Source organism: Saccopteryx bilineata, chromosome X (assembly GCF_036850765.1).
Source record: "Saccopteryx bilineata isolate mSacBil1 chromosome X, mSacBil1_pri_phased_curated, whole genome shotgun sequence".
NCBI classification, from domain to species: domain Eukaryota; kingdom Metazoa; phylum Chordata; class Mammalia; order Chiroptera; family Emballonuridae; genus Saccopteryx; species Saccopteryx bilineata.
The window spans coordinates 30,218,236-30,290,324 of NC_089502.1; the positions used below are offsets into that span (position 1 = coordinate 30,218,236).

The window sequence follows — 72,089 nt, forward strand, 5'->3', positions numbered from 1 at the left end:
GGGAGACAATATATACACATTTTAAACACCTTGAGAAAAATACAAGACAGTATATAATCAAATGTTAAATGACAATAGCATGATAATAGCAATTCCTATCAGTTACTGAGGTATCATGCTAAGGGCATTCCATTTGTTATTTCATTTTAATCCTCATAACAACTTTATGGGGATAGGTTCTATTCATATCTCCATTCTAGAGCCAGGGAACTTAGATCTGTAGGAATAAATAACTTACAGCTACACAGTTCATAAGGCAGGCAGAGATAAGATTTTATTTCTAAATTTTAATTTTTGTTTTAGATTTTATTTATTGATTTTGAGAGCCAGAAGAGGGGGAAAGAGAGAGAGAGAGAAAGGGAGAGAGAGGAGAAGCAGGAATCATCAACTCATAGTAGTCGCTTCCTGTTTGTGCCTTGACCAGGCAATCCCAGGGATTTGAACCACCAACCTCAGCATTCCAAATTGACGCATTATCCATGGCACCACCACAAGTCAGGTCCAACTTTTAATTTTGAAGACACTTTAGAACTACAGGAAAGTTGAAAGAATAGTATAATAAAGACCCATATAGGCTTCAACTAATTTAACCAACTGTTAACATCTGCTTTACCATTCTCTTCTTCTTTCTCTGTCTCTCTCTGCACGCACACACATACTTTCTGACCTATTTGAACATAAACTGCAGACATCATTAGACTTCACCTCTAAATAGTTTAGGGTGTATCTTGTAAGAACAAAGACATTGTCCCACAAAATCCCAAGGCAATTATCACACATCTGAAACTTAGCTAGAGCCAGAACTTGAACCCAGCTCTGACTCTTGAGCCCTGCTGTGAGTTCAGGAGAAGGAGCCATCAGTATAGTCTGGGAAATGCCGGGTGGGTTTTCTGTGGACCTTCTACTCCTGATTGGTTATTCATAAGAATGAAAGAAAGGATTTGGCCAAACAAGCACAAAGCATGCATAATCAAAAAACAAAATTCCATATGTGTTCTATTTGGGTGGGAAGGGAATGACACAGATTTACCTACCTAATTAGTTTCTTTGGCCAATATTAAAAATGGTCTTTCCAATCCACCTTCTGGTGTAGGTACCTCAGAAGTTATTCTTTGATTAAAACATAATTGCAAAGGAATCCACTAAATAGGTAAGCCACATATGAATAAAGAAATGACCATAAATTCCAGGTAGAAAGGAATTCTAGCTAGAAATTTTAACCACAGGTCAGAATTCAATATCCACAATGTAACCTAATCTTTGGTCTACTCACTCAATGAAATTTCAGAAACGGAGTGTTGCCTACTGCCTACTGAAGAAGGAAAATAGGCCCTCTGCTACAGACTGGCCAAGACCCCCAGAAGAGGTCCCAACCTGGCCCTCATCCTTATTTTTCCTCAGGGAAGCCAGGCTTGGAAAGGTTGGCTAATCTGGTCCAGTCCTGAGGTGTTTAACGACTGCTCCCCACACCCTGCCTGCCCTGGAGAAACCTTGACCTTTTTAAACCCTTGATTTTTCTCAGTAATTAAAAAGAACCAAAGACCTGCATCTGCATTTGCTTTGCTTTTCACTTTCTTACTAGACAGTAAAAAAATCAAATGCTGCAGACCTGGCTGGCAGCGTGGCTCAGTTGGTTAGAACGTTCTCTGTTACAAAGTTGCAGGGTTCAAACCCCCCTCCAGGCACATACAAGAGTCGACCAATGAATGCATGGGTGAGTAGAACAACTAATCCATGTGTCTCTCTCTCTCTTCTTCTCTCCCTGAACCAATAAATACAAATTTTTAAAAATGTTGCAAATCTCTGCATCTCAGATGCCAGGGCAAGGATGGCGGCTGGGAAAGATGCCCTATTGAATTTTCCACACAGCCAACATTAGGTCACACTTTTGTGCTTTCTCCTGTTATTTCGGTTTTCTGCAGACACAAATGTGATTCAGCAATATCTCTGAATCATGTCATGTAAGCCATGTTATAACTGACATACATTGTGTATACATATTTTTTCTATTCCCCAGACTGGGTTAGGGAGTAAATCGTTTTCCTTGGGATTAAATGGAACAATTTAGACGGGTCAAAAACTGTTCAAATTGAGGTGGGAACGCTTGCTGCTGCCTTGATATTTAAAATCCCTTTGGGGCTTTCCCTCCCCCACCCTCTGTGGTCCCTCCCCCCCCCGCCCCCCTCTCCAGCCAGCAGTATGAAAACTGCCTGGAAGCACCTCATTTACATTTGCTTGCAAAGCGGTGGAGTGTCTCTCTGCTCGGGTAAATCTCTTCTAACTCATTAGGACTCCTTCCCCTCCAAACTCCTCACACTCGTTAGCCTTTAGGGGTACCGAGAGCCTAAGGGAGAGCATCTAGTATTTTGTCTTGAGGATACTGTGGTCCCGGGAGGTTGGAGGCGGCGGCGGGGTGGGGGGGGGAGTTAACCGTTGTAACCAAGTAAGGAACAAGCCCAGCCTTCTTTGGACCTAATTCAGAAGACAGCGGGAGATCTCCAAAAAGAAACTTCTTTGGCTGGTGTTGCACCGGCCGGCTGGTTTGGAGCTGCATGCGTGTGAGCGCTGGGCGTTCAGAGCTCACCGCACGCTGCAGCCCCTCTGGTCCGCCCGCAGTGCCGGCTTCTACAAACCCCAGCAGACGAGGCTCGTGACCCGCCGCCGGCTCCCTCGGAAGCACCATGGCTGGGCACTATGGCTGTCTGAAGATTCCAGAGTAAGTAGCGGGTACCGTGAGGGCTGTCGCTGGACTCCGCGCAGTGGAGGGTGGCAGAGCGCCGGCCGCGGGCGCGGGGGCATCCATCTGTCCAAGCGGGGCACTTGCCGGCAAGAGGGACAGCTGGGAGCCACCTGGGGCTTGGCGGCGGGCGTGGAGGGGATCCTGGGTTTGAATTCGCTGCGTCACACCCGCGGGTTGGAGTCGGGACGCTCCCAGAGGGCTCGCACAGGTGTGCATGGGAAAACATCGGGGCGCGGGGCGCGGGCTTTCAGGACTCGGAGGCTCAGGACGCCTTACGAAGCCACTGGACGCCACGTGGCTCCAGACTATCAGGCTTTCTCCTTCCCGCCGCTGTCCCTACCTGGTTCGCCTGTGTCCCTGAAAGCGAGGGACCCAGCCGGGCAGGCAGGACAGACGGGGCGTCTTCCCAAAGCTGTTGCGGTTGCTGATTATTTTACTTTCTAAGGCAAGGAGGAAAGTGCCAACGGCAAATTTTACCCGAGACTCAGTGACTGAAGTGAAAATACCCAGTAATTCCCGGGGTTTCCTTTCCTGCGCATCGTGATGTCCGACCTCTTAGTGCAAGGTGCACCTTATAGCCCCCGCTTCGGCCTCCCAGAGCCTGTAAGGAATGGCTCAAGCGTCTGAGAAGGTAGAGCTGCGCAGAAGGAAGAAGCTTATAGAACCCGATGGGCCAAAGGAAGAGAGACTGGGACAAAGCTGTATGTTCCAACTAGCACCTGTCCTAGCCCCAGTGTCGTTTTTAAAATAAAGCATCCCATAAACCTGGATTTTGCATGGCTAATTTCATTGACTAGTAACACTATTAAAACAAGGTTCTTGATAACAATTCAGTTAAGTAATGTATTCCAGTTACACTCTTACATTTTCTAGCACCAGTCAGCAGACTGCGTGATTGAAAATAAAAAATACAAGGGGATGGGGAGGGCAGACGGGGGGGGGGCGGTGCTGAGGGCAAGAAATAGGACCGTCGGAGGAGAACAAGGAGAGAGGGATGGAGAAAGGAGGGGGGTTTGAATGACTGGAGAAAATCACCTTAAATTTTTGAGTTGTCTTTATTTCCTGATTTTTTCCCCCTAACCCATGTAATGTTCACTCTCCCGGTTATTTGATGTGGTGGTGTGTCCTCTTTGAGCTTTGTTTTTCCCCCCCAGGGCTCCAGAGAGTAGTGGGAGAGGAGGACAAGAAGGGAAATCTTGCTGCTCAAACCTTCACTGTTCCCCATGCACGCTTTTGCACTTTTGTTTTTCTCCACCGAACACCCCCAGCAGCACCCCCCACAGGGGCGATTTCTAAAATCTCAGCCCAGCCATAGCAGGAAGGCTGCACCCTTTCAAGGAACGCCAGCAGGCCTTGAAAGTTGAATTTGGGTGGAAACACAAGATTGATTCACAGTTTTGCCTCCAGATCTCAACTGCATTCTAAATGTTATACATAGGTGTATACATTTAAGTTTTTATTATTTATTGATTTCAGAGGGGAAGAGAGAGAGAGCGAGAAGCATTCATTTGTTGTTGCACTTAGCTATGCATTCATTGGTTGCTTCCTGTATGTGCTCTGACCCCAGGGACCTAACCTACAACCTTGGTGTTTTGAGGACTGACACATACTGGGCTAACTGGCCAGGGCTGGATGTGTGCATTTACTGTAGGGGTTGGAGATGTTTGATAAGTGGCAGGAATGGGTGTACAGGAGTCCCCCCTTATCCACAGGGGTATGTTCCAAGACCCCAGTGTGTGCCTGAAACTCAGCATAGTGCTGAACCTTATGTATACTAGGCTTTTTCCTTTAAATTCACACCTATGATAAAGTATAAGTGGTAGTGGGCACAGTAAAAGATTAACAACAAAAACTAAAAATAAAATAGAACAATTACAACAATATACTGTATTAAAAATTATGTGGTCAAGGCACATACAGGAACAGTTCGATGTTCCTGTATCTTTGTCTCTCCCTGCCTCTCTCTCCCTCTAAAATATGAAGTTATATGAATGGTTTGGGGGCCATTATTAAAACAAGGGTTACTTGAACACAACCACAACAGTCAGTTTGATAGCCAAGATGGCCGAGTGCCTAATGGTCACGTTGTGGATGCTGCGTGGGTGGATATACGGGACAAAAACGATGATTCATGTTCCAGGTGGGAGAAGCAAGGCAGCACAGGGTTTTATCATGGCACTGAGAATGGTGAGCAGTTTAAAACTTAAGAGTTTTTTTTTTATTTCTGAAATTTCCCATTTAATATGTTCAGACCACGGTTGACTACAGGTAAGTAAAACCACTAATAAGGGGGTAGTAAAAATAAATGTGTAGTGTTCAGAGCCACACATGTCCTTGTAGGCCTTGATTCTATGCCACTAACCTCATTCACACCTTGCTCTAATCAAGTGAGTTGTTACTGTACCAGTTTTGGTATTTACATTATGAACTGGTTGTTGTGGATATAACTCTTGCTTAAGATGACTATTAAATTTTGTTACTTTCATCTATGTGGAATGACAGCAGGTGACAGAATTATCATGGGATCAGTGAATATGTTTATTGGTGGAAGGGAAAAAATAATAGTAGTCTTGATATGTGATAGTATTTTGTACAAGTATATAAGGAGATAAAGAACAAACAAAATAACTTTCTTAACCAGTCAAAAATCCTGTAATAGTGGAATGGGTGAAAATGTCTTCATTTAAAGGGTGCAGATACTGGACCCCTAAAATGTTAAATGGTTCTCTGTCAATCACACAGTAAATAACTCCAAGATTAGAATCTTGAGTACCCTACGTTCCAATGTAGATCTGTATAGCCTGAGGAAGAGGAAAGATCATCCCCTGAGCAAAGGACTAAAAGCGAGCGTGATGCTGTGGCTGAGGCTGCTGCAGAGGTGGATTCAGCCCAAGGCAAGGTAGTAAGCTAGGGCAACTTTGTTTTTGGCAACCCCAAAATCTCTTATTATAACTCCTGCCCCATTTCAGCACCTTTTGCACTCTCAGGGTTATGGGCCTGGACCTGGACCTTCTCTCCAAGCCTGTCTTGTCAAGCTTCTGGCATCCTAGGCTGTGGACTTCCCCTTGGCTAACACATTGCAATCCTGTGGTCCAGGGGATAGCTCTTGGTTAAACTTAACTGTGAATATAAGTTAGTGGGAATGAATGGATTATGCCTGACAATGTGCATTTCTTTTCTTTTTATTAATTTTAATGGGGTGACATTAATAAATCAGGGTACATATGTTCAGAGAAAACATCTCCAGGTTATTTTGACATTTAATTATGTTGCATACCCATCACCCAAAGTCAAATTGTCTTCCGTCACCTTCTATCTGGTTTTCTTTGTGCGCCCCTCTCCCTCCCTCTCCTTCCTCCCCCCCTTGCCACCACACTCTTGTCCATGTGTCTTAGTCTCGTTTTTATGTCCCATCTATGTATGGAATCATGTAGTTTTTAGTTTTTGCTGATTTACGTATTTCATTCTGTATAATGTTATCAAGATCCATCCATGTTGTTGTAAATGATCCGATGTCATCATTTCTTATGGCTGAGTAGTATTCCATAGTGTATATGTGCCACATTTTCTTTATCCAGTCATCTATTGAAGGACTTTTTGGTTGCTTCCATGTCTTGGCCACTGTGAACTATGCTGCAATGAACATGGGGCTGCATGTGTCTTTACATACCAATGTTTTTGAGTTTTGGGGGTATATACCCAGTAGAGGGATTGCTGGGTCATATGGTAGTTCTATTTTTAGTTTTTTGAGGAACCACGATACTTTTTTCCATAATGGTTGTATTACTTTACATTCCCACCAACAGTGAATGAGGGTTCCTTTTTCTCCACAGCCTCTCCAACACTTGCTATTACCTGTCTTGTTGATAATAGCTAATCTAACAGGTGTGAGGTGGTATCTCATTGTAGTTTTGATTTGCATTTCTCAATAGCTAATGAAGATGAGCATCTTTTCATATATCTGTTGGCCATTTGTATTTCATCCTGGGAGAAATTTTCAAACAACAGCTCAGATAAGGGTCTAATATCAAAAATATACAAAGAACTCATAAAACGCAACAACAAACAAACAAACAATCCAATAAAAAAATGGGAAGAGGACATGAACAGACAATGTGTATTTCAATAGGACCTGGATGCTTTTGTGTCACCCTGATGCTTGGTGGTCATCTGGGGGAACTTGCTAGGTTGGTGGGCCCCTTCTATCATGGTAGTCAGTTTTTCTTACTCTAAGAACAAGATTTAGGAAGGTGAGGCTGAACACTTCTGTGACAGGCACCTGACACTTTACCAAGGAAGAACTATTGTAAATGATGTGCCAGCCTGCACCCCTTGGCTGCAAAATTTCCCTTTATGCCACCCTCAAAGGCACTGTGGATTGCTGTTTGAGATTAGAGGCCACAAATACTGATTTTTTTATGGTTCCAGTTGCTGGTGCTCAGGGAGTCCATGCATTCTTTCTTGGCCCTGCGTAGCCTCTGGCACCCAGATACTGGAAGAGATCCAACCCTGCAGGTCCGTCCGGAGGCTGACAGCCTCACCACACTCTCTGCAATCTGTTTTCCTTAACCTGAGGCCTGCTTGCACCCAGGGAGCAATGATGGACTTGAAGCCTGATCCTAAATGAACTTCCAGTTGGGGAAGGCAAATACAGGCTAGCAGAAAGCACTATAAATACGTAGCTGTATTGACTCAGCTTGCCAGCTCAGACCCAACTTCCACTCCTCACTCACTGTAATTAAGAGTGTTTAATGTGGTCATTAGCGATCCTTGGGGCACTTCATGTCCTTTTCTTTTTCTCATCGTCTTTTTTTTTCTCTTTTTCTTCCTTCTAGTTTTGGCCAGGGACCCAGATTGGTTATTGCATTTTGCTAACGTGCATTCAGCCTGTGGCATCTGCCCAAAGTACTTTTCATTCCATTAGAGCACTCTAGGAGAGTGGCTGAAGTGGCAGGTGTCCACCGGGGGTGAGGGTGGGGGTGGAGCGTGGGGGGGGGGGCGGCACTGTCCCAGGCCGCCAGCCTCGGCTTCTGTAGCGGGTGGGAGCGGGGAAGGCCAGCCCTGGGAAAAGTTCTTGAATAAATTCAGTGGTGGGATTCAGCCGGTTCTCACCGGTTCTGCAGAATCAGTGCTTAGTATTTGGTTGAGTTAGGCCAACCTGCTGTTAAAATGACACTTGTAATCAGAGTTCTCTCTAAGGTGGGCTCCTGAGTAGCTGCCCAATGTGGAAACCACAAATTTATATTCCTTACTTTTTTTTAATGTGTATTTGCACAACAGCATATTCTAAACACCCTTAGTAATGTTCATTCCATCCTTAGGTGGAAAAAAAAAAACCCTGCAAGTGAGGATGCCAATCAAAAAGCAATATGGAAATATCTTAAATAACAGTTTTATTGGGTTTTTCTGTTGGGTATTATTTTTAAACTCTTTCTTATAATCTAGTTTTGTGTACCTCTTTTATTGTTCTTATATAAGTATTAAATGAATAAAATAATAAACGACCTTTTGGTATATCGTATTTCTATACTTAAAACGGTCATTAGAACAGAGAGCCGGTTGTTAGGTTATTTGATTCCCAGCACTGAATAAACTACATGTCATATTTACCAGTTTACCAAAAGTTTTTATCTTTTGACAACAACAGTTAAAATGTTTAACCCTTTGTAAAAATTGATTTAGGAAGGAATGGTTTTAAAATTTTTGGAGATTTCTCTGAAGATGTAGTTGACAGGCTTCATTTGGTCTTTGGCAGCATTGGAAAAGGTGTTTCATATGTTGTGGGAGGTTTAATTTCCTTGGGAATATATTTGAAATGTGGAAAAAATATACCATTTCATCAGTAACCAAAATTTCAGCATTTTATATAAAAATGTTTCCACTAGTTTCTCTTGAATCTTTCAAAAGCCCATTTTCTGTTGGGCCAAGCTGAGCATTCTTGGATTTCTTTCCCTAATTTCTGAGGTAGCATATTTTTTGTTGTTGTTTGTTAGTTCTAGAAATTATTAGTCAAAATGTAGTATGTGATTTGATTGTTCCTGTCATTTACTATTTGAGTTTTACTTTAATATTCAACAAACCAATTCATTTCTAATCCTTCCTTCACAATTTTATAATTTTGGTTAATGGATAGGCAATAGTGCATTAGAGTAATTTCCTCATTAGCATCTTCACTCATTCTGCTGCTTTAAATGGCTTTTACTCCTTAATGAAATCTTCAATAGCTATTAAAACCACCCATTCAGTGCCAATTTCTGTAAACTGTGATTCATTAGGAGAAATGAATTGTTTTCAAAAGGCCAAGTTCAGGATGTGAAAGGATTTGTTTGCTGTTTGATTACTCCAAATACATATGCTAACCTTAACCCAGAGGTTCTCAGCAGGCATGTGGGACTTCTGGCAATGTCTGAAGACATTTTTAGTTTTCAAAACTGGAGGGAAGGTGCACTGCTGACATCTAGTGGTTAGAGGCCGGGGATGCTGCTTAACACGTAGGCTCTTCCTACAATGTACAGGAAAAACCCTGTACAACAAAGAATTTTCCAGCCCCAAATGTCAATAGTGTCAAGCCTGAGAAACACTGCTTTAAACTAATAACACTTTACCAAAGTAGAACTCTGAGGAGGATCACCTTTAAGTGTTTATGTTAACACTATTCTTTTTTTAAAAAAATTATTTTTATTTTATTTAAGTGAGAGCAGGGGATGCAGAGAGACAGACTCCCGCACGTATCTCGACTGGGATCCACCTGGCAAGCCCCCTATATAGGGGGATGCTCTCCCCATTGGGGCATTGCTCTGTTGGCAACTGAGCTTGTTTTAGTGCCTGAGGCGGGGGCTCCAGGCAGCCATCTTTAGCACCCTGGACCAACTCTCCCAATGAGCCATAGCTGTAGAAGGGGGAGTGAGAGAGAGGAGGGGGAGGGATGGGGGAGAAAACAGATGGTCAGTCACTTCTCCTATGTGCCCTGAACAAGATTTGAACCTAGTACATCATATGCTAAGCTAATGCTCTACCATTGAGCCAACCATCCAGGGCCTATTCAATGAAAGTTTCTGTGATGTTTTCTTTCTGTGCTGTTCAATATGAGAGCCACTAGCCATGTGTGGCTATTGAGCACTTGCAGTGCAGCTGGTATGCCTGAGGTGCTAGCTTTTAATTTTATTTCATTTAATTAATTTAAAGTTAAGTACCCATATGTGATGCCGAGGAGCTTTTATGTTGGACTTAACTGAAGACGCACTGCAGTCTAGTGGAACACGGTTCTTGGGTCAGACAGTCCTAGGTTTGCGTCCATGGTCTACCACTTCCTAGCTTTATGGTCTGGAGTATGTCAGCTAATCTTTTTGAGCCTCAGTTTTTTTCATCTGTAAAATGGGAATAATAATGAGACCTACTCCTTGCAAGATTATGAATATCCAATGAAATATTGCATGATAAATAAAGTATGTAACACAGTGGCTAGCACAGTAAGTGTTCAAAAGATGGGACTAGTTGTCACTGGAGATTTCAGATTAGTATAGTAATTGTCATCATGTAACTGGAGCTTCAGCAGGGTCTACAAAGGAGACCTCTCATAGGGTAGTATTTAAAGGTCACTTCAGAAGTAGAGCCCTAACTCTCAGCTTTCATAACATTACCATAGGCATGTCCCCATGCTTCTTTGGGCCTTGGCTTTCTCATCTGTAAGGTGAGAATAATAATAAAAATGATAATCATAGCTTGACCAGGCGGTGGTGCAGTGGATAGAGCTTGGACTGGGATGCGGAGGACCCAGGTTCGAGACCCCGAGGTCGCCAGCTTGAGCACGGGCTCATCTGGATTGAGCAAGGCTCACCAGCTTGGACCCAAGGTCGCTGGCTCAAGCTAGGGGTTACTCGGTCTGCTGAAGGCCCACGGTCAAGGCACATATGAGAAAGCAATCAATAAACAACTAAGGTGTCGCCATGAAAAACTGATGATTGATGCTTCTCATTTCTCTCTATTCCTGTCTGTCTGCCCATATCTGTTCCTCTCTCTGACTCTCTGTCTCTGCCACACACACAAAAAAAGATAATCACAGTAATGCAACTCCCCTGTCTATAACAGAATTGTTGGGAGGATCAAATAGCTGCAGAAGAGTTTTGATAGGGTCAAAGCTCTCTGCAAGTGTAAGGTTTATGTTATAAATTGGCATACAAGAGAGCATTTGTTTAGATTAAATGGAAATATTTTGTCTTGGTAGAATTATCTTAAATTCAGAATGAGAGTGCCTGAACTGGAGAGGTTGTACTGAAGAGAAGCAAGAAGCCAGGAGCTCTTCATAATGTCAGGCCTGCGTCTGTTCATCATCCAGCCAGTAGTGTGGCCATCCCTGGCCCCACTTTCAGGATGCATGGAAACTTGACACTTGGGGTTGAACAACTAGAGCAGTGTATGGACCAGCCTGGCTCCCAGGCTGCTAACGAAGGAACAAGGCATCTGGCACACTGGGAGAGAAGGAGGTCCCTCCTTGCTGCTTACAGTGTGCAGGCCTTATCAAAGGCCATACTGCCCAAAGGCTCAGCCACCCAACATTGTGTCTGGCCTGAGAAATACACGTGCACACACACTGAAAATATTCAGCACCATGTAATGGAATGAGCATGGGGCTTTGGAGTCAGACATGGGTTTGGATGCTCACAATGCTACTTCCTAGCTGTGTGAACATGGGAGAATGCCTTCATCTTTCAGAGCCTTAGTTGTCTCATCTGTAAAGTGGAGATAATAATTCCTATCTCATAGAGTTGCCACAAGGATTAAGTCAAGTAATTGACAGGGACATAGGCTGTCTTCAGTAAACATGAGTTCCCTTGTTTTGATCACCTAATATTGATTAAAGAAACAACAACTTTTAACAAATTACTCATAGTCCCATGTCCGTTCCTCTGAGATGGAAAAGGGAAATGGAAGTTTCTGCTGATGGTGTGGGAGAAACATATCATTCTTTCTTGAGAAGATGAAAAAAGATTCTCCTCGCTGTGCCACTATGATGTCTAGAAGAGCAGTCTGAACGGTTTATGGACAGATTAGGGTGGAAAGTAAAGTGCAGGATTCTGAGTTAGTAAAAAATACAGTGTTAATGAAGAACCTGATGAGTGTTACTTGGACTTGGGAGTTTCCTTAAGAAGTCACCATACTCTGTGCCTAGAGAGAGGCTGTCTGGAGACAGGTGGATTTCCCAGGCATCTGGAATTTAAACTCAAGCCATATGCGTGGCCGCTTGATTGAGTGGCAGCTAAAGAGCAAAGAGCACATGTTGAATCTAGTTAACTTTGTCCTGACACAGTCACGGGCCCCAGCCTTCAATGCAGATAGCCATTTATAAAACTGCTGATCACCAGGGGGCAGAGTATGGATAACTGGAAGAAATCTCATCCCCTAGTTTTGAAAAACTGATAAAGAGCAGGGCACATACGTCATTAACTCTATGGGATAGTAGTAATGCTAATAGCTAACCTGTACTGAGTGCTTCTTCTGTGTTATACTCCATACCAATAGCTTTATATGTGTTAGTTCATGAAATTGTGGGAGCAGGGCCCTTCACACTCTCTCTTTCTTTCTTTCTTTTTTTTTTTTTTTTTTTTTTTACAGAGACAGAGAGTCAGAGAGAGGGATAGATAGGGACAGACATACAGGAACAGAGAGAGATGAGAAGCACCAATCATCAGTTTTTCGTTGTGACATCTTAGTTGTTCATTGATTGCTTTTTCATATGTGCCTTGACTGTGGGCTTTCAGCAGACCGAGTAACCCCTTGCTCGAGCCAGAGACCTTGGGTCCAAGCTGGTGAGCTTTACTCAAACCTGATGAGCCCGCGCTCAAGTTGGCGACCTCGGGGTCTCGAACCTCGGTCCTCCACATCCCAGTCCAACGCTCTATCCACTGCGCCACCGCCTGGTCAGGCTCACTCTCTCTGTTTTTGAACACTTCTGATTTCAGCATATAGTGGGTACTCAACAAATAGTTGTTAAGTGAATGAGTCTTCACAGTTCGCCTATGGAGGTACTACTCTAAGCCCCACTTAAGGAATAAGAAAATTTAGGATTTGAATAGTTCAGTGACTTTCCCAATACCTATATTACAGGCTAGTAATTGACAAGAGCCAGGAATCAAACCTAGATTTGTCCAACTCCATAGCCTAACTCTTTTGCAACTATGCTTCCTCCTCAGAAGGTCAAGGTGCCGAATTTCTCTTTCTGTGACAAAGGAAAATCTGCTCAGAAACTACTGGATCAGAGAATCAAGAATATTACAGAAAAGCATGATATCGTGACATTCTTATCTCCTTCATCCTTGGGAGGATGGAGTAGGTTCATTTTATGGTTAAGGAAACTGAGGCATGAGGAAATCATATGATTTGTCCAAAGCCACACAGCTTGTGTTGATCTTCATTAGTTAGAGGTTCTAGTCATCAAAAGACTCAAAGCCTGATAAGGAGAAGCAGAGTTTTATTTATTGCGACTAAGGCTAAATGGGAGAAAATGAACAAAGGGTCCTGTATTGTTAAAATGACTTCCTTGAATCTCTTTGATAGAAACATAAAACATTTTACTCATCTAATCTGAACGGTGGCATTGTATTCCTTGTTACAAACACACAAATTATAACTATATAATTCAGTTATTTGCAACAGTATATAAGGGAGATGTTCAATAACATAAAAAAGAAGGAGGAAAAGAGATACAAACGTGGGAAAGTTTAGATATAATTTTTTTTTTAAAAAAGCAGCAAATGTAGACATTGTTATTTCATAAAAGTTTGCTACTAAAAACTGGTACAGAGTCATATATTTTTATATCAAAAAGGTCATTATGTCTTTTTTTTAAGAAATAAAACTTTTTTTCAATTTTTATTTATTCATTTTTTTAGAGAAGAGAGAGACAGAGAGAGAGAGGAGAGAAAGAGAGAGAGAAGGGGGAGGAGCTGGAAGCATCAACTCTCATATGTGCCTTGACCAGGCAAGCCCAGGATTTCGAACCGGCGACCTTAGCATTTCCAGGTCGATGCTTTATCCACTGCGCCACCACAGGTCAGGCAGGTCATTATGTCTTATTTCTTGTCCTCGGAACTTCATGGGCCCAGGACCAGCCTATTCAATAAGCTACAGGTTATGTTACTTCTTTTTCCTTGTTGCATTTAGATCTCCCTTTTTTATAAACCCAACTGTCCTAATAAAAATGGAGAGGAGAGTAAGTGAAAGGAATACTTCTGAGTCCCTTGGTCTTTGGGGCAAGAAAGAGGTCCTGGGAGCCAGGCACATCTGCCTGCCTACATTGTGAGTAGAGACCAGTAGAGAAGGCAGGAAAAGTCTAATTTCCTGAATTTGCATAATGCATGTGGACAGAGGTTCTACATTAGTTCACCATTCATTTTAATCATTGGACAGGGTTTCATGAAGCCCTTTAAGGGAATCAGGTGGGAAGAGAAGCCCTTTAAGGGAATCAGGTGGGAAAAAAATCCCCACTAAACTTCCATCACCTATTTTTGAAGGACATAATTTTACCTTTACATGTGAGGAATGTTGATTCTGTGCCTGTGATTTTCAGAAGTGAAATATCAATGATTCAAAGACCTATCTGATGCAGAAATGCCTGTTCGCTCATTCAGACTTGGAGGAGAGAGGAAATCTCTGGGATGAGGTAGTTTTCTGATAAGGATGAACTCCTGATTTGAAGAATTAACGAAGATAGAACGAATGGGGAATTTTAAGTCCATTCTCCTGAAATCCTGTGCATTTCTTAGATGGGAAAAAAAACAGCTTAGGTTTCTAAACAATCTGAAAGTAGGTGAGTTTTCTAAAAATACTGGCAGGCACCTCAAGTTCTGCTCTGCAAGCCGGTCTCTTGTTGGCCAACTCAAGCAGGGCTTATAGTGGGCCTCTGCCAAGTCTAGCCTCCGTGGGGATGAACTGGGAACTCTGAAGGAGTCTCTGTGATTCACAGAATTCTCGAATGCCTGGACTAAAAGGAACCTTAGGCTCCCATTCTAGTTCAATCCTTTAGATCAGGGGTCCCCAAACTTTTTACACTGGGGGCCAGTTCACTGTCCCTCAGACCGTTGGAGGGCCGGACTATAAAAAAAACTATGAACAAATCCCTATGCACACTGCACATATCTTATTTTAAAGTAAAAAAACAAAACGGGAACAAATACAATATTTAAAATAAAGAACAAGTAAATTTAAATCAACAGACTGACCAGTATTTTAATGGGAACTATGCTCCTCTCACTGCCCACCAATGAAAGAGGTGCCCCTTTCAGCAGTGTGGCGGGGGCCTGATAAATGACCTCAGGGGGCCGCAGTTTGGGGACCCCTGCTTTAGATCTTAGGTGAAGAAACTGAGGCTTTGAAAAAAAGACTTGGTGTGCCTCAGGCCTCGCAACTAATTAACAGCAGAATTGGAATGTCAAGCTTCTAAAAATTAGATTGGCCTTGTTGGGGGCTCAAGTCTTAGAGTGATAGAGAAGCACATGGTCAGCATCTGAGTAAACAGTGAGATAAAGCATGAGAAAAGCAAAAGGCCTGATACAAAGTACTCAGTAAATAATAGGATTTTTTTAAACTAAGACTACAGATATGAACAATAGTGTGAGAAATGGGTGAGGAGGAAGGCAGTTAAGTCAACGTCCTGCCTTCAGCCCCAGGGGTTCCGATTCTCTAGTGGGGATGGGGCCCAGAGATCCGCATGTTTCATAAGCTCCCAGGTGATTCTGAGATAGAGTCCAGACACCCTGCTTTAAAGAAACCCGGCTGTAAGTCATGTTGGGTACTGGGCGTGGCTGGAACGTTAAAGCTAAAATGGGAAGCCACAAGAAATGGATGGCAAGAAGCAACCCAAATGCCCATCAATAGACAAGTGGATAAAAAAGCTATGGTATATACATACAGTGGAATATTACTTAGCCATAAAATAATAAAATCTTACCAGTGTGACAGAATGGGTGGGCCTAGATGTTATTATAATAAGTAAAATAAGTCAGTCAGAGAAAGGCAAATGCTATATATGTGATTTCACTTATGTGTGGACTCTAAAGAACGAAATAAAATGAACAAAAACAGAAACACACTCTTAGATACAGAGTGCTGACTGGTGGTTGCCAGAGGGAAGGGGGGTTGGAGGACTGGGTGAAAAAGTGAAGAGATTGAGAAGTACAGATTGGTAGATACAACATACGCACAGGGATGTAAAGTGCAGCATAGGGAATAGAGTCAATAATATGCAGTAACTCTGTATGGTGCCAGGTGGGTACTGGAAATATCAGGGGGATACTATAAAGTGTGATTGTCTAACCACTATCGTGTTCATCTGAAACCAAGTATAAAATAATATTAGAAGTAAACTGCAACTAAAAAAACCCAGAATACCGTATCTTTTTTTGTGGTCACAATTTTCTCTAGATATCAGTCAAGTTCCGTTTTCTTCACCACCCTTGCCCTGCCATTCCTTTTTTTTTAATTTTACTTCCCCAGCACTTTATTATGAAAAATCTCAACTATATAGAAAAGTTTTAAAAATTGTGTATTGTACAATATTGTACAATTGTACAGTGAACACTTCTAACCCACCTTTTAACTTGAACAATTCAAATTTAGTTTCAGACACTTAAGTGCTTCACATAAATATTATAAACTAAAATTTACTGATTTTAGAGAGAGGAGAGAGAGAAGGGGGGGAGAAGTGGGAAGCATCAAGTCATAGTAGTTCACACATATGTGCCTTGACCAGGCAAATCCAGGGATTTAGACAGGTGACCTCAGCATTCCAGGTCTATGCTTTATCTACTGCACCACCACAGGTTAAGCAAGCCCACCTTCACTCTTCTTTTTTTTTTCATTGTGGCACCTTAGTTGTTCATTGACTGCTTTCTCATATGTGCCTTGACCGTGGGGCTACAGCAGACCGAGTAGCCCCTTGCTCAAGCCAGCGACCTTGGGTCCAAGCTGGTGAGCATTTTTATTGCTCAAACCAGATGAGCCCACACTCAAGCTGGCGACCTCGGGGTCTCGAACCTGTGTCCTCTGCATCCCAATCTGACGCTCTATCCATTGTGCCACCGTCTGGTCAGGCAAGCCCTTCTCACTCTTAAGTGGACAAGAACACTGTCTAGCTGGGGTAAGGGCCAGCTACCTTCTATATATTCAAACGCAAGATACTACTCCCAGGGTGACATTTTCTTTCTTTAGGCCATCCTGACTAGGGATTCTTGTTTAAGGAAGCTCTCCCGGTTCTCACTGCTACTTTTTTTTTTTTTCCCTGAAGAGATAACTCTAGGGGAAGAGCTTTGCATACACCATTTACTTCTTCAAAGGGGCAATCCTGTTCCTCTCCCTGCATAGAAATGATATGGGTTGAATGAGAATGAGTATGAGAACGCTTTGAGCACTGAGTGTTGGAATCTTCTCTGCTTCCAGGTCTGAAGTGAACACAGAAGAATGGCACCAGGAATCTTCACTCTGCCCTTGGACACCTGGGCTTTCCCCCCTCCCCACTAGTTCTCTTCTAGCTTCGTCCATTTCCAGACTCTTTTTCAGGGAGTCTCTTTCTCTGACCTCTTGCTTTCCTGTCTAACTCCAGGTGCTGGGGCATTCCAATTTTCAATCCATTGCTATCTGGTGTCTCTTGTCTTGGAGCCTTCTTCCTGTGTCCCTTCTCCAGAAGCTTCTTTTCTGGCATTGTATCAAAGAGGTAGAAGAGTCAGGGGTGAGAGCAGACTTGAGCCTGGGCAGAGGGATCTAAGAGAGCCAGGTGCCACAAATACCTCATTGCCTTCAGAACACTCATTCCAGGCCAGAGTCCTCACTCAGGCTCTTCCTGGTCACCCAGGGTTTGTGGCTAGCATCGGCCCTCTGCCTCATCCCCAGCTCACTTACACTGATTCTCAGTGCCTCAGTCCTCAAGCTGTTAACAATCTTTCTTACCTAGCAAATGACCCACCTTAAGGTGGGCTTCCTCTCCCAGGCCTTTCATGCTTACTTTAGCTTACACCAAGAGGTTCTTTTTAGTCCCTTTTGCTGCTTTAAATGGAGCCACCCACCAAAGCAGTCTTTAGGACCTTCTGTGGCTAGACTGCCTCCTATCGCCCAATTATCCCATCTGCTGTTCCCCTCTACTCTACCTTTCCTTGTTCTTTGCCCTCATTTACATCTAGGTCTCAGCTTTCTAGCCTTGCTTTGCTTCTCCCTAACCAGCTTGGCTTTGCAAAGCATTTTGGACACATTTCTCTGGCTTACTCTTGCCTTCTGCCTCATTTCTACCCTCTGCCTCATTTCTGCCCCCTTGGCCCCTGTACCACACATGCAAGCAACACACACTCCAACTTCCTGTTCTATGACCCTTGCATCCAATAAGCCCCTTTTTTATACAATTTTCATGTGTATTGTTATTGTTATTGTCCTCAGAGAATGGGTTATTTTAGTGTCACAGTTATGGACTCTGGAGTCAAACTGCCTCGGTTCAAATCCTGGCTTCACCATGTACTTGCATGTGACCCTAAGTTACTTAGCTTTACACTTTTCTCACCCTCAAAATGGTGGAGGAGTAATAACAAATAGCACCTACCTCGTAGGATTGCTCTGAGGATTACATGAGATGATGTATGCAAAACAATTCAAACAATGTCTGACATACGTTAATTATTAAATGTCCAAGAAATATTAACTTTTATTTTGTCATTTCCTCCACAGCACACTAAAACAGGTCTGATAACAAAATAGGTTGGCCTAAAGACTTTGAGGTACTAAAGAGAGAAGCCATGGGAAGTAATGTTCTGACTTTGCTGTCTGGTTGAAGGGGAATGATTCTAATGGTGAGTATTTTAGGACATGTAGAAAGAGAACAGTGCCATGGCTGGGGTAAAAGGAGGAATCTAGGGATCAGAAACTTTTGGATAACTCTTTATACTTCCAGGTAGGCAGCTGCTTCCCTTATTTCTCCTGCTTTCCTTGCCAGGGAATGACTGCTGGTATCTCTTTTTGAATCCTAAGGCACGTGAAATTCACACTCTTTGCACCAGCATGCCCCTTCTATGCCTTTCTCCCCCTCCTTGGGGATTTTTTACCCCTGTGCCCAACTGATGGATTATTGATTGCAAGGAGAAGTGGTAGCAGCAACCACAACAAATACATAAAAAATAAAAAGCCTCAAATATTCTGCTTGAGATGGACTCAAGAGCTGGTGGAAAGGTTGGGTACAGAGCTCTTGGTGCCCAACACACACACACTATGAAATCCATCCTTAGGGCTCCTCAGCTTAATTCTGGCTGTTTCTTGACTCTCCTGGGTCCTCATGCTTCCTGCTCCCCTTGATGGTACCTTACTTCAACCTGGCCACCATGCTACTGACCTGTCCCCTTGAATGTTATGTGATCTGTCATCACAGTAAACATGCCCAGTGACTCATTTTTGATAGGATTCTTCATTGTGAATATGACCAAGGAATCTGCAAATATGTTAGAGGTTGACAATGACCTGGCAAGTTGTACTATTTTCAAGTCATCTAATACTGTCCAGTACATGAGATTCTTTGTGGCAGGAAAGGGTGGGCATTTAATACTTACTAGATTCTGCTAAGTTAGGAAGGAAAAGAGTGTAGTGGTAGAATCATGAGCTCTAAAATATGTCAGAATTGGATTTGAGTTCTAGCGCTGTTACTTGTATGATCTTGCACAGATTACCTAATTTAAGTGTCACTCAGTTTCCTCATCTGGGAAATAGGAATAAAAATAATAAAGTAACAATGCCTGCCTTTATAGGGTTTTTGGGAGGATTCAATGAAACAATGAATGTAAATCCATTTTCACAGACAAAGTAAGGACTTAGCAATTTCATTCGTTGTGTTAACTGTATAATATTCATCACCCCTGACTGCAAGAAGAGAGCCTTTAATTATGTTATGTGGATTGACAAGACAGAATAGGACTCTCCTTTGGCTAGGCTTTGAGGTTGCTAGAGAGATGGCAGAAAAAATTAGGCCAAGTACTCTGTATTTTTTAAAAAGATGTTATTTATTGATTTTAGAGAGAGGAGGGAGAGAGAAAAATAGAGAAAGGAGGAGCAGGGAGGAGGGAGAAGTATCAACTCATAGCTGGTTCAGTTTAGTTGTTCATTGATTGATTGCTTGTTGTATGTGCCTTGATGGGCAAGCCCAGGGTTTCAAACTAGTGACCTCATCATTCCAGGTCAACATTTTATATACTGTGCCACCACAGGTCAGGCTCTCTGCATTTTTAAACCTGTGTGGGATCTAAGATGTTAAGGATGGCATGACTTGGGTTTTTCTGAGTTTCTCCTGGTATACTCTGAAAGTGAAGTACAGTGGAGAGAAAGGGGAAGCAGAAATGGAAGCAAAGCTAAAGACTTTTTATTTTTTATTTTTTTTATTTTTAAAATTTTTATTTATTTATTTATTCATTGTAGAGAAGAGAGAGAGTTAGAATGAGAGGGGGAGGGGAGGAGCAGGAAGCATCAACTCCCATATATGCCTTGACCAGGCAAGCCCAGGGTTTTGAACCGGTGACCTCAGTGTTCCAGGTCAACGCTTTATCCACTGCACCACAACAGGTCAGGCAAAGCTAAAGACTTTTTAAATGGAAGCACAGAAGGAGGAAAATGCACAAAGAACTAAAAAGAGGAAAGAAGAGAAGCAAGAGGAGAAACGGCAGCTAGTGTGGCTGTTGCAGCTGCTTCTCTAAGATAAGGAGTAGGATCTTTGCTTGTTTCTCTCTTCTCCTAGTAGTGGGATGCATCACCACTGCAATTTTGAGCGGTCTTCTAGCTAAGACAGCCTATCATTTTGAAGTTGCCTCTAGTCTTCAGGACAAAGCCATGCTCCCTGCATGACAACCAGGGTGTTAAGAGACATTTCTGAAGTGGGCCTCCCTGTGGTGGGGAAGTAGAGAGTTGGTAAGCTTTTGATTTTTCTCTGGCATTCTCGAGTGGAAGCAAAGCCTGGGTGACAGTTACTCTGGAGTGCTTTAAGGTTTAATGAAGCCCTTGTTCTCTCTGTGTTTTCCCTAGAGCCCTTGTTGAATCCTCAAGTCAGATAGTGTGAGAAGGAAAAGGAACTCCGGTGCTTAAGCATCTCGGGTTGCCTGAGAGAGAGAGAGAGTGCACAAGCAAGTGTTTAAATCGGGTCAGGAACCTATGGCTCGCGAGCCAGATGTGGCTCTTTTGATGGCTGCATCTGGCTTGCAGACAAATCTTTAATAAAAAAATAATAACGTTAAAAATATAAAACATTCTTATATATTACAATCCATTCATTTCCTACCGCTCATGTTCATGGCCTTGGGTGGCTGGAGCCAATCACAGCTGTCCTCCGGGACAACACCAAATTTTTTTTGGATAATGCATAACGTACATGGGTCTTTGTATGGCTCTCACGGAATTACATTTTAAAATATGTGGCGTTCATGGCTCTCTCAGCCAAAAAAGTTCCCAACCCCTGGTTTAAATGATGACTGATAATGAAACTTTATATACATATCTTGTGGGAGACTTTCTGGTGACCATTATTATATGACTTTATGCTCCTTGGAAGTGGTTCTGAAGGACTCTCATCATTTACTGAATAAAAACCTACATTATCTCCTCTTTCCTTACTCAGTTTGCTAGCTTTTTTATGGGATTTAATGCAGAGGGGTCTTTTACTGCAAGTGTGTCTGAAATTGTCCCCATATGTTTAAAAAGGGGGACTGATTCTTATTTGTCACTTCAACCTTCACCCCCCCCAACTCCTGCATTCATCCACCTACAAAAACATGTATCGAGCACCTTCTGTGTGTCTGGCAGGATAGGTGCTGATGATATCCAGATAAGCAAAATGTGGTCACTATCTTCAAGGTGATATCAGCTATGATAGAGGCATGTGCAAAGGGCTGAAAGCATGGAGCATGGGTGGTAACATTTGAGCTGGGTCTTAAAGAATGTGTAGGATTTCAAGGATGTGGGAATTAGGGGGTGGTATTACAGGCCAACTGGACAACCTGTTCAGAACCCTCAAAATGTGAAAGAATATGGTATGCTTAGGGAATGACTGGTGATTCTGGGAGACCAGAACATGGGGTTGTGAGTTGGGGTGGACTGCTGGTAGAAAGAAGGAGGACAGGAAAGGCCAGATTGCAGAGGGCCTTGAGTGTTAAAATTTTAGCTATCATCTTGTAGGCAGCAGGAAGTTTATGAACTAGTTTAAGCAGGGAGGCTCATGATAAGGTGTGCTTTGGAGAGAACACTGTGACTCTTTTTGAGATACCAGTGAAATGACAATACTTTTTGCTAAATATCGTTACTGAATATAGACCAGAGGAAGCAACTCCAATGCCACTGTTAAATAGCCTTGATACAATTAAAAAAACAAATTATCTTTAACCTTTTATTAGCCATGTGACACATGAAACATATACAGTGATGCTCCTATGAAAAGACATTTGGAAGCAAACTTCTGGTTCATAAAGTCAGCCTGAAGGCAAATGGAAAGAAATTTTGCTTATGGTGGTGGCTGTAAAGTAGAAGGTGCGAGTGTCTGTTCCTGAAACTTCCTTCATGAGGGTCAGGGCTTAGCCCAGCTGAGTGGGGCGCCACACCAAGAAGTCTCATGGCTGAGACACTTGAAAAAGGACTGTATGCACAAAGGACAAGAAGGGTCCAAGAGTACCTGATTCTGCATAACTGAGTCATCTTGGAGTGGGACCCACCTTGTTGGTGGGAGGGGAGGCAGGTCCTGCTAAGTTGAGAAACAAGGAGATTCCTCTCCCAGGACAAGTCTTCTTCTGACTCTCATAGCACACCTCTACTTCTAAGAAATTGTTGACCACAAAGATGGTTCTTACATACTTGGGCATTCATTCAACAAACATTTATTGAATGCTTGCTATGTGCCAAGTATTATTCTAGGTGCTAGGAGATCCAGTGATGAACAAAATGGGCAAGGTCCCTGCTCGTATTGAATTTACATTCTAGTAGAGGAGACAGACAAGGAGCCAGCAATGAAATTAATATATACATAGCATATACTTTCAGGTACTGATGATTGTTATGAAGATGTTAATAAAGGATGCTGTGACAGAGAGAGACTGGGAAGGCTTTAACTAGGATGTTTATAGAGATCCTCTCTGGGAGGTAACATTTGAACTAATTTGAATGCTGCAAGAGTCAGCCATGCAACCAACTGGGAAAGAGCCCTTCAAGCAGAGGGAGCAGCAAATGTAAAGACCCTGAGATTTGAATGGTGTGTTGGGGCTTATAGTAAGAAGGCCAATGAGGCTGAAGTGAAGGGGTAAAGTAGGAGGGTAATAGGATCAGTGGTCAGTGGAGCATTGGCATGGGGCCAGATCACATAAAGCCCAAAGTAAGGAGCTGGGATTTTCTCTGAAAGTGATGGCAAGCCACTGGGAGGGTTTGAGCAGAGGCTTGACATGACTGATGCGGCTGCTGTGTGGAGAACAGAGAGGCAACAAGATAATGGTGCTTCAAACAAGGCAAGAAATGGTAGATTACAGACATATGTTGAAGGGAGAGTCACAGGATTTACTGTTGGGTTATATGTGGCATGGGAAAGAAAGAGGGGAATCAATGACTCCTAGGTTTTAGTTTGAGCATCTGGTTAGTGGCATTTCCTCAGATGAGGAAAACTCGGGGAAGATTCAGTGTGAGGGGAACCAAGAGTTTGATAAGCAGTGTGAGGTAGAGATGGTGGCTAGGCAGTTGGTTATAGTAATATGGAGGTCGGGGCGGAAATCCAGTCTAGATACAGAGATTTTGAAGTTCAGAATGTAGATAGTATTTAAAGGCGGAAGAAGATCATCTAAGGAGATGGTAGCCACATGTGTCTGTTGAGCAGTTGAAATGTGGCTAGTCCAAATTTATAGGTGCTATACGTTTAAAGTACAAACCAGATTTTAAAAACTTAGTATAGAAAAGACTGTAAAATCTCATTGATAATATTTTTATAATGATTACATGTTGAAATGATAATAATTTGGTTCTTTTGAGTTAAATAAAATATTATTAAAAGTAACATCACCTACTTCTTTTTGCTTTTTAAAATGTGGGTACTAGAAAATTAAAAATTATGTATGTGGCTCATAGTAACATTTTTATCTAATGGCACAGGTCTTAAGAAATAAATGTAGGTAAATAAGAGGGCCCAGGATAGAACCCTTGGGTGTTACAATTTCAAATTCATTGAAGAGGAGAAAGATTCAACAAAGGAGACTGAGAAGGAATAGTCAGTTAGGAAAATTAGAGGAGTGTGCTGTTTGTGATAAAGGCCAGTGATAAAATTATTCAAAAGGAGAGAGTGTCAGATGCTGCTGAAATTGTAATGTCAAGTTAATGATGGTTGAATTTAACAAGAACAGTTTTGGTAGGGCAGTTTGAAAGCCTGGTTAGAGAGAGCTCCAGAGAATAAGAAGTGAAGCAACGATAGATAACACTTTTTCTTCTTTTTTAAAAAAATTGAATTTATTGGGGTGACATTGGTTAATAAAATTACATAGGTTTTGGATTATACATCATTTGTACAGTGTACTGCACGATCACCACCCCAAGTTAAGTCTCCTTCCATCACCATTTATCCTCCCTTTGCCCTCTACTACCTCCCTCCACCCCCCTTTCCTTCCAGTAATCACCACACTATTGTCTTTGTCTAAAAGTTTTTTTTTCTTTGCTTAATAGCTTCACATTTTTTACCCAGCCACCACCTCTCTTCCCTTCTGACTGGTCAGTTTGTTCTCTGTATCAGTTTGTTTCTATTTTGTTTGTTACTTTATTTTGTCCGTTAGATTCCACATATAAAAGAGAGCAAGAGAGCTGGAGAAAAGCGGAGAGGAGCTTGAAGCAACAACTCATAGTAGTTGCTTCTCCAATGCGCCTTTCCTTTACCGGACAATCCCAGGATTTGAAACCGGCAACTTCTGCATTCCAGGTAGATGTTCTATCCACTGGGGCAGCACTGGTCAGGCCCTTAGCTTATTTTTTAATTGGATTGCTTGGGGGTTTTTTGGTATTGAGTTTTGTAAGTTCTTTATAAATTTTTAATATTAATCCTTATCAGATGTATCGCCAAATATGTTCCTCCATTCAGTGGGTTGTCTTATTACTTTGTTGATGGCTTCCTTTGCTGTGAAGAAATTTTTTAGCTTGATGTAAATCCAATTGTTTTATTTTTTCTTTTGTTTCTCTTGCTTGAGGGAGATACATCAGAAAAAAAATATTGCTATTAAGAAATGTCAGATTTTACTACTATATTTTCTTCTAGGAATTTTATGGTTTTAAAAGTCTTTTAAAAAAGATTTAAAGATTTTATTTTTTCATTTTAGAGAGAGGATAGAGAGTGAAAGGTGGTGGTGGAGAAGGGGAAGCATCAACTCATAGTAGTTGCTTCTCTATGCCACCACAGGTCAGGCTAATGTTGAAGTCTTTAATACGTTTTAAGTTTATTCTTGTGTATGGTATAAGAAGGTAGTCTAGTTTCATTTTTTTTTGCATGTATCTGTTCAATATTCCCAACAGCATTTATTGAATAGACTTATCTTTATTGTATGTTTTTGCCTCCTTTGTCAAATATTAATTGACTATAAAATTGTGGGTTTATTTCTGAGCTCTCTATACTGTTCCATCAATCTATATGTCCCTTTTTGAATTTTGCTTTATAGGGATGCAGAGAAATGGGGTGATACCAGGAAGGGGATTTTGAATCAAGGAGACTTTTATGTATTTTGTTGTGGTTGTTGCTTTGTTTGTTTAGAAAGGGAGAGAGCTCAGCTGATGGTTGTGTGTTGGGCAAATGAGTTTATAAAATTTGTGTTTTTTGAGTTTGCTCATTTTTATTGTTAAAAATGGCACTGATCTCTGAAATTGCTAGTTACCTTCCTGCTTGGGAAAGGCCATTGTTATATTAATGTGTATTGGAAGAGAGGTTTTTGGCACCAAAAATGTTTTAAAAGGAAGGAGCAGGGGAAGAAGGAGGAAGTGTGCTGAGAAGAAAGAAGCCAAGATGGCGGTGTGCTAGAGGAGAAGGAAGAAGGAAGCCAAGATGGCGGTGTGCTGAAGGAGAAGGAAGAAGGAAGCCAAGATGGTGGTGTGCTGAAGGAGAAGGAGGAAGGAATCTAAGATGGCAGCATGCTGGAAGAGAAAGAAGAAGGAAGCCAAGATGGCAGCATGCTGAAGGAGAAGGAGGAAGGAATCCAAGATGGCAGCGTGCTGAAGGAGAAGGAGGAAGGAATCCAAGATGGCAGTGTGCTGAAGGAGAAGGAAGAAGGAATCCAAGATGGCAGCGTGCTGAAGTAGAAAGAAGAAGGAAGCCAAGATGGCAGCATGCTGAAGGAGAAGGAAGAAGGAGTCCAAGATGGTGGCATGCTGAAAGAGAAAGAAGAAGTAAGCTAAGATGGCAGCGTGTTGAAGGAGAAACTAGTTTGTGCAGAAAGGAGAAGAGAGAAGGTGTGCACATGGGGAAAGATGCCCCCTTTTTTTGTTTTCCCTTTAGTCTTCCATACAGAGTGGGCAAAATAGTTTTTCAGGTTGTGAGTATGTGAAACAACAGAGTTTATTCTTGTATTATTATTTATTAATTCATGTATTATTTTCCACAAGAACATCTGTAAGCCTCCTTTTGCCCCACCCTTATTTTCTCCTCTTTGGTTGTTGTTTGTCTTTTTTCTTCTGACAGTGCTAAATCAAGGACAATGTTAGCCTGCTGTGGCCTGGTATTTTGGAAAACAGGCTCCTTTTCCACGTGCTTCTCTAAAGCTTAGTGATAGTTTATTTCCCCAGTGACTAAAAAGCCTTCCTTAGGGGCAAGGGTGGGGTGCTACCATATTATTAAGATGGTCCAGAAACTCACCAGTGATGATCCAAGGAATTTTACTGTTTTCCCTCTGAATTTCTGAGGGGCTTCTGAATTTCCCTACCCCTTTGTTTCTTCCAGATCTCCAGATGGAATGTGTGTGTATGTGCGCACATGTATGCGTACATGAACTAAGGAGCATTGTGTGGGCTTGAGGCTATGTCATCTTCATGTAGAATTGTGATATTGGCTGGTAGTTTGACTGAGTTGAACAAAGTGTCAATATCTTTCAGCCAAAGCCCACCAGGAACACAACCTGTTGTTGATCAAGTTGGGTTTATTACTTATGGCAGTGGAAAATGACACACACCTTGGGGAAACGTAGGCGTTTTAGTTGAGAGAGTCTAAAGCCATTATTGTCAGCTCTCATTGTGGTTTGGTAGCTTTTGTTTTCCAAGGACTCAGTCACTCTGGCTGGATGACCTCTCAAGTTCACCTTAACCACAGAGCCTGTAGGAACCCCTTTCTAAGTCCAGAGGTATATCAGGAGCTTATGGCTACAGACAGTAACACAGATGAGTCTGGAGTACATCCACTAAGCTGCAAGGGCAGCCTGGCTATATTTGGGATCAGAAAAGATCTGGAGGGGTGTGCTCCAGAACCTATTTAACCCCACTTGATGGTATTTGCCTTTCTCTACAGTCCTTCTGCTGTGTAGCACTTTTTTGTGGGCTTTGGTATCCATCAGACCTTCCCAAACTATAATAAAAATATTGTCAGCATTGGTTTATAAAGGTTTGAATAGCAAATGACATGCTTTCCTAGACTTGTCATCCATAGCTTTTGCTAAAAGGCTAGATTGAATTGAAATTTTGCACTTGCCTCACAATTGCTTATCTGAACTAATGAACAAAACAGCATAAGGAGAGATAATTCTCCAAAAACATATATATATATATATATATATATATATATATATATATATATATATATATATATATATATATATATATATATATATTTGCTGCAAGTATTGTTTCATAGTTTGTTATTCTTTGGTTAACTACTTTTTTGTGGCTGAAAGTTTTAAATTTTTATGTAGTCAAATGTCTTAGTCTTTTATGGCTTATTAATATAATTTTGTCTCCCTGTGCATACTCTCCAAAAATAACACAAACCACAACACACAGCAAACAACACAAAGCAAAAGATCAAGTTTTTTCCATTTGTCTTTTTTGGGGGGTGGGCAACAGCTTTATTGAAATATAATTCACATACTATAAAATTAATCCATTTTAAGTATCAAATTCAATGCATTTTAATATATTAAGGATTTGTGTAACCATCACCACAATTAGTTTTAGAAGATTTTCATCACCTCAGAAAGAAACCCTGTATCTGTCACTCAGCATGCCCCATCCCCAATAAAACAAAAACATACCTCTCTCTTCAGCCCAAGGTAAGACACTTTCTATGACTATGTATTTGCCTATTCTGGACATTTCATTTAAATTGAATCATTGTCTTTTAAAAGAAAAGACAGTTCTCTGTAATAACAATTATCCTTGTATACTTTTCTTGAATAATTTAAGACTCTAAAGATTTTTCAACCTTTTTCATCTCATGGCACACATAAACTAATTACTAAAATTTTGTGGCACACCAAAAAATATATTTATAGTCAACTAACAAAAAATAAAGCATAATTTTGAGTGATTTAAACACACATACAAAAGAAACTGATAGCAATCACCTGTTCTTTTTTCTCCAAAGTGACTTTTTAAAAAATGAGGTGCTATACTTGTATATATGGATTTGTTTCTTTAAAAAACATTTTTATTTATTAATTTTAGTGAGAAACAAATGGGGGAGGGAGGAAAAGAGAGAGAGAGGAACATCTAACTGTTCCTGTATGTGCCCTGACTGGGGATCAAACTGGCAACCTCTGTGCTTCAGGACGATGCTCTAACCAACCGAGCTATCCGGCCAGGGCTATAAGGATTTCTAATACCAAGAATTAACCAATCATATGCAACGTTAGTGTGCAAGATGACCAATTAGATGCAACTTTATGATATGACATACACACACACACACTATATTTATGGTTCAAGATAGGGCATTCACACCAGACAACTATTTTTGTATTGGCTTCTGTCATTCTTTTATTTAAAAATCTTAGGGAAAAGAGATCAGTGTCCATGACTAAATAGTCTGGTATTGCATGTTTAAAAAATTCTTTTGGTACACCATTTAAAAATTGCTCCTCTTAAGTGAAGGATAGGAGTAGGGAGCAATGACTGTGTTATGTCATGTATATCAAATGATGATTTTTTTGCTTTTTTATTTTACATTTTACTTTAGTGATCACAGTATGGCTGAATCACTAGAAGGAGCTTCTGGCAATCTGGAAGTTCTGGAGACCAGTGATGAGGGTAAGTAACCCAATAAAATCTTGATTACTAGAACTAAATTTGTTTACTGTATTGAATAACCCTAGGAAAGAAAATCGAGTCACAAGCAAACAAGTTCATATTAAATTTCTAACAACATAGGCTCAGTCTACTTTACTTTTTAGTCTTCTAATCTCTTTTCTTTCATTTCCAATTGTATAGTTAACAGGTTTGTCTGAGGTCTTGTAATCTTTGGGGATGGTTACCAGGTTCTACTTACTAAGGCAGGGGAAGTATTTCTGCTTAATCAAAGTAGCCCATGATTGCATAGATCAATTAAGGTTTTACTAGATCTAGTAAGCCAGATTTAACCAACAGTAAAGGGGAGATAGAAACAAAAGATGCCACTGTAGGCTTCTGTTAAATAAGATTCAATTTACAAAAATTTTCTTGTTGCAAAACTTACTCAGGTATGCATCTGCTGCCTAAATTATGGTACCAACTGTGAGTGATAGGCATCCATGGGTGATAGAAAGGGAGGCAAAAGTCACTAAACAATGATAAGCTTTATTGACACCTAAAGAGGGGGACCTAAGACATAAAATGAGATATTGAACTTAAGGACAGAGCTGAATTGAAAGTTCACTAGCTTGTTCTTCTATTTTTGCTGAATTTTCTTAGTAGTTATGGTGCAAAAGACTTGGTATGGAGGACAGGGCGAAGGGAACTCTTTGTGGCTTCCTGGAGGCCTGACTGCCCTGGTGATGTGAGCTGGGGATACTAAGCCTGGTATAAGGGGCGGGCTTGGTGCTTCATCTCTGTGTCACTACTGTTTAGTATCAGGCCTCAGAGAGAGTGATTAGACACTCAAAGACATTTAATGAATGAATTAATAAATGAATGAATAATGGGCATCACGTCCTCACCTAGACGGTCCCACTCATGAAACCAACTAACTTATCTTTTTGGATATGAGCTAGAAAGGAACCCACAGAAGATGGCAGCGCAGTATGGTTTGAGGTCTGGAGGTAAGAACATGTCTTTTCTTTGTTCCCAAGATTTATTTTTAAAGACCAAACATTTGAGTACATGTTTAGTATAAGTTATTGCTAGTCAGAGAGTAAGATGGCTGTTGGGAGGTTGAAGGAAAGAAAGGTTAGTGAGAAATGTCTTCTTTCCAAGCAGCAGTGTAAGAGAACAAGGTCACCATTATGTAATGCATTTTTAAAGCTAAGTTCAACTTAGATGGGCTGACTGTGTACATGGTGGATAAGCAAAAATATAATCCTGCAGCAATGATTCCATCATTAGATTTAATGGTGTTTTCTTCTCTGAAGGGAAAGTTCCTGCCATGGGCCAATTATTTGGCATATAACACACTGCAGGCCCTCACTGGGTGAGGATGGTGAAAGCTATTGCCTTTTTGGGAATGCATAGTCCTTGGGCTTGGACAGGGAAATGAATGGCTTTGTTTCAGGAAAAGTCCATACAGCTGTCAGCTTACAGACCACCACTGATGTACCTTATGGGGCATAAGCTACCCAGTGTACAGGTAACCTACATAAACATTGCAGGATACAAATGTGGGCTTTGATCCAAACTCACTGTATGGGTCTGTCTACCCATTATACTTTTAGAAGCTTTTGAAATCAACCCACACAGGACCAATTTATACACTTGAATACATGGCAACTCTCTTGGATTCCATAGGGTTTCAAAAGTATCACATAGCATATGGACAATTCCCAGCTTTGTAGCTCACTCCCATACATGGGATCTGATGTAGTAGGGAATGAAGAGGGCTCCTCATCCAGAGTAGACTGAAGACTTGAAATCTTGCAGCTGACATTGATTGTCTGGCTGTGTCCAGCTTCTAAATCACTTCCTTAGATTAATGAGCAGTCAACTCACCACATGTGATGGTTACCATCTCTTGGTGCCCCCCAACTCCCCACCATCAAAGCCATGCCACTATCATACAAGAGCTACCCCACAAGGAGGAATGGGAACATTCTTTACCTTCTAGTGCACATGATTGAAAGAGACACACATTGTTTAAGGTGCTTTGAATCTTCATGGGAAAATAAGTTGTTTCTTTCTAGTAAAAATGGAAAATTTGGGGGAAATTGGAACATAACCATACTTAATTTTTAGTACCTGTTGAAGTTCACTATTTATTTTGTTAATTTAATAACATCAAATATGTTCATGCATACCTTGTTTACTCATACTCATACAATGGTTACGACTGGTACATTCAGTTTTGCAGCCTAAGAAGTCTATTAGAAGTGCATTGATTCAGTTATTAAGTGTTTATAGATTGTGTGACAGATGTCTTTGGTGGTTTATGAAAAGCAGTTTGCATCTCCAAATCCTCCAGCTTTGCCTTCCCCCCTTCCACTCTGGCATTTTGAAGTAAGAGAGGCAATAATCACTGTGTTTCTAAACACTCTTAGCATCAAGTTACTCCCCTTTCCAAAGAACAGAAAGAGATCTACCTGGCAAGAATCAATTAATCACATTAATTCTGTTTGAACATTGACAGTGCCTGCACAGGCTGAAATACAGCATGCTCCTTCCTGTCTGTGCTGAGGGCAGAAGCCCTGTAGATAATCCAAACCAATCAGCAATAATTGAACACACACAATGCACATAAAACACATGCAAGCATACACATTGTATGCCCCTTTCAAATCCCTTTGGTATCCAATATTGTCATGCCTTTTGCTCTGGCAGCGTTCCTTATTTCTGATTTCAGCCCTCTCCCTTGTTAATGAATTATTTCTTCAAGGAAGCCTTCCCTGACTGCACCAAGTGACCACATTCATTCCTCTGCATCCTTTCAGCACAGGCTGACGACATCAACTCTCACATAGATTTCCAAGGGTCCTGAAGCCCTGGAAAATACTTGCTCCCACTTGGATTGCACATGTGGAATCTTAGCTCCCCAACTGGGTTGTGATGACTCCCGCCACCAGGGCAGAGTCGGAGTAGGGATAACAAGTGCTGTGTTGGATCAATAATTGCTGCATATAAATGAATTTCTTAGGACCAGAAAAGAAGGTGTATGTTAATAGTTGATGTTGAGAGAAAAATGAATTCCTGGTGGTGAGTTGTGCCAGAACAGAGGCTGTCCAAACACCACACACAAGCTGGGGCCTGAGCTGCTCTCACCAGCAATTCAGATATTTTGTCACTGAGTTGAGACAACAAACCAAATGAATGGTGCTGTTGTCCCTGAGAGCAAGGGCCAAGATCTGCAGGGCACCTGAGATGACAGTCTCTTGTGTCACAAAGACCCTGTTTCCTCTCCTGTCTTCCCATCCATCTTTTATATTCTGTCTCGCTTTCATTCTTAACTTCCAGGAAAGAAGAAATCCAGACTGAGAGCTCTCAAGAATTTTTTTGTCAAGAAGAAGAAGAAGCCTGAATATGCCCAGGGAGGGAGGAGGCTGAGGTCAAACTCGCCCTACAATATTAGCCACAGTTCTGCGAGACTGATTCAAAGAGTTCGACGATCTAAGTCTCTGTAAGTTTGGATTGGGGATGGGAGGGGGTTGGCGGGGTATGGGAACAGGGTAAGGGGGATTTCTGGCCTCCATTCCTGTGGTGTCTGGGTCAGTAACCATTGCCAATGCAGCATTTTCCCAGTGGCCTTTCTCTGTGCTCACGTGTAGACTTGTCATCTGGACAGCACAACTCAGTGGGTTGGAACATGGTAAATGCACACCCCATTCCCTCAGAGCTCTTGGTGGAGGGTGCAGTAGATCAAAGACACCTTTCGCTGTCATATAGTTATAAGAACTTGAGAAATGAGGTCCATCACTAGAGAGGACCTGGAGGCCCCTGTTTTATCCTTAATGACATAAGGGTAGCCGACGTCATTCAGGAAGCTTGGGCTGGTTTGCTTCCTGGCCCTCAGACTGCAGCTTTGTGATCACTGGGCAAAGGAGGTCTAGATCTCAGAATTTGTGTTGAGAATCTCAGTGAAGCCACCTAGATAGGTTGGGGCATAAATGTGAAGTCAATATGTTCATGGAAAAATAAACAAATAAAAAACAAGGAAATAAAGAACCCAAATCCATTTCTCCCTCCGTCCCAGGAGACTAGGGGAATGCTGCAACTGGTCACAGAAGGGCTGGGGAAGACTGGTTCTGCTACTGCCATCCCGATTCAAAATCCCATCTGGGATGCCCCAACTTCCATACCCTATTGTAGAACATCTGGACACCCACTACCCCTAGTTGTTCCTCACTCAATTGGATCCCTCTTGATGGATTTCCACTTGGGCCTGTTCTCTTGACATTAAAGAATCTGGACTCACCTGTGCCAGTCCCCATTCCCCCAAAGTGATGAGACAGGAGTTATGACAGAAATGTGTCATACCTCCCCCTAGCAGCATATAGGTCTCCTTAAGGAGGGCCTGAATGGGTACATTGAATGTGAGGAATTTCAAATAGCTTTGCTAGTGGGAGAGATGGTTTTGGACAGAAGGGCTTATTTCATACTTCGCAAATCATACCATTTTAGACCACTGCCTTATAGCTCTAAGTAAGGTCCAAACTAGCCCTGCTGAAAACCTTAGGGTGGGTAGGGATGGGAGAGTGTTTGGGTTTTCTCCACGTTTGGGTTTTCTCTCTACAAATTGGCAAGGACTGTATCTACTAAAGTTTTACATTTCCCCTTCTGACTTCCTCCTCCCCTTCCAAAATGGTCCTAGTCCATTTAGTCTGATTCATTCTCCACACTAAGAAGATGTGTGCATTCCTACCTCTCTGAGGTGAGTGCGGAAAGGAGGGAAGGAGAGAGAGTGGGAATGAGAGGGTGAAGGAGTGCATATAAGTGCATGAGCAAGCTCATATATGAGGAAGGGTGATTTTTAAGGTCTTTGTTTTGCAAGGAGCATAAATAAGTAATATAACTTTAGAAGCCTGAAGATCATCTGTGACCCCAGTATCTTGCTTAATGTGCTGGGAGAGAAACCCTGGAGAATGTCATTCAGGAGTTAGGAAGGGAGATCAGCTTATTTCATCCATTGAAACTATCAATCTTAACAAAATTTAAAGTCCTCCCCTGGCCTGTACAATAGGACTAGTATCTATTTCCAAGATTTTATTAAGCTGTATCTGATTGAACGGATGAATTCCATTCCTCCATTTGATATTTTAACGGCTGCTGATGTAATGTGCTTTATTGCCTTTAATAAAGGCCAAAATTTAGTTTCGAGTTTTGGGTGTGTTTTCTTCTTTTTGCTGCCAGGGAGCAGATCAATTAACACTAGATATGTTCAGTGGATGAGAGGTTTGGTTTCTGACAGACATGGCCACAGCTGGTGCTAATGTAATTCTTTCATCAAGGAGAGCCAATTCAACAGCTGCACTTGCTGGCAGATGCACAGCCTGGAAATGACAAGTTTCTGAGTCTACTCATGGCCTAAGATTTCCTTGCAGTTTTTCTGCACAAAGAGGAGGAGGCAAGGTAGTCACAGACACTACACTGGTTTGGGATCATCGCACCTGATGTGAGCCAGCAGATCACAGAGGAGCAGTAAATGAAACTGTGTATGTGAGCAAATGTGTGTATATAGAGATCTATGGAAACAGTGATCTTTCCATCTCGAATCAGTGGTATAGGGCTAGTAAGTGTTTATTTAGAGTCAAGTTAATTTTCAGAGCTGCTGTTTTACTAAAGCAGAGCACGTTGCCTTCACCACTAGGGCCACTATGTGGCACAGCTTTATAAGGAAAAGGTGGGTAGGAGTTTATAGAAAGTGGCAGACACCTGCCTCTTCCCCTCCTTTGCTGGCCCACAAGCCACCTTAGCATGGTGCCATTTTAATCACCATAGCAACAGATTGGCCTCAGAGTGTGTGATGATCATATGTACCTATGCGCATGCCCTGTAGTCAGACAGGCTCACAATGACAGGGTGGGTGCTAGCCCTACAGTGCCCAAGCTGCTACTTTACTTACATACTATTGTTTTTTATTTTTAAAATTTATTTTATTTATTTATTTTTCTTTTATTTTTTTTTTAAAGAGAGGAAGAAAGAGACAGACAGAAACATCAATCTGTTTCTTTATGTGCCTTGACAGGGGATCGAACCTGTAACCTTTGCATACTGGGACAATGCTCCACCAATTGAGCTATCTGGCCAGGGTGCAGTTACAATTGTTTTTTAAAATGCCAGCCTACATGTATTGTTTTGTATTAAAGTTAGTTAGTGCAAAAAAAGTATTTGAAAATTTTTAATTACTTTATCGAATTAAAAAATATTTCAATCCTCCTTGAAAGAAATTCTGTACTCATTAGCAGTCAGTCCGCATTCCATTCTACCTCCACTTCAGCCCAGATGACCACTTATCTACTTTCTGCCTCTATAAATTTGCTTATTCGGGATTTCATATAAATGGAATCATACTATGTATGGCCTTTTGTGACTGACTTGTTTCCTTTAGTGTGTTTTAAGTACCATTCACATTGTAGCACGTATTCCTTTATACTACTGAATAACAGTATTCTATTGCATGGATAGACCACATTTAATCTATTCATCAGTTGATAGATATTTGGGTTGTTTCTACCTTTTGGCTATTTTGAAGGCTGCTGCTATGAAGATTTGTGTAGAAATTTTTTTGGAGGATATATATATATATATACACATACTTATTTCTCTTTGGTATATACTTAGGAGTTGAGTTGCTAAGTCTTAGGATAATTTAATGTTTAATTTTTTCAGGCAACACCAGATTGTTTTCCATAGAGATTATAACATTTCATATTCCTATGAGCAGTATATAAAGGTTTCAATTCTTTTCTTTTTTAAAAGAAATTTATTCATTTATTTTTTGTGTGACAGAGAGAGAGAGGGACAGACAGACAGGAAGGGAGATGAGAAGCATCAGTTCTTCGTTGTGGCACCTTCATCGTTCATTGACTGCTTTCTCATATGTGCCTTGACTGAGGGGTTACAGCAGAGCGAGTGACCCCTTCCTTGCTCAAGCCATTGACCTTGGGCTTCAAGCCAGTGACTCTTGGGCTCAAGCCAGTCACCATGGGGTCATGTCTGTGATCCCACACTCAAGCCATTTGAGCCTGCGCTCAAGCCGGCAACCTCAGGGTTTCAAACCTGGGTCCTTTGTGTCTCAGTCCAATGCTCTATCCCCTGTGCCATTGCCTGGTCAGGCTCAATTTCTCTACAACCTCGCCAACCCTTTTTATCATCTGAGTTTTTGTCCCTAGCCAGGTGTGAAGTAGCATCTCATTATGGTTTGGATTAGTATTTTCCTGCTGACTAATGATGTTGACAATCATTTTCTGTGTTTGATGGCCATTTTTTTTTTTTTTTTTGGTATTTTTCTGAAGCTGGAAACGGGGAGAGACAGACAGACTCCCGCATGCGCCCAACCGGGATCCACCCGGCATGCCCACCAGGGGCCATGCTCTGCCCACCAGGGGGCGATGCTCTGCCCCTCCAGGGCGTCGCTCTGCCACGACCAGAGCCACTCTAGCGCCTGGGGCAGAGGCCAAGGAGCCATCCCCAGCGCCTGGGCCATCTTTGCTCCAATGGAGCCTTGGCTGCGGGAGGGGAAGAGAGAGACAGAGAGGAAGGAGGGGGGGTGGAGAAGCAAATGGGCGCTTCTCCTATGTGCCCTGGCCGGAGTCGAACCCGGGTCCCCCGCACGCCAGGCCGACGCTCTACCGCTGAGCCAACCAGCCAGGGCCTGATGACCATTTTTATATCTTCTTTCTTTGGAGAAATGTTTGAGATCCTTCGCTCATTTTTAAATTGGATTATTTTCTATTGAATTATAGGAGTTTCTTATGTATTCCAGATACAAGTTCCTTATCAGATGTACAATTTGCAAATATTTTATCCCATTCTGTAGGCTGGCTTTTCACTTCTTGCTAATACCATTCAAAGCAGTTTTTAATTTAGATGAAATTTATTTATCTATTTTTTTCTTTTGTTGCTTAAACTTTTGGTGTCATATCTAAGATTTCGTTGCCAAATCCAGGTCATGAAGATATACCCCTATTATTTTCTCTAAGAGTTTAAGCTCTTATATTTAGGTCTCTGACTTATCAATATTGAGTTATTTTCTATATACACTGTGAGATAAGGGTTCAAGTATATCCTATTGCATGTGGCTATCCAGTTGTCCCAGCACCATTTATTGAAAAAGCTGTTATTTTCACCATTGAATGGCCTTGGAACCTTTGTTACAAATCAATTAACCAGAGATAGATGGGTTTATTTCTGGATCTTCAGTTTTATTCTATTGATCTATATGTCTATTCTTAGGCCAGTGCCACACTGTTTTGATTACTGAAGCTTTGTAGTTAGTTTTTAAATTGGCAAGTGTGAATCCTCCAACTTTCTTTTTCTTTTTCAAGATTGTTTTGGTTATTTGTGGTCCCTTGCATTTCACTAGGAATTTTAATTAAGATCAGGTTGTCCATTTATGCAACAACAACAAAAACAGTTTAAAGGCAACTGGAATTTCACTAAGGATTGCATTAAATCTGTAGATCAATTTGTGAAGTATTGCCATCTTGACAAGATGATTCTTCCAAGCCGTGAACATAGGTTGTCTTTCCATTTATTTAGGTCTTCTTGAATTTTTTTCATCAGTGTTTTATAGTTTTCAGAGTATAAGTTTTCCATGTGTTCTGTTAGATTTATTCCTAAGTATTTCATTCATTTTGATGCTATTGTAAATGAAAGTGTTTTCTTCTTCTTTTTTTAAATTAACTTTTCAGATTGTTCATTGTAAGTATATAGAAATATAATTAATTTTTATATATTGACGTTATATCCTGCTACCTTGCAAAACTCATTTATTAGTTCTAATAGGTTTTAATAGATTCCTTAAGAGTTTTATAGACAAGATCAAGTCATCTGTAATTAAAGATAATTTCACTTCTTTCTCCTCTCTAATATGGATGCTTTTATTTCATTTTCTTATCTAACTTCTTGCTTAGAACTCCCAGTGAAATGTTGAATAGAAGTGATCAAATCAGACATCCTTGTCTTGTTGCTGATCCAAGGGAAAATCCATTCTTTCTTCAGTAAGTATGATATTAGCTGTGGGCTTCTCACAGATGTGAGAGGATGGATGTGTTTAACATGAAAAGGTATTGGATTTTACAAATGATTTTTCTACATCTATTAAAATGACCATGTGGGTTTTGCTTTTATTGTATTTATATGATGTATTAATTACATGAACTGATTTTCATATATTAAAGCAACCTTGCATTCTTTGCAAAGGCTACTTGGTCACAGTATGATTCTCTATATGTTGCTTGGTTCAATTGCTAGGATTTTGTTTTTCTTAAGTGAGAAGTGGGGGGAGGTAGAGAGACAGACTCCTGTATACACCCCAACCGGAATCCACCCAGCAAGCCCCCTACCGGGTGATGCTCTTCCTATCTGGTGCCATTGCTCTGTTGCTCAGCAACTGTGCTATATTAGCACCTGAGGCAAGGCCATGGAGTCATCCTCAGTGCCTGGGGCCAACTTGCTTCAACCAAGCCTTGGCTGTGGGAGGGGAAAAGAGAGAGAGAGAAGGGAGAGAGGGAGGGATGGAGAAGCAGATGGGCACTTCTCCTATGTGCCCTGACTAGGAATCAAACCTGGGACTTCCACATGCAGTGCCGATGCTCTACCTCTGAGCTAACTGGCCAGAGTGAGATTGCTAGTATTTTATTGAGGATTGTCACATCTACATTCATAAGAGATAATAGGGCTGTAGGTTTCTTTTCTTTTTCTTTGTCATGTTTTCAGTTGAAACTTTGAAGGTAAAATATATTTCCATATCCCAAAGGGAGTTTTTTGTGCTTTTATCCTTTCATTTTTTCTAACTTTCCTCTGATTTGACACATAATTGTCATCAACCTGGTCCCATTCCCAATCAGCAGGCATTTCCATCAGAGTCTACCAAGCTGTGGGTGTGCATGGAGGAGTGGTAGGTGCATAAAATGACTTTGAAAATAGGATAGATGTATTGCAGAACTCTTGTGTGAAAGAGAAAAGGACCTGGTGAATGAAAATCTCCAGCATCAGGGCAGATATTTGATATTTTAAAACATCAGAACAGAAATACTAGAGAGAAACTCAAGTATAAAAGGTCTTTTATAACTCTGACCTTGATAGTAGCAAGACTCAAGTTTTTCCCTCCCATTTCACAGGGTTGCTACTATTGAATTGTATACTTTATTTTATTTTACTTATTTATTTTTTGTGTGTGTGTGAGAGAGAAAGAGAGATTGGAGGGATAGACAGGGACAGACAGGAAGGGAGAGTGATGAGAATCATCAACTCATAATTATGACATCTTACTTGTTCATTGATTGCTTTCTCATATGTGTCTTGACTGGGGAGGGGTCCAGCTGAGCCAGTGAGCCCTTGCTCAAGCCAGAGACCTTAGGCTCAAGCCAGAAACCTTGGGCTTCAAGCCAGCGACCTTAGAATGAAGCCAGTGACCTTTGGGCTCAAGCCAGAAACTATGGGGTCATGTTATGATCTTACACTCAAGCTGGTGACCCCATGCTCAAGCTGGATGAGCCTTCACTCAAGCCAGTGACCTCAGGGCCTTGAACCTGGGTCCTCAGTATCCCAGACCAATGCTCTATTCACTGTGCCACTGCCTAGTCAGGCTGAATTGTACACTTTAAGTGGGTGAATTGTATGGTTTATAAAGTATACCTCAATGAAACTATTATGTAACAAGATATGTGTTGTCTGACCTGTTGTGGCACAGTGAATAAAGTATCAACCTGGAACACTGAGGTCACAGGTTCAAAACCTTGGGCTTGTCTGGTCAAGGCACATATGGGAGTTGATGCTTCCTGCTCCTCTCCCCTTCTCTCTCTCTCTTTCTCCTCTCTAAAATGAATAAATTAAAAAAACTTAAAAAAATTTTAAAAAAATATGTGTTAATCATTTAAAAAATAAAAAATATACAAAAGTACAGAAAGTAGAAAATGAAAATCCTCCTCCTGTCCTTAGTTCCATTTCTCAGAGGGAACCATCACTACGAATTTGGTGGCAACCCTTCCAGACATTTTTTCTACAAACATAAATAATATATGTATATAATGTACAAGTTTTTGTGTCAGCACGTGTGCATCTCCACCTTCCTTCTGTGTTGTTTTTGGTAGGCCATATTATATACATGTGTCTTTGATTCATATGACCCTTGGGCTGCTTTTATAGGAACTTTTCCTTCATTTCCAGGACCCAAAGAAGTATATCTCATGACAACATCTTAATGGGAGCTCAGCCTGAGAGACAAGCACGTAAATTATACCCATCTCCAGAGCTTGAGAGAGGCAGATCTATGGAGGTAATAATGAACTTGAATATTAGTGCCTAATAATACTACTCCTCTTAACCCCTCCAAAAACTAAAAACAAAAGCAGAACAAAACAACAAAACAAGGAAGGAGGAATTTGGCCCTACTTCCTTACTCTCAGCTGATTCTACCCCCACAAGGCTATTGTAGACATTGAATAAGAGAATGTACAAATATATGATGTGCTTAACTAGTGCCTGGCATGTAGTATTGGCTTGTATTACCATATTCACTTCTTTTGACACACCCAAGAATGTTTAAGTTTTATGATACTGGCATTCCATTGTTGACATGCGAGCATTCTAACCTTCATGTGTTTTCTTTCTCTTATAGATATCTCATCTGAGCAGTGGGCGTAGAGCTGTTTCTGCATCTCCATTTGCAGTCATGCCCCATTATGAAGCCAGAAGTGGAACCTGGGTTGCAGGCGCAAAGATCACTGAGGTAATAGAGTGAAAATTTTCCAAGTATGGCAGCTTAGTCAGACTGACAGACCTATGCTTGAATTCTTGTTCTGCTACTTATTGGCTCTGTAACCTTGGGATGATTGCTTAAGCTCTCTGAGCTTTCCTTTCCTCATTTACAATGGGTATAATATTATTATCTACCTCAAAAGGTTGCATGTGAGGATTGGTTAGACTCATAGAGGTTAAAGAAATTGTTCAAGCTCACCCAGATAGTAGGGTTGGACCTGGAAAACTGATCCAGTTGTCTTGACTTTAAAATCCATGGTCTTTCCATTACTGCAGCCTCTAATATGGTCAACTTCTTTGTTTCTGATTCAACAGGGAAAAGGTTACACCTTTAGTTTCCATAAAATGCAGCGTGTATACAGCACAGTCTTACCTCCGGCTAATCTTAACCATTGTTCAGTCAGACTTTTCTAGAACTCTGATCTAGAAATGCTCCAGGAGAAACTGGAGATATTTCCAGGGAGATTAGCAGCTGTGATCCTCCTCCTCTCAGCTTTTACTCAAAGATCCCTGTGTAACTAGGAAGGCCACAGAGGGAAGACATTCTTCTCAGCTGGAGAGCTGAATATTTTGCATTTGGCCAAAAGTCTCTTGGGTTAATTTCTGACATGGCTGCTTAAGAAACCATATCTCTTACTCTTCTTTATGCACTGTGCATGGAAGTACTGCTATGTACATTAGCCATAAAGGGTAAAGAAGCAAACACTGAGATGCTTAACAATGGTACTGGTCTTATGTTTGTAAAGAAGCCCCTCGGACAGCAGACTGTTTCCCTCTTGCACACTATAGTAGGAAAAAAATCACTTTCATGAACTTTCCAGTCCAGTTTCAAATATCAATATCAACTTTTGCTTATCTCTACAACTACATTTCCTTGCCACCTAGTTGCCAAAATCTAGGTCTACTTGACCACACAGGCTTATTTCTCACATTCAGAAAGGGAAAATGTATATGTTGGGTTCTTTAATCTTTCCTTCCTCCCTCAGTTCCAGCAAGAGAGAAACTATTATAGCAGAAATAATTAAGTTTTTTAAAAATATTATTTTTTGGTGTGAAAATCAAAGAGAAAGTTTCTAGGGGCATGTCCTTTCACAATGGAGGAGGTGGGGAAAGCACAAAGGCAAGTTTTTTAAAACTGGTTTGGGCCCACATTTCATACCTTTGGCCTATTCCCTTAGTCCTTCCCCTGGGAAATAGGGCTTAAGACAGCATACAGTGTCAACAGAACCTGAGTCATCACCAACCAAATGGACATAGTGGGAAACTTCCCTTCAGTGCCAAAGTGGCAACTCTAAATGACAATATAATCGCTAAAATTGAGTCAAATCTCACACCCAGGGCTTCATAAAAAGCTGGGAAAGTATGAAGATTCTTAATAGAATAAGTGAGCAACTGGGAGATTTGGGAGATGGTGGGAAAGGATATTCAAGTACATCATTCTGTTAGAAATACTGACACTGAGCCAGTTTTTGTCCCCTGCCAGATTTTCATCTGATGTTCTGTCTGAATTGTTAAGAATGTGGGGACCTAGATTACTGTCCAAGACATTTCATGTTCTATTTGAGGATAAATGGATAACAAGATGTAATAACATTTTTCTTGTTTTTGAATCAAAATGGACTCACTAGTTTAAGAAAGTGAAACTGTGAAGCAGTTTTTCTTACTGCTCACAAGCCTACCTTTCCCTGTGTGTAGTAGTTCAGACAGGTAGCCCAAGGCCAGTTATACACCATGTCTGGTGTCAACCAATACTGAAACCCCAATCAAGTGGACTCAGAACCCACACAACTAGTGATGGGCTTTAGATCACACTAGAGTTTGACTCAACTAGCCACATAAGCAGCACATCCAAAGAGGAATTCTGGGAGACACCAGACCCTGGTGGAAACAATTCCACCTCAGGAGCAACCTTTGCAAAGTGACTCATACACGGTGATTGAAAGTTATCCTTGTAGTCAGCCAGCCTGAAGAGTTAACTCACTCATAAAAATGCCAATAGCGCTCAAGACTCAATTACAACAAGACAGTGCACAAAACCCACAAGAAATATTCCTGAAGCACTGAGCTCAGGTGGTTTGGAAGATTACAGCACTGAGCCCAACAAACAATACACCTATATCATGATGCTATCATAAGTTTGGGAGTCATAGCAGATCTATCTAGTACACAGAAACAGACACAAAAAGGCAGACAAAATGGAAAGACAAAAGACACATGCCCCAAACAAATGAACAAGAGGGATCTCCAGAAAAAGAATTAAATGAAATAGAAGCAATCAAGATCCCAAGGGCAGACTTTTAAAAAATGGTTATAAAGATGTTCAAGGACTTTAAGGGAATAATGGATTATCTCACTGAAAACTTAAACAAAAAGACAGTAAGCATTAAAAAGGACCACAAAAACCTTAAGAAAAAACAAGTCAGAAATGAAGAATACAATATTTGAAATGAAGAAAACACTAGAATGAAACAACAGCAGGTTAGATGCAGCAGAGCATTGAATCAGTGATTTAGAGCAGTGGTCCCCAACCTTTTTCGGGCCACGGACCGGTTTAATGCCAGAAAAAATTTTCACGGACCGGCCTTTAGGGTGGGACGGATCACGTGACCAAGACAAGCGGCAAGAGTGAGTCTTAGATGGATGTAACAGAGGGAATCTGGTCATTTTTAAAAAATAAAACATCGTTCAGACTTAAATATACATAAAATGGAAATAATGTAAGTTATTTATTCTTTCTCTGCAGACCGGTACCAAATGGCCCACAGACTGATACCGGTCCGCGGCCTGGGGGTTGGGGACCACTGATTTGGAGGACAATCAGTACCCAAGCAGAGAAACAAAAAGAAGAGCATTTTTATTTTTTAATCTTTTAAAGATTTTATTTATTGAGTTTAGAGAGAAGAGAGAGAGAGGAAAAGAAGAGAGAGAGAAAGGGAAGCAGGGAGTACAGCATCAACTCATAGTAGTTGCTTCTCATATGTGCCTTGACTGGGCAAGCCTGGGGCTTCAAACAGGTGACCTCAGCATTCCAGGTCAATGCTTTATCCATTGTGCAACTAGAGATCAGGCAAGAAAAGAGAATTTTTTTTTTTTTTAATGAGGAAAGTCTAAGGGACTTCTGCAACACCTCAGGGATGAAATCTTAACAAACCCTCATTGTGGCTATTTTTTCTGTGAAACTTTGAAGGCCATAGGTCCTGAGCTGGAGCAGAGCCTACGACAGAAGCAAGCACGTCAACTTCATGACACCAAGGATTTTGTTTTGTGCATTGCTTTAGGCCCAGTGCCTGGAATGGGGTGTGGCCTGTTTTAGATGCTTAGCTAGTATTTGTTAAAGATAAAATTGGGATTATGATCCACATCAAAAGACTGTGGCAGGAAACAATGCTTCACATTCCATGTACCATGACCTTAAGACTGGAATCAACTAGATTAGTCTGCTGAAGCCTAAGGAAAACTTATCTGATCAATTTCATTTATTTGTTTGTTTACAGAGACAGAGAGAGAGAGTCAGAGAGAGGGATAGATAGGGACAGACAGACAGGAACGGAGAGAGATGAGAAGCATCAATCATCAGTTTTTCATTGCAACACCTTAGTTGTTCATTGATTGCTTTCTCATATATGCCTTGACCGTGGGCCTTCAGCAGACCGAGTGACCCCTTACTCGAACCTGCGACCTTGGGTCCAAGCTGGTGAGCTTTGCTCAAACCAGATGAGCCCGTGTTCAAGCTGGCAACCTTGGGGTCTTGAACTTGAGTCCTCCACATTCCAATCGACACTCTATCCACTGCGCCACTGCCTGGTCAGGCCAATTTTATTTCTTTAAAATATCTAGTAAAGCAGTTATAACCAAGACTACTTCTGTAGATATTTTAAAATCCCAGAAAATCCATCTTGATAGAATTAAGATAAGCAACCAACACAGTCAAGATTCAATCCAAATGACTTCTAGAATGATAGGAGCAAGAATTGTAATTTGGGTGCCAAGCCCAGATCATAACCCAAACACTCACTGGACAAAAACTGAATATCCAAAGACAGCAAAAGATAAACTTTAGACTCAAACAAGATTTATAATGAGCATCAGTAGGACTATAACACCAGAATTCTGGTTTTGATAAAATAAGTTATTAAAGTTTCTGTCTTTGGGGGATTGGCAAAGGTGTGTAGCAACCCAGAGTGTGAGCTAAGGCTTTTGGTCTTCACTTTCAGTAGGTACTAGAGGTGAAGACGGAGGTAGAAAATTCTTCCTTTGGCATTTTTTTCACTTTGCACTTTTAGTTCTTCAACCATGAAGCAGGAAGAGAAAATCCATAATTTGGAGGAAAGCACACGTTTTAACTTCTTCTTTCTATACTCCTTTACAGATCCAACCACTACGCCCATGCCAACCCAGCATCAGCCAACCTCTTATGCAACCTGACACCATCTGTAAGGACTTTGGAGAAATGTCTTTGGATTTTGAGTCTCCTGAGACCCAGCGAAAGAAGGCTTTAGCAGAGAAGCTTACATTGAGGAAGGTGAGTGCTAGCCCCTTCCTAAATGGCAAGTTTCTGGGTCTGGGGTAAGAGGAGTACACGTCAAAGACAGTTTCTTGAGCTTTCTTTTCTCTTGTTCTAGCTCAATACTAAGGAGATACTTGGGGAAAGAGATGCCATTCTTAGCTTTTAATTTGCATGGTGGTTTACATTTTCTCTCCAATTCTAAATTCCAAATAATCAGTCTTCAATTTATAAACACTGTTAGGAAGGCAGTATCTGAACAAAAAGTAGTTTCCAGTTACTTCAGGAAGAAAACAACGAAGATTTTCACGGAAGTATGCCTCTATAGCTTTAAATGCCAAAATCTCAAAGGTTAGGGTATGTAGTATTTTTTGAGAGGCATATATCCATATAAAAAAATCATTGGACACATGAGAGGGCATGCATGTATACTTCATACACCCAGGTCTATCTGACTTCATTTACTGAGAAATAATTTTGGGCTGAGTCTCTGCGTACACATGCCAAGTGGGAGCATAAAGAGTTGTATGTTTGTCTTTAGATGCCCATCAAAAAGGCTTCTGTTAAGCAAAGTTGGGACGCTGTTCAGTACAGTGGTACTCTGACATGTCCAAAGCTACCCTGTGATTATCTAAAAATGTTGTTTATTCTAAGTTAATTTCAACCGCTTTCATATAAAGGCTAAACCCTGATACACATTTTTCTTTTGAGCTGGAAAGACATAATGCATGTTTTCACTCAATTCCCTGTAAAAAATATACCAAACTGGATTTGAATTTGGCTCCCACGTCTCACAAAGTAAATTTTGTAATTCCAGTGTTGCCAAGAATATGATTGCTGTCAAGCCGAACACCCCATTTTCAGACTCATTGCCCTGCAGTGTGTTTCAGAGGTTTCTGGGGTATTTTAGAGAGTTTCCTGCAGCATATCACTCAGAGATTAGAAACTTCGAATGTAGGTGAACCACTTCCAATAGGTAAAATGATCAACAAGTGATGGATGCCATTAGAAATCATTTTCATTGTTACTGGTATTGTTATGTTCCCAGCAGAGCCATTTGGATGGATATCAGGAGGGTTTTCCCTGTTTGTTTGTTTTTTCCTTTGGCAACCATGCAAGGGTGGCTGAGCACTTTAGTCTGATTCAGGCTCTTTCTTTCCCTCTTCTAGGTGAAGCCAGAGGAGAAGGGGACAAGCTTTCAACTGACTTATGAAAAGAAGAGTCACACCAAACCAAAAACAGCCAACCAAAGGAAGCCCAGAAAAGACAGCACAGGTTGATATATCTTCACCCTCACCCAGAAGCATACACTACAAGCTTAATTGCACAGTGCTATATGACAGGAGCTATATAATGAGAATTAACTAGATTAGCTGTCCTTTGTCCTCAGAAAGCTTTCTATTTAAGATGCATACTAATGTGGTCCAGGTTTTTCCATCTAAACTGCCTAATTGATCCAAAAAAACAAACAAACAAACAAACAACTGACTAATTAATCCAACTGCCACTTGTATGGGATTTAGGTGAAGAATTATAACTGGATCCCTATTTTGTCTTATTTTAGGAAGTCAAAACATATATTTTTCCTTCTCTTCTTTCTGTTTGGTACAGGTCCCTCAAGTCAGGAACAGATCAACAAAACTGATATTTATGAGACAATAGATATTGCGAGGAGTCAGGCCTACTCACAGCCAGCAGCATATGGAAGACAAAGTGGAAAAAAAGGATTAAGTGCTTCAGGAAAGAGTGAATTTGGACCTAGAAGAAAGAGCTCTAAGCAATCCAGTCAAAGGCTTGGCTTACCTAATATAGCTGGGTCTCCACCTGCCGATAAGATTGCCGAGGATAGCCCTCTCTGGCTCTTACCCTCAAAGAAGCAAGCAAGAGTCACTACTCCTCGGGAGTTGCTTTCAGAGAAAAACGACATGGAAAGGAGAAATGTCGGTTTAAATCGTGAAGTCGGAAAAGCATGGATGCCACACCCTATACCTAAAGACACGAAAGGGTCCATGGTTAGTGGTCAGTCACAATACCATGAAGACAGGGCTTCTGGAACCAGGAAATTAGAAGCCAGAGCTACTCTTTTACCAATGGTGGAAAGCCCTTCTACAACTCATGAAGGTGCTATCTTTGCAGTGGCAGGGGAGGCTCAGGCGTGTATGGATCCTTCCCATGTCCAGTCAAAAGAGGAAGATGCTTTCAGCTATGATTCACAAAATGTTCAATTTAAAGTGGAGTCAGTTCACGATAGCTCAACTATCTGCAAACAAAAGTCTCCTGGAAATGTCGGCGCGACTTTTACAGCAACTGCGTTGGATATGGAAAGAGCTTTGGCACAAGAAGGTATTTCTGTAGAAAGGCTGCCTCCCAGAAGCCTTTTCTGGTCCTCAGAAGAGCTGGCAGCTAAAAATCTCTCAGTTTCAGACAGTGTTTCAGAGGTAGAACGTGTTTCTGAGCAGCAGCTGGCTCCTGGAAACTTTCTCCAGTCCTTAGGGAGGTCCGAAGATGAAGTCTTCGCAGATTCAGAGAATGCTTCGGAGGAAGGCAATGGTTCTGAAGAGCAGCTGGATCCCAGATGTGTTTCCCAGGATTTGGGGGAGCATGAATATGAATCAGTTAGTTACTTTGAAAACTACGATGATGTTAAAGGCTGGAGTAGCTCTGAAGAAGATCTACCTCCCAGGCACTCTCCCCTGGTCTCAAGGGAGCCTGAAGACCAACAGGAAGTCTCCTCGGTTCCAAAGAAAACACAGGAGCAGTGCAGTATTTCTGTGGAGCAGATTGCTCCCAGAAACCTTCCTCAGCCCTTTGAGGGGACACTTGTTCAGCAACAACATTCCACATGTTCACTGAGTGCTTCTTCAGAGTGGCTGTCAGTGCCTCCCAGGCCTCTTCCCCAGTCCTGGTTGAATCCTGAATCTCAGCAACAAGCCTCTGCTTTTGATTGGGACATTTCTATGGAACCAGTGCCTTCCAGAATGTCCTCAAAGCACTGGAAGACACCTACCATTCAGCATCCAATCCCTTCAGTTCCACAAATTACTGCTACACAAGGGGTAACTTCTATAAAGCTGCAGCCTCCAGGAAATCATTCTCAGCCCCCAGTGAAACCAATAGAGCAAGAAATCTCTGCAGGTCCAGAGAACATGGCTGCTGAAAGGAGCATTTCTATGGAGCCTCTGCCTCCTGAAGGTTTTGTCCAGCCTTTGATGAACCCGAATGTTGAACAAAATAGGTCCTTAGGTTCAGCAAGTGCTGAGAATGTCATTTCGAAGGAGCAACCATTCTCCAAATATTGTCCTGAATGCTTGGCAAATGCTCAAACCCAGCGTATCTTCACAGCGAACTCTCTTGGTAAAAGTGTGTTTGTGGAGCTGCTGCTTCCAGAATGCTCTTGCCAGGCCATGGGTATTGCTTGTGACCAAGGGAGTGCTTCCGCAGAATGGAGCTGCCTTGTAAAGCCGATACCTCTCAGACGCACACGCTGCCCCTGCGTGGGCACTGACTTAGAACAACAACCCTCTGCAAGTTCTGAGAGCATTGCTGTGGCCTGGGACATTCCTGGGGAACTTTTGCCTCCCCAACTGCTTTCTCAGTTGTCAGTGAAACCTGTTGCCGAACAAGAAGTCTCCCCAGAATCAGCAGGTGCTCCTGCAGAACGGAGCGGCCTTGTGGAGCCAGTGCCTCCCAGACACACTTCGCCGAACTGGATGGCCGCTAAATTTGAGCAAGAAGCGTCTGCAGGTCCAGAGAGCACTGTGGCTGAGCAGAGTGTTTGTACAGAACCTCTGCCTCCCAGAAAACCTTCTCAGCCTCTGATGAAACCAGTAGTCAAGCAACCAACCTCTGCAGGTCCAGAGACTGTTGCCATTAAGGGGGACATATCTACAGAGATGCCATCTCCCAGACCATGTTCTATTGTGAGACATAAAATCCATCAAATGACGTCAACTGTTGAGAATGCTGCTGTTGAGAGACCCATTACTGGGAGGCCACTCTCTGCCAAGTATCCCACTGATGTCTTAATAAAGTCTCAAGTTCAGGAAATGCCCTCAGAAAACACTGCTGTGGAAAGAAGCATGTCTAAGGAATCACAACATCCTAGGCGTCCTTCCCAGTCATTTGTAAAGTTTATGGCACAGAATGTTTTTTCAGAGAACCCTGATACTGAGGAGCAGGTCTATGTCAATCCTCTGCCTTCAAATCAACCTTCCAACTCTTCGTTGAAGCCTAAAGCTGAGCGCCCATTTCCCTCAGATTGGGAGAGACCTGATGATGAGGGAGGCATTTCTTCAACACAGCAGCCTGTGCTACATCCTTTGCCGCCCTTGGAGATCCCTGAATATCCACCAGAAGTTTTCTCATCTTCAGAGAATATGAAATGGAAACATCCTCAAGAGAAAGTGCCTCCAAGACACCTTTCTGAAGAGCAGCTGCCTTCCAGATGTCCTTCCCAAGTTGAGGATGAGGCTGAATTCCAGCAACAGATGTTCTCAGCAAGCTCAGTGAGCGTGCCTGTAGGAAGGAGCAGTGCTGAGGATCACTTACTTCTCAGCCAGTCCTCTCAAGCTTTTTCAAACCCTGAATATCAGCAGCAAGTTTATTCAAGTTCCACCAGTGCTGCTACTGAGGGAACCATTTTTGAGGGCAATCCTAGCAGCTGGGACCTGCCAAGTGGTCCAGCTATTTCAAATGAATCTAGAAAACACGGCCAAGGCTCTGAAGACCTCAGTAAGAACATCCCGACTCCTGCTACTAAACCTGGGGAGGACATCGTCACTCCTGCTTGTCCAGCATCTACTTCTGGTGGCACTTATTCTAAGGAGGAGGTTCTTCAAATTAAAAGTGAATCAAATGTGTCTACCAGTGAGGCTGATATTGAAAACGTTTTTGGAGTCCGACTGAAGAGAGTCCCTCCTTCACAGAAGTTCAAGAGTGAGAAACAAAACCTTTCCACCAGGCGTCCTCCAGTCTCCTCGAGGCCAGTTTCATCTTCCTTAAAAAGAGAACCACAAAGTAGCAATGCTTCCCAGGGGCTCCTGGCCATCGCAGAAAACCTCCCCACAACATCTGACTTTGCAGAGAAGGAACAGAGCAAGCCCAAATCTGACAGCATGCCCAAGAAACAACCTGCTTACAATGTCTCAGGTGAGATTTGATCTTTCCAGATGGCAGATAAGTACTAAGTGGAGGGAAGAACTGGAAGTCAAAGTCTTGAATGGGACGAAGTCTGTTTTAGCCTTGCCTGCTGAGTTATTGCATTGACAGGGCTGGCTTGTTGATTTGAGGCCAAGATAGTGCTCCATTTTAGATTAGTGGATTCTTTAATGGACATATGACTATCTCCCCATTCCCTCTCTCTCACCTTCTGTACACCTTACATTTAGGAGAAATTTTATGCTTTTCTCAAAACACTTTTACATGTGTTATCCTTCCCCCAATACTATGTAGAGTTTTAAAGCCAGCTCATTAATGGATCCCTGTTCAGATTTTCAGCTTGAAATCTTAATTTACTGGAAGTGCTTGTATTTCCAGAGCTTCTTTGCTTACCTCAAATGTCTAAGAACCCAGAGGCAGGTGATCTTTTGAGCACTAATCTCTCACAAAGCCTTTGCACCCTCAGACTCGACATCACATAGTCTTGTATATGCCTATGACCATACCCATGTACCCAAACACTTGCATGAGGAACTACGAAGTAACAAATACTGTAAACATTTCTCTGGAGTTAGAAGAATGACATCAATAGTCTGAGCCTCTGACCTCCTTGGAATTTTTCCAGCCCACCATTATCCTATCATGCTTTGAAGATAGGAAGAGGGATGGACAAGGGAGAGAAAGGGACCAGTAAGAGGACAGTATGCAAACTAGGCAGTATAGCTTCTTATCTACCCATGGAATTCCTGCTTTGCCAGGTTGTGGGGAGGACACAAAAGAAGGAGGCCCTTCTCTGTGTATTATCTACTTATTTTCATTTGGCAATTCCCAAGGATCCTATTGGGACATTATTGTGGATAGGCCCCAGCCAGGCTCAAAACTCTACCTTGCTTCAGTTCTAACTCCTTTCATTCCTTTCTCAGGAAAGGCTGCTGGTAAACAATCAGGTTATGCCACCTCAGAGCCAGCTTGGACAACAGCAACAAAGGAGAGTCAGAGGAATTTCCCAGCTCAGGTTCCTGTGAAAGAGCCGGAAACCAAGAATAAACCTGGAGAAAAGACTGAGATTGAGGTGCTTAGATATGGGGTAGGAACTGGGACATCCCACAAAACACTCCAAAAGGTTGCTGGAGACAATCAATTAAGCTTGCTTTGGCAACTTGGCCAGACACACGGCTCCCCACTTCTTTGGTTACATTAATCAAGGCAGGGGGACTCTTCAGGGGAAAATACTTGATTTGTTCTCAAATGAACTCATGCCCCATTCTGTGCTCATAAAAGGTGTGTGAAAATAATGAATATAAGAAAATTCTGTAAATCAATCCTGTCTTAAATATTTTAGAACAGAATTTCATGAAATTGATTAAAAAATAAGGAATAAGTTATTAAAAAATACAAAAAGTAAAGGTAACCACTGGGGTGAGAGTTGAGTAAATACCCTTATAGATATTTCATGCCTCTACGTGTATATGTGTGTATAAACTTCTTATATTTTATATAATATATACAAACTTGTTAATTTAGACCAGTTATGGAGATTTTAATTTTAAACTCTTTAGCTGTACAATTTTGAAAAGACCTGTAGTTATATTGTTTCCTAATGCAAGGAGTGCAAGTTGAACTTCAACAAGTTTTGCTAAGTAGAAATCCTATGGAACTCCCTTCAATTAATTATTAAGATTTGTTTGCAACCACATTCTGTTAGCTTGCCATTAAGTGCTAGGGAAAATGTTCTCAAGTTAAATAATTCTCATTGACCTGTTTATATGATTTGTATCACTAGACAACCTTTTCTTCCAAATCTGGGAAGTGGTAAACTTGAACCAGCTCAGGTTTTGTGAATCTAAATTTTGAACCAAAGTGCTATCAGTCCTATTTCTTTCCTTATCTTTCTATTTCTCTCTATCTCTTTCTTTATGATTAATGTTGAACTCGTAATACCCAAGACAGGGCTTATATCTTGTGACCTTCTGAATAAGTAATTTGCTGTTTCCATGTTAGGACTTACAAGCTTCCTGTTTCCTTTTTTGTATTAAAGGAAGCTGGCCTTCCTCATCAGGACCAACAGGGAAAGACTTCCACTTCCAGTATCAAGAGACAGGAGATTGTTGAAAGGATGAAGATATCTGAGTCTACCAAAGCAGGTAAAAACACATTCCCCAACACCCCCCCCCAAATAGCCCTGGCAGAATCCTTTGAAACTTTAGCAATTTCAAGCTCAGACAATATATATCTTCCCCTGACTCCAAACCAGCGTCATGAGTCTCTCATGGCTATTCAATTAGATACAGCTATATTTGCTTATTTTTAGGAAAAGTCAATCAATATGACTAGTAAAAGTCCAGTGTGTAACAGAGTAGTTTCCAGTCTTTTATCCTACTGAGGAAATTGTGTAGGTACAAAATTGTGATTACTTACTAAAATGTTCCTGAGGCTAGTATATTCCAGAGGAAAGAACCAAGTCAGTCACTTTCCAGTTCATAGCAAAGCATATTTTCTCACCTTCCATATTCCCAATAAAACTGTTAAGAATAATCCACTATAAACACCCAATGGTATTGAATTTTTTAAAAACTACTTAAAAGCTTGTTTCAGTCCCTCTGTATTCTGAGCAGAGGTATAACAGGTGGGGAAATGTTGAAAGCCTAGAAAGCATTATGCAGGGATATAATAGAAAGCAATTTCATCAACAGTTATATACCAGAGGATTTTTTCCCCCCAGCAGGAACAGGGGGTGGAGAGGATGGATTTATAGTGAATCATGTTTGTCCTTCCCCTTAGTCCCCCTCATGAAGAAATTAGACTAAGAATTTAAGAACCCATTATCTGGCCATGAAATAATAGCACCTGCTCATAACTATAAACAATCTCAAGTGGTTCTCAACTTACAATGCATTAGAATCTCTTGTTAAGTTTTTTAAAACATTACAGATGGCCCTGGTTCCATTGCTAGAAACCCTAATTCATTTAGTTCAGGAAATGGCAAGGACCTTGGTATTTTTGACAAAAGGCTCTGGGTAATTCTAATGTGTAACCAGGGTTAAGAACCACTGGTTGAGTCTAAGCCACTAAGTCCATCACCCATAAAACAGGATGAGGGAAGAAGTAGAATTGGGGAGCAAGGTGGTAGTCTGCTTGGTCAGAATAGTTGTTGGTACAGTGTTATTTAGTATAAGACTTTTACTGGGTGGAGCTATTTTGTCATCATTCATGTCACACAGCATCATGAATTACCAAAAGGAAAATACGATTACCTTATTTGATAATTTAAAAACTGAACAGATACCACACAATATGATTTCTCTTTGGCCTCAATTCAAAAATTAAGATGATCCAATAACCACTGTAAAACTGGCAGTTACAGTTGTAAGCATTTTCTCTCAGACCTTGTCCATGTCCCTGTGGCCATAGCCATATTGATTTTACCCCTTTTCCGTACCACCTATGGCATTGCCCATGCAGTCAGTTTTGGAAACCAGAATAAACAAGAAAGAAGGAAAAATTTTATAGTATCCTATAAACATACTCAGTACCTCGAGCTTCTTATCACTTGTGTGTTATTTGTTCTGGTTCCAGTGGGATCTGAAAATGAGAAGACATTTCAAGCGCCTACCGTGAAAAAAGACACCAAACAATCTTCATCTCACCCTGTCACATCCGAAGAGCCATTTGAGCCAGTCTGGTTCTCCATGGCCAAGAAGAAAGCCAAGGCATGGAGCCAGATTTCAGAGCTCTTGCAATAAATAGCTCCTGGGTGGAGAATGAGCATTTCAAATGGTAATTGCCAAGAGCTATATTAATGGTATTAATGCCATGTGCTGATTTATCTGCTGTAACCATTTTTAATAAGCAAAAACGCTTTAAAATGGGAATTAAAGCTAGCAATTATGTGAATGAAACAGTGCCACAAATGCTTAGTGTTTAGTATAGTCGCAGCCAGCATCTGAAAACCCAGCATTTCTTCTATAAAAACTGTGTGAAAATGTTTGCAGTACCCTAGCTAGAAATGGCAAATTTTTAACTTTGGACAATGTGTTTTAGAGGGGAAAAAGCAAAAACATTTTGTTGGAGAAACTAAGATAAGGGTCACTTTCCTTGACCAAGTAAGTTAATTCTAGTGGAAATGTCCAGATGATTTGGCCCAAGGATTGGCTTTTATGTTTATGAGCCTAGTTAAATGCTTCAGTTCTTTGGTTGCTACTGTAAGCTTTGCAAAGGCCCCTAGAAGAGGTGATAGCAGTGAAAATTCTGGGTCTCCAAGGAAAAAACTGGTACAGCCAGTCCCTCCGTCAGCCAGTTCCTTTTGAAACACCTTCTCTGTATACCTGGAAATGACCAATGCCTGCAATTTATACCGAGTTCTATCTTTGCACATTCCCCATGTCAACCTGTCACAGGTCTGGCAGCAGTGCGGACCTTTCTATGAGGCAGAATATTTCTTGGGATTATCATGTTCCTTTAGACGGTTAGTTCATGGGTCCTTGACTGCTTGCCCCAATGCCGCTGTGACCCTCTTCAGTGGCTCAGAAGTGTATTGGATTTCAAACACATCCTGTTTTATAAGCACTGAAGACCCTGTTGAAATTCTATAGATGCCAGAAGCTATACTTTCAGTAAAGAAACCTCCCATGAAGGACGCCTGAGGCCACTGGACAGCGCCTTATCCCTGGCCCCAGATTTAAGATGGAGAACTGCATTGCCCAGTTTCTTGTCCCTTTCCCTCAGAAAGCTGTTTCACAAGATTTTAGCCCAAAGAAAGACCACCATACAAATATTCACTTTCCAGTAACTGGAAGCCTGAAGTGATTAAATCAGCCTCACCCTGCCCTTATTCCTAAAAGCATACACCTCAATAGTCACTAAGTTTGACAGTCCTCACCTCCCTAGTGAACCGCTCACCCCAGGTCCTTCCCTTCTATTTCATTCCCCAAACACACCAAGCACCGGGAGCTCCCTTTGGATGCCTGGACAACACCTGGCTCATTTTTTAGGAGACCCAGAGTGTCTTCTCAGTACACCTTTTACTGTGTCTGCTTTTGTCACCTCGGGGTTACTTTGCTTAAACAGAAATGCAAGGATAGATATAAGTGTGCCTTTAAGTTCTGAGTAGGGTGTTGCCCCATGCAACAAGATTCAGAGAGGCAGTGAGGTGCCAGAGATAATTTAAGATGCTGGGTTTTGCTGATAGTGTAATGTGACATTATATAATCATATGCTAGATTTTGCATTTTCTCTGTAAGACATCTATTCCTGATAAGGTATCTTTGCCTTTCTGATAATGCTAGATTATTGATTGATTTGGTTTGATCTCCTTTGTATTCCCATAGTAATAGTTCATTAAGGTAGAATAAGGTATCTTTGCCTTTTCGATAATGCTAGATTATTGATTGATTTGGTTTGATCTCCTTTGTATTCCCGTAGTAATAGTTCATTAAGGTAAGATAAGGTATCTTTGCTTTCTGATAATGCTAGATTATTGATTGATTTGGTTTGATCTCCTTTGTATTCCCATAGTAATAGTTCATTAAGGTAGGATAAGGTATCTTTGCCTTTTCGATAATGCTAGATTATTGATTGATTTTGTTTGATCTCCTTTGTATTCCCATAGTAATAGTTCATTAAGGTAGAATAAGGTATCTTTGCCTTTTCGATAATGCTAGATTATTGATTGATTTGGTTTGATAGACTTTGTATTCCCATAATAATAGTTCATTAAGGTAGGATAAGGTATCTTTGCCTTTTCAATAATGCTAGATTTTTTATTTTGGTTTGATCTCCTTTGTATTCCCATAGTAATAATTCATTAAGGTAGGATAAGGCATCTTTGCCTTTTCGATAATGCTAGATTATTGATTGATTTGGTTTGATCTCCTTTGTATTCCCGTAGTAATAGTTCATTAAGGTAAGATAAGGTATCTTTGCTTTCTGATAATGCTAGATTATTGATTGATTTGGTTTGATCTCCTTTGTATTCCCATAGTAATAGTTCATTAAGGTAGGATAAGGTATCTTTGCCTTTTCGATAATGCTAGATTATTGATTGATTTTGTTTGATCTCCTTTGTATTCCCATAGTAATAGTTCATTAAGGTAGGATAAGGTATCTTTGCCTTTTCGATAATGCTAGATTATTGATTGATTTGGTTTGATAGACTTTGTATTCCCATAATAATAGTTCATTAAGGTAGGATAAGGTATCTTTGCCTTTTCAATAATGCTAGATTTTTTATTTTGGTTTGATCTCCTTTGTATTCCCATAGTAATAATTCATTAAGGTAGGATAAGGCATCTTTGCCTTTTCGATAATGCTAGATTTTTTATTGATTTGGTTTGATCTCCTTTCTATTCCTATAGTAATAGTTCATTAAGGTAGAATAAGGTATCTTTGCCTTTTTGATAATGCTAGATTATTGATAGATTTGGTTTGATAGACTTTGTATTCCCATAGTAATTGTTCATTAAGGTAGGATAAGGTATCTTTGCCTTTTCGATAATGCTAGATTATTGATTGATTTTGTTTGATCTCCTTTGTATTCCCATAGTAATAGTTCATTAAGGTAGGATAAGGTATCTTTGCCTTTTCGATAATGCTAGATTATTGATTGATTTGGTTTGATAGACTTTGTATTCCCATAGTAATAGTTCATTAAGGTAGGATAAGGTATCTTTGCCTTTTCAATAATGCTAGATTTTTTATTTTGGTTTGATCTCCTTTGTATTCCCATAGTAATAATTCATTAAGGTAGGATAAGGCATCTTTGCCTTTTCGATAATGCTAGATTTTTTATTGATTTGGTTTGATCTCCTTTCTATTCCCATAGTAATAGTTCATTAAGGTAGAATAAGGTATCTTTGCCTTTTCGATAATGCTAGATTATTGATTAATTTGGTTTGATAGACTTTGTATTCCCATAGTAATAGTTCATTAAGGTAGGATAAGGTATCTTTGCCTTTTCGATAATGCTAGATTTTTGATTTTGGTTTGATCTCCTTTGTATTCCCATAGTAATAATTCATTAAGGTAGGATAAGGCATCTTTGCCTTTTCGATAATGCTAGATTATTGATTGATTTGGTTTGATATCCTTTATATTCCCATAGTCATAGTTCATTAAGTAGATACCCTTTACCCAGATAATCCTGTAGATTAGTTCCCATACCTCCCTTACCCCTTTTTTCAAGATGAACTACTATTCAGTTATCCTCACTTTAAGAACTCTGTATTAACAATTTCTTTCCCACAGTTAATAACAAAATTCTGCTTTTAAGTAGAGGTTAAGTGTTGTTGTTGTTGTTTTTAATGCTTAGCAGCACATTGTGGCAAGTTTTCAGCTTTTAGCATTCTTGATTGTGGTTGTATGCAAAGCAAATAAACTCAATAAAGCCTCATCTGTAGTCCATCTCTGTTTGTCATATGGGGAGGGAAATAAACAGTGAGTTCAAACCTGAGGGTTGTCAGATATGCAAAATGATCTAAAGAGCTTGTGTGTGGCATAACAAAGTTGTACCTAACCAAGTTGACGGCCTCCAGTTGGGTATTTGTACAAGGGATTGAAGAGGAGAGTCTTATCTGTGTAAATATCTGAGGAGCAAAGAGACTGGTGAGAGAATGCTGATGGAGGTGAGTAGGGGAGACAAGATGGTAGCTGTAGTCCAGCCTGTCCGAGGGACCGGGTCCAAGTCCTGTACCAATACGGGCTATTGGGACAAGCCATTATCAAAAGGAAAGGGTAACTGTGCCCAGGTAACAAAGTATAGCATGAAATGAGTAAGAAAAAAGGGTGATAAATATTTAACCTAGCCCTCTGGTAGCATTTGTAATTTATTTTTTATTATTTTTTTTAGCGAGGGAGGGGCAAACAGGGACAAACAGGAAAGGAGAGAGATGAGAAGCATCAATTCTTCATTGCAGCATCTTAGTTGTTAATTGATTGCTTTCTCATATGTGCCTTGACCGAGGGGGCTCTAGCTGAGCCAGTGACCTTGGGGTCCTGTCTGTGATCCCACACTCAGGCTGACAACCCCATACTCAAGTTGGTGAGCCCGTGCTCAAGCTGCATGAGCCCACCGTTAAGCCAGCAACCTCATAGTTTTGAACCTGGTTTTCAGCATCCCACTCTATCCACTGCGCCACCACTTGGTCAAGCAGCATTTGTAAAATTTGTGAGATTCAGAAAAAGAGTTCAATCAGGGATCCACATACTCATATATGTATATATACATACAAACACATTTGAAATGTTTCAATTAATAAACTGTTAAATAAATTAAGTTGTATCTTCTTTTATGACAAATGTACCTTAATAACTACCTGAAAGTCTAGGTTGGGATTTAGAATTCTCGGACTCCTCTAAGTCCTGCTTCCATGGTATGGGAAAAGCTGCCCTCTGTCCCATCACCTAGACCAGACCTCATCCCCTGTTCTGGGCATATACCACCACCCCTTGGGCCTGGGAGCCCAGACCCCAGCAGTGTAGTCAGCCCTCCCAAGGACAGTCCCAAGAGGTGCACACCTGCTCTGGGAGCAGGCTTGGAACTATTCAGGGGTGGCAGGTACCCGGAATGTGTGCTCACACCCTTGTCCTGTGGGCTGGGCTCCTGGCCCTGTAGAGAGACCTGCTTGGAAAAGGGCAGAAGTGGGGCCTCTAAAACATGGAGCTCAGGACAGAGGTTCCTCTTGCCTGGGTCTAAAAGCAAGACTGGTATCAACTTACATAATGTAAGCACGGACAAATCAGAACTAATTTGAAGGTGCTCCAATCTCACTATATGGAAAACAGCCTATCGGCATGCTTTGCTATTTTAAAAGGATGACAATGGGCCTGTGCCTCTGTTTCACCATATGGTTCTAGCCATAAGAAATACATCATACATTTTAAAATATCAACACACACACAAGAAATGATCTTCAAAGTGTTAAGTTTGCTTCATTAACAGGCATTAGTAGAACACCTTTTAAGTGAAAAACTCAGACTTTGGAAAAGAAAGAAAACCTTTTTATAGTCCCAACCATTCAGAGGTTCCCAATTCAGGGGGTCAGGGGACAGGGGAGGGGGCAAGAGAAGTAAATACACAGACACACACGTTTTAAAATAATGTTCAAATACTTGGACGGGGATGTTCATAGTGGCACTATTCATAACAGCCAAAAGGTCCATCAACAGAAATGTCCATCAACAGAAAAATGGATAAACAAATTGAGGTACATGCATAGAGTAGAATATTACTCAAGCATAACAGATAAATTCATGGAGGTGGAAAGTACATTGGTGGTTGTCAGGGACTGCGGGGCTGTGGAAATGAGAAGTGACTGCTTAATGGGTACAGGTTTTTAGAGTGATGAAAATAATTTGGAACTGAAAAGTTGGTGGTTGCATAAAATTGTCACTGAATTGTTCACTTTTAAATGGTTAATTTTAAGTGAATTTCATCTTATAAAGAATGATGATATAACATAGAATATGAGATGTGTCACCACAGAATGTAAGAGAAGGTATCTGTGCTACCAGGACAGCACTTAGGAAACCTTAACTAAATGCAGAAATGAGGCTGTCTAGTTGTCCCCCTAGAGCCCTACGCCTTCTCTGGTCCTTTGTTCAAATACAACTCCACCGTTTCCCCCTGTTAAACAGGGTCTAGAGATTAAGCCCGTTCTATATCCTTTTTTTTCCTCATTTTTTTATTAGGAAATATTTCAAACCTACATAAAAGGATAGGGAATAATACTATCAATATCTATGTATGCACCATCCAGCTTAAGAAATAGAATTACATTTCTTAAGTTGATGCCCACTGTGGAACCCTAAATAAGATCCCCTTCTCTCTTTCTCTGAAGTAATCATCATAAATGAGATGTTTATCTTTCCCATGATGCTGTTGCACATTGTAACTCTATGCATCTCTCATATACATGCTTTTTACTCCAGATATTTGTATCCACAATCAATATATGGTGATAATTTTGTATGTATTCTATGAACTATAGAAATGATCCCTGAAAGTATAGTCTTTGCATGTTTTTTAGACTTTATACCTATACCTGGTATTATTTTTGTATCTTCCTTGAACCAGCTTTCCCCCTTATGTATCATTCTGCTGCCATCACCTACTCTTGGCCCCTCTGTCTCTCAGCCCCTGTGAATTCCAGCCTCCTGCCCAGTCCAGCCCTTGCCATCCTGTTCTGTTTCCCTGCAACAGTCCTAAGCCAGTGAGTTAAGGCTGGTCCTCCCATCGGTGAGTCTCACCTTCTTCCTCTGGGGCTTTAAACGAGTGCTTTTCAAATTTGAGCTGCATCCCAATTCCCTGCAGGGCTTACTAAGACACAGCTTGCTGGGCCTACCCTCAGAATTTCTGCCTGAGTAGGTCTTGGATGGAGCCTAAGAATTCTTGGGTGATGGTGATGATGCAGATTTGAGAATGAAATATTGAGAGCCACTGCTCCAGATCAACAGCTGGGCAGTCTCAGCTTTCCTTCAGAACTGTGTGCTAGAGCCTCTCTGTCTACCAGATGTATAATGCAAGTCACACGTGTACTTTTAAGGTTTCTTACACAGCTAAGTAAAAAAGAAAAAAAACTGCAAAATTTATTTTAATAATATATTTTAATTCAATATATTACCACTTAAACAGGTAATCAGTATAAGAGTTATTAGTGAGACAGGTGACATTGTTTATAGTTACAGCACATCTCAAACTAGACTAGCCATATTTCAAGTGCTCAGTAGCCACGAATGGCTAGTGTCTAACATAGTGGACAGAGCAGCTCCACAGGTTTGACGTCATCTTTCTCTTCACAAAAATTGTTTAAGACTAGACATTTTAGTTTATTTTGGGCTGCCATAAAATAATTTAAAACAAGCGTACAAATGGTGGATGGTAGAAAGTGATACCTTTCAAAACAAGGGTAAGTGGGGGACTTGAGTCAGAATTATCTAAATAAAATCTCCCTGTGTTTCAGGTCATTAATGAGAACAAACTTATTTTTAACTAAAACAAATAGTGTCAAATATAACTAAGAAATAAAAGATATCTTTGGATATCACTTTTTGGGTGATGAACTTTGGAATGATATCAATATTTAATAATATTCCAATGGACTTCTTGAATGAAAAACCTAAAAAGAGTGAACAACAGATTCTTTATTCTTTCGCCATTTTCTTTCTCCATCTTCTTTCTACTCCAAACTGCAGGATGAAATGAGAGAAAATTAACAATTATACAGCATCAAGTAGCTCCAATGACTCTCTTTTCTTTTTCTTTTTATTCAGTGAGAGGAGGGAAAACAGAGAGACAGGCTCCTGCATGTGCCCTGACCAGGATCCACCTGGCAAGCCCATTAAGAGGGTGATGCTCTCCCACCTGGGCCATGCTCATAACCAAGCTCTTTTTAGCACCTGAGGCAGAGGCCATGGAGCCATCCTCAGTACCTGGAGCCAACCCGCTCCAACCGAGCCATGGCTGCAGGAGGGGAGGAGGAGGAGGAGGAGGGAGAGAGAGAGAGAGAGAGAGAGAGAAGCAAGGAGGGGAAGGGTGGAGAAGCAGATGGGTGCTTCTCCTGTGTGCCCTGACTGGGAATCAAACCCAGGGCATTCACAAGCCAGGCCAACACTCTACCTCTCAACCAACAGGCCAGGGCTCCAATGACTGTCTAAATCCAAGAAAATAGCCCCATGTGTATCTGTTACATTTGTGGACCATATTTCAACAAGCAGAGAAGAACAACACGTCTTCCTCTTGTAACCTGCCTTACAGAATATTTGGTCCTGTCCAAAAGACCCACTGATACACTTGGTTCACATACGGTCTTTGATATTTGGTCCTGTCCAAAATGTCCATGCATAAAAAAATCCTCAGTTCAAAGAAGCTATAATGTTTATTTACATTTCAGACTCACAGAATTAATAAAAATGTCATCATGTTTTGTTGGTGCTAATAATTGTATTGTGACTGTATTGCCAATAATAACCCTTCTCACCTCGGTAGACTAACTGGTAATGACATATGGGCTTAGGTAGATGGACCAGGGTTCGAATCTTGAAAAAAAGCAGAATTTAAATATCAAGGGCCTTTTGGACAAATGTCTCCATGGATATTTTGGACAGGGACAAATGTCCACTAATCATAATCTGTACCCTTAGATATTGGGTGTTCCTGTAACTCAGGGGTCTCAAACTCAACTCAGCATGTGGGCTGCAGAGCAAGATCACAGCCGTTCGGCGGACCGCACTAGGTCTACAAAAGGCAACTGTTACGCAACACTTTTCTCACTGCAGTTGAAAACAAAAAAAAATCAGTACAACAAGCACAATCGTACATGCAGTTTACTCAGTGTCACAAAACGACCAGAAACTAGTTCTCATCACAACTGCTGTTAACTAAGCTAATATCTAGCTAGGATGCTAGAGAAATGAAAAATACAAGTAGGGCCCTAGGCTTACTTAATTTTATCCAAAATATTTTGAACTTCGTGGATTAGTCTGCGGGCCACACAAAATTGTTCGGCGGGCCGCATGCGGCCCGTGGGCCGCGAGTTTGAGACCCCTGTGTAACTGATGGCTTCAATCATGTGATCATGCAAAGCCTGTCTCCCTCTTGCCTACCTAACACCATAAATGCTTTCTCAAGATGCTTCTTTTCCTTGAGAAGCCATTCTGGGATTTAAACAAATCTCTCCACCTTAATAGCTTGTGTTCATTCCACAAGTGATACTCTTATCCTCCCAGACCCTCAGTATTCCGTATATCTCATATGAGAGGCTGTTACAAAATATGCAGCTGTGAAAGTGTAAAAAAAAAAAAAAAAAAGAAAAAGAAATGTCAATCATTTACATATACTCAAAATAAGATAGGCCTTGATACTTAACTACTCATTCAGTGATAAACAATCATGCTATGACTAAGTTTCTTTTCTTTTGACTGTCATATAAAATATAAAAACCTACAACCAAACAAACGTTTACTTATTAGTTATTAAATGTGGTTCTACCTAGCAACAGAGGGAAAAAGGGGATGGAGGGGGTAGGGGTAAAAAGAGGGAATGAGGGGTGGAAAGAGACTTTGTAGGGGGTATGAGGGGCATAATGTGGTGTATAGGGGGTATATTGAGTGGGACACTTGAAAACATGTCAACACAATCAATTAAAAATAAATTTTATAAAAAGAAGAAAAATAATACTATAGCAGAGACCTGATGATGTGAGAATGAAGGAAATATCAAATTGAGCATTCAGTAAATACAAAGCATTAATAATAATTCTGGTATTCTGACACTGTAATATTTTAGAACACAGCAACTGGAGTCCCTAAAAGCCAATCATTTTAGAATTATAGAAGGCCAGATTTAAAAGGGGCTTTAGAGAGCTCTTAATCCAAATTATTTTCTTCTACTCTTAGTGTAAACACCGTCTGGAGCTTAGGAAGCATGTTGCCCAAGTATGGTAAATAGTTTTAAATAAACATACAACATGAAAAACAGAAAAGGAAAAAATGTGGTCCTTCCAGAAATTAGTAACACTTTCTTATTTGTAAGTATTCCTTGTCTCCTAGTTAGTACAGGACACTGTATTTCTGTGGCCAAGTAACGAAGGCCCAACTAGGGCAGAGCCCAGCGACCTGAGCTTCTGCATCTAGTAATGTTTTAAAATAACTACTGGTCTTAGGTATTGACACAGTTCTCATTTGTTAGTAGTCTTTACAGGGAGGACAGAGGGCCTCATAAGAACTAATGAGTAGCCATGAAGTATATATATTTCAGTACACAATACATGTTATATTACTAGGTATATGAGTATAATGTTAACATGCCAAGAAGATGAAATTGAATTTTTAAACTAGTTTTAAAGAACCTTTTTTCTTAATTTACTGGGGAAATTAAAATAACTAAAGCTGTTGGTAACAGGTAAATGCCAGGAATGGCCGGGTGATACTCAAAGCTACACACAGATACCTGGATTTTCCGGGGCTGTTCTCTGCTGAGTCCATGTCGCTTTGGGGTCCTTCTTCTTTCTTGTTAAACTCCTCTTCTTCTTCTTCCTTCCTTTCAGCATCTTGGGCTTCTTCCTCAGCGTTTTCACATTGATATTTACTTGTTCCTTTAGTTAAGAATAAGACAAACTTTGGGACCAGATAGTCACAGGAAAAAATCCCAAGTCATAAAGAATGGGGACATCCAGCACTCAACCCGCAAGTGAAGCAAGACAGTGGAAGTAACCAGGAAAAGAACAGCTAGGCACCTTTCTACTGGTTGATGCAACACTCCTGCGGCCCCTCATTGCTGCTGCTCGATTGTTTTCGTAGTGACCTGATTTCCCTACTAAAGCTGTGCTGCTGATGCCTGCTGGCCCATCAGAGAAGGGATCAGAATCATCGGGGTCTAGGGCATTCATAGGGTTTGGTCAGAACTTTCTTGTGAAAATATTGTTTCCTTCACTGACAAATTCTATGGTGAAGTTCAGTTGGTCCTCAACCCCATGGGGGGATATATATATACATACATACATACACACACACACACACACGCACACATACATACACATTAAAAATTTTTTTTTCAAAGTCTCCCTATCAGTTCGTAATGTTTGCGGGTTGACTTTTTAAGGCTCTTGATACTTTTGGCAGTCATGAAGCAAACAGGAGACATGACATTGGCTTTTTCCTCTCCTTTGGGTTCCCCACCATGTCCTGCCTGCTCACTCCTGAAACCTTCCCCTGGGCCGTTCGGACATTCGCTGATAGGCTGTGCCCTGCACTGAGGAGCTCAGGTTGCTTAGTGCAGGTTGGGAGAGAGCAAGGTATTTTTTCTCAAGGTGGGGGAGGTCGTTATGAAGTTGGGCTTCTCTTCCACAAGGCCTGTAGTGCAGTGGTTCTCAACCTTTCTAATGCCGTGACCCCGCAATACTGTTCTTCATGTTGTGGTGACCCCAAACCAAAAAATAATTTTGGTGGCTGCTTCATAACTGTAATTTTGCTACACTTATGATTTGGAATGTAAATACCTGATATGCATTATGAATTTTCCGATGGCTTTAGGCGACCCCGGCGACCCACAGGTTGAGAACCGCTGCTGTAGTGTGTTCAGGGCCCCAACCCCCCTGGTGCACATGGCCAGCCAGGGCGCCAGCTGTGCCTACAGGCCTTGGGGCTTCCCTGGCCCTGGGGCCTCACAATCCTGATGCCTTTTCTGCGTGATGCTCACCTTCCAGGGCTTCAGACTCCTGCGTGGGCTCCTCCCTGGCCTGGGGCTGGTCCTCGGGCTCCAGGGCCAGGGCACCCTCTCCAGAGCCTGTGGCTCTATCTCCAGGGCCCTCAGGCACCAAGACTGCAGCCCCTTCTCTGGTGCACTGGTGGGCCTGGCCAGGGATGCCGGACAGATGAGGTCTGGCCGGGACCGTTCTGCGGCGGTCGCGAGGTCGCTCAAGGATGTGGTCATTGTGGTATATGCGGTTCAGCGACCTGCTCACCGCGTCCATGAAAAAGTTGTGAAAACCCTCCCTAGGCAACTGGCGGGCGGCTTCCGGCACATTCCAGTTCTGCTCCATGTTGTCCTCCCCCTCGTCAGCTGCCCTGATGTCAGAATCCTCGCTGACCCTGCCCTCTGGGACTTCCACTGCTGCGGCTTCCTCCCCCAGGCCCCTGATAGCCCTTCCTACTACCTCCAGCCCGGCTACATTTTCCCCGTGGAGCTCCAGGTCTTGAATCACCGCCCCCTCATCTCCAGCTTCCCAGACCCCGGCTCCCGCCTCATCCATGGAGCTCTCCTGAACACCGGGGGGCCAGGTTTCTATCACCAGAGTCAGACATGGCTCCAGGAAATACCTCAACCTAGACGGGATCAGGCTATGGCGTCAAAGGCCAAGATGGTGGCTACTGGGAGGAGACTGCGGACCGTGGACCCGGATGTGAGGTGGACGGAGTCTTAGAAGGGACAATAGTCTCAGGTGGTGCCTGAAGAAGCCCAGGGACCACTAGGGCAGGGGCAAAGAGGCAACAGGGGGCCATACACTTTGGTCACAAGCTCACTGGCTGAGAAGCGAAGATTGACATGTCATATGTCCAATAAATGACCAAAGCCCTTCAGTTCCAGGATGGCTTAGAACTGCCTCTCTTTTCTTTGAGGCTTTTGGGTCCTGAGCTGCCTTCAGGTACACACAAGTCCTGCCCTTTTAATTTTGCGATTGTCTGAAAAACTATAGTAGTCTAATATGGAGGCACCCTGGGCCATATGAACTGAGAGGCATTCTCCTATTTTCATGTGCTAATCGTTCAGGTGAGTAGGGAAAGAATCATAAAAATGCTTTGCAGCCCAGACCTCAGCAGCAGTAATACTCCCCTCCCGAAAAAAGAGAGACTAACTTGAACCTATAATGTGGTTAAAGCTACTTGGAAAATAATATAATTGAAATAGATGCATCCAGAACTGTGTATTGAAGTGGTAAATGGCAAGACCTGGAAGGTACGTAATAAACCTGACATTCACTTCAAACCTCTAAAGAAGGAATAAAAAAGACACGTCTTTTATTTTTATTTTTTATTTTTATTTTTAAAAGATACATGTCTTTTAAAGCAGTGGTCCCCAACCTGTTTTGGGCCACAGACCCGTTTAATGTCAGAAAATATTTTCACGGACCGGCCTTTAGGGTGGGATGGATAAATGTATCATGTGACCGAGACAAACTTCAAGAGTGAGTCTCAGATTGATGTAACAGAGGGAACCTGGTCATTTTTAAAAAATAAAACGTCAATTAGACTTAAATATAAATAAAACGGAAATAATGTAAGTTATTTATTTTTTCTCTGCGAACCGGTACCAAATGGCCCACGGACCAATACCGGTCTGTGGCCTGGGGGCTGGGGATCACTGTTTTAAAGGATCAGGTCAGGGGTCCCCAAAGTTTTTACACAGGGGCCAGTTCACTGTCCCTCAGACCATTGGAGAGCTGGACTATAAATAAAACTGTGAACAAATACCTATGCACACTGCACATATCTTATTTTAAAGTAAAAAACAAAATGGGAAGAAATACAATATTTAAAATAAAGAACAAGTAAATTTAAATCAATAAACTGACCAGTATTTCAATGGGAACTATGGGCCTGCTTTTGGCTAATGAGATGGTCAATGTGCTCCTCTCACTGACCACCAATGAAAGAGGTGCCCCTTCCGGAAGTGCAGCAGGGGCTGGATAAATGGCCTCAGGTCCCGCATGCGACCCGCGGGCCGTAGTTTGGGGACCCCTGGATTAGGTTATCTTCTAAGAGCTAATCATGATCCACATGAAAAGAGCGGGCTTTCTAGATGTTTCTGAGGCAACAGTACAAGATTGTTGATTTTAAGATTTGGGTAATCAAGACCTCAAGTGTAAGCAATTCTGAAAATTATAGAAAAATTATTTTATATTCATTCTGTAAAAAAACATGTTATAACACTAAATTTTTTTGAAAAACAAATGTATATAGTTATGTATAATATTTAGATAAGTGTAATATCCAAATATTATTTGATAATACCAATATAATTCTATCAAGAGAGATTTCACATTGAAAATCAAATGGATTTTCACATTTCAATGTTTTTTTTCTTCTTCTGGTCCCACCTCAAGAATGGAGTATGATGTCATAAATCACTGGTTTAAAGATGGAAGGCAATGTCGAAAATCTGCAATCCAAATCGTTACTATAGAGACAGAGCAAAATGGAGGCAGAATCTCAATCTGAGATCTAGAGTTGGCTTTAACACAGGGGTCCCCAAACTTTTTACACAGGGGGCCAGTTCACTGTTCCTCAGACCGTTGGAGGGCCGGATTATAAAAAAAACTATGAACAAATCCCTATGCACACTGCACATATCTTATTTTAAAATAAAAAAACAAAATGGGAACAAATACAATATTTAAAATAAAGAACAAGTAAATTTAAATCAACGAACTAACCAGTATTTCAATGGGAACTATGCTACTCACACTGACCACCAATGAAAGAGGTGCCCCTTCCAGAAGTGCGGCGGGGGCCTGATAAATGGCCTCAGGGGGCCGCATGCGGCCTGCGGGCCATAGTTTAGGGACCCCTGCTTTAACATTTGCCCCCTGATGAGAACTTGGGAAAGCTACTTATCATATCCAGGCCTTAGTTTTATCACCCATCTAAAAAAGTAATGATTACCTATCTCTGAGAATCAAATAAGATAATGCTGAAAAAATCCTATTCACACTGTGAAATTCTATATACATATTAGGGGTTATTATATCAATAATAATTTTTCTGTTCTTGATCTATTGCAGAGACGTTATTGTGTATTCTCTCAGGCCTTCAGAGGAAATAATTTATTTTCATTTTGGAGAAATCAGTTGTTCCCAGCTATATGGATACATCCTTCCTCCTTGGCTGAGTTCATACCCTATCTTCAGTCAAGATTTGAGTGAGATAGATTAAATGAAATAGGATTATGTTTAGAATATTAACCATTTTAGAGAATATTTTTTCTAGTTTTACTTTTGCCTTCTAAGTTGGTTAATATTTCTAAGTACATAGTATTCCATTTTTATGTTTCAATATCTAATAGTATTTTCTTTTTCATGGTTTTAACATCATTGTAAGTTTGTAAGTCTTTTCTTGACCAGAAAAAAAATTATATTTTCTTCCTTTTGGAGATTTTCTAAATGTTTGTGTTTAACTTCTTATCCATTTGGAATTAATACTGACACATACTATAAGATTTGTTGTGTGTATGTGACAGACAAGAGACAGAGAGAGGGACAGATAGGGAGAGAGATAGATGGGAAGCATCAATTCTTTTTAGCGTCACCTTAATTGTTCATTGATTGCTTTCTCATATGTGTTTTGACCAGGGAGCTACAACAGACCGGGAGACCCCTTGCTCAAGTCAGTGACCTTAGGCTCAAGCTGGTGAGCCTTGCTCAAAACAGATGAGTCCACGCTCAAGCTGGTGACCTCAGGATTTTGAACCTGGGTCCTCCGCACCCTACTCTGATGCTCTATCCACTGCACCACTGTCTGGTCAGGCATGGCTTTTGTTTCTAGAAGCTCACCTATAGCACCATTTTTGAGCAATCATTCAACTCTCTAATGAAGTGTAACCATGCACCCTTTACCACTTTCTTTAAAGGCAGAAGAGATGCAAGAGGAAACATATTGTCCCCAAATGTCAGAGCTGGGAAAGTCTTTAGAGATTGAATCTAAGACCATTCTTTTTAAAATGCAGAAGTAAAGGTATATGGCAGCTAACTGGCTTTTCTTTTCCTTTTCTTTTTATTAATTTTATTTTTTTAATGGGGTGACATCAATAAATCAGGATACATATATTCAAAGATAACATGTCCAGGTTATCTTGTCATTCAATTATGTTGCATACCCATCACCCAAAGTCAGATTATCCTCTATCACCTTCTATCTAGTTTTCTTTGTGCCCCTCCCCCTCCCCTTTCCCTTTTCCTCTCCCCCCTCCCCCCCGTAACCACCACACTTTTATCAATGTCTCTTAGTCTCACTTTTATGTCCCACCTACGTATGGAATAATGCAGTTCCTGTTTTTTTCTGATTTACTTATTTCACTTCGTATAATGTTATGAAGATCCCACCAATTTGCTGTAAATCATCCGATGTCATCATTTCTTATGGCTGAGTAGTATTACATAGTGTATATGTGCCACATCTTCTTTATCCAGTCATCTATTGATGGACTTTTTGGTTGTTTCCATGTCCTGGTCACTGTGAACAATCCTGCAATGAACATGGGGCTGCATGTGTCCTTGCGTATCAATGTTTCTGAGTTTTTGGGGTATATACCCAGTAGAGGGATTGCTGGGTCATAAAGTAGTTCTATTTTCAGTTTTTTGAGGAACCACCATACTTTCTTCCATAATGGTTGTACTACTTTACATTCCCACCAACAGTGTATGAGGGTTCCTTTTTCTCCACAGCCTCTCCAACATTTGCTATTACCTGTCTTGTTAATAATAGCTAATCTAACAGGTGTGAGGTGGTATCTCATTGCAGTTTTGATTTGCATTTCTCTAATAACTAAAGAAGATGAGCATCTTTTCATATATCTGTTAGCCATTTGTATTTCCTCCTGGGAGAAGTTTCTGTTCATGTCCTCCTCCCATTTTTTTATTGGATTGTTTGTTTGTTTGTTTGTTGTTGAGTTTTATGAGTTCTTTGTATATTTTGGATATTAGGCCCTTATCTGAGCTGCTGTTTGAAAATATCATTTTCCATTTAGTTGGCTGTTTATTTTGTTATCATTTTCTCTTGCAGAGCAAAAACTTCTTAGTCTTATGTAGTCCCATTCATTAATTTTTGCCTTCACTTCTCTTGCCTTTGGAGTCAAATTCATAAAATGCTCTTTAAAACCCAGGTCCATGAGTTTAGTACCTATGTCTTCTCCTATGTACTTAATTGTTTCAGGTCTTATGTTTAGATCTTTGATCCATTTTGAGTTAATTTTAGTACAAGGGGACAAACTGTAGTCCAGTTTCATTCTTTTGCATGTGGCTTTCCAGTTTTCCTAGCACCATTTATTGAAGAGGCTTTCCTTTCACCATTGTGCGTTGTTCGTCCCTTTATCAAAAATTATTTGACTATATATATGTGGTTTTATTTCTGGATTTTCTATTCTGTTCCATTGGTCTGAGTGTCTATTTTTCTGCCAATACCATGCTGTTTTGACTGTTGTGGCCTTATAATATAGTTTGAAGTCAGGTATTGTAATGCCCCCAGCTTCATTCTTTTTCTTTAGGATTGCTTTGGCTATTCGGGGTTTTTTATAGTTCCATATAAATCTGATGATTTTTTGTTCCATTTCTTTAAACAATGTCATTGGAATTTTGATGGTAATTGCATTAAATTTGTATATTGCTTTGGGTAATATGGCCATCTTGATTATATTTATTCTTCCTAATCAAGAACAAGGAATATTCTTCCATCTCATTATATCTTTTTCGATTTCCCTTAACAATTGTTTATAGTTTTCATTATATAGGTCCTTTACATTCTTTGTTATCTAACTGGCTTTTCTAATGTCATGTTGTGAATAGAACCAACCTCCTGACCTTTAATCTGAACTTGAGACAGGCTTCTTTCTTATACATGCAGCTTCAGGAGAAACTTGGAAGAAGAAGGTTAATTAACCATGCAAAATATAAAGAGCCACGAGTTGAGGGTCTCTAAAAGCCCCAGACCACCTCTCCTGATCCGCAATCAGACAGCAAGTATTTACCCAACACCTACATACAATGCCTCATGCAAGACCTTGCCAAGGATGGAGAAGCAAGTGCCAACATCGCAGGCAACAAGCATATCACAGTTTAATTGGGAGAAATGACTGCATGTTCAGAATAAAATAAAGAAAAAGAAGCTCCTGACATTCAGAGTTTATCTGGCACTTACACCTAAGACATCTTATTCTTCTATAACACAGAAGCAGTCCTTACATAGAGCGCCAACATCAGATAAGGCCAATCTGAGACCATGACATAAGCAAACCACAAGGCCACTTCGTAATTTTGTTTAAGCAGAGTCAAAAACAAGGTCACAACATATTAAACATCTCCTTCTGTTAGCTAAAATGAGTGCCTACCTCTTATTTACCAATTATAGCTATATCCTGGTTTTAGTTCCCCCTTCCAATAGATAAGATTGATTGAACTA

The 72,089-nt window shown here is 41.1% G+C and overlaps 2 protein-coding genes across 2 annotated transcripts; one reads left to right on the forward strand and one right to left on the reverse strand.

Moving 5' to 3' along the window:
• The first annotated feature begins 28,917 nt into the window (after positions 1-28,917).
• KIAA1210 (KIAA1210 ortholog) lies at positions 28,918-54,172 on the forward strand. Its single transcript, XM_066250436.1, has 10 exons — positions 28,918-28,978; positions 32,303-32,465; positions 40,178-40,286; positions 40,629-40,739; positions 45,138-45,290; positions 46,442-46,547; positions 46,884-50,420; positions 51,353-51,516; positions 52,468-52,573; positions 54,006-54,172. The coding sequence occupies exons 1-10, from the start codon at positions 28,918-28,920 to the stop codon at positions 54,170-54,172; spliced, it is 4,677 nt and encodes a 1,558-aa protein (XP_066106533.1).
• A 7,428-nt stretch (positions 54,173-61,600) lies between these two features.
• On the reverse strand, positions 61,601-66,172 carry LOC136317609 (cancer/testis antigen 47A-like). The gene is made up of 3 exons (XM_066250437.1): positions 65,620-66,172; positions 64,372-64,516; positions 61,601-61,610 (listed from the first exon to the last, which is right to left on the reverse strand). The coding sequence occupies exons 1-3, from the start codon at positions 66,170-66,172 to the stop codon at positions 61,601-61,603; spliced, it is 708 nt and encodes a 235-aa protein (XP_066106534.1).
• Between the last annotated feature and the right edge of the window lie 5,917 nt (positions 66,173-72,089).

Bases quoted from the DNA above. Each gene is read 5' to 3' on its own strand.
- LOC136317609 (XM_066250437.1), bottom strand. From the start codon at position 66,172: ATGGATGAGGCGGGAGCCGGGGTCTGGGAAGCTGGAGATGAGGGGGCG. The intron at 64,517-65,619 runs GTGAGCATCACG...TCTTAACTAAAG, and splicing joins GGAGTCTGAAGCCCTGGAAG to GAACAAGTAAATATCAATGT.
- KIAA1210 (XM_066250436.1), top strand. From the start codon at position 28,918: ATGGCTGAATCACTAGAAGGAGCTTCTGGCAATCTGGAAGTTCTGGAG. The intron at 40,740-45,137 runs GTAATAGAGTGA...ACTCCTTTACAG, and splicing joins CAGGCGCAAAGATCACTGAG to ATCCAACCACTACGCCCATG. The intron at 45,291-46,441 runs GTGAGTGCTAGC...TCCCTCTTCTAG, and splicing joins AGAAGCTTACATTGAGGAAG to GTGAAGCCAGAGGAGAAGGG.